Here is a 72089-nt window from a genome sequence, read left to right on the forward strand (position 1 = left end):
TTTTATTGTTATTAATTGTAGTACTAGGAGCAAGTGTAGCGAGAATGCTTAAATAAAACACTTCCTAAGCACTTACCATGGGCTCAATTTAACTGGATTTATCCAATTATCCAATTATTATTAATTATTATGATAATAATTATTAATAATTATTATCCAATAATTATTCGATTATTATCCAATTGAATTTATTAATTGGATTTATTAATGGATTTAATTGCTTGACACATTATATCATGTATAGTACAACAAACTTATGAGTAAAATGCTATTAGTACTTGCATTTACACAAAAGAAAAGTGGGACAGAAAGCAGTGTACACCACACAGTGAATGTAAAAGCCAGCAGTTGAATCCAGAAACATTAACAAAAGAGACAGTATTTGTAAAATTACTAATTACATAAGATGATGATTTTACTCAGTGGCAAAAATGTCAATCAAATTCTGTTTTATTGAAACAGAGTCATAGAGTTCTCTATCAAACTAAACGTCCTCTAAACATAACATGTGTATTTTACTTATGCTTTTCCATCAACAATTAATAAATCTGCCCCCCCATCAGTGACTATAAAGGCATTGGGAACAGTTATCCAAGTAGCCCCCACAAAAGGCTTTCACCCTGTTCCAAGTACCAGAGATGGTTAACTGGACATCTCAGGCATCATTGCCAGCGAGACCTAAACTTAGCTCACAGGTTTTCAGAACCAGAGTACTAATTGGAAGTACTCACTGGTGAAAACACAGTCAAGAAGGTTAGCAATAGATAAGAGTTGGAAATCATTCTCGCCTGCTCTGTGGCAGACATGAGCACCAGAAATTCCTTATGAGGATCACAGAGCAGGTCACGGGCACTAGGCTCAGGGGCAGCAACAGTCATTCTTCTTCACAGCTCCGCAGCTGCCCTGTTTGGGCCTGAATGCTCTCTCCACATAGAGTCTCAAATTCCTCACACCAAATCTCTGAGGAAGGCCTGGTCTGTTAATTCAGGCAGTGGCGGTTGGTCATGTGCCCATTTTCAGGCAGTGTCTTATCTGGCTGGAGGTAGATCGTTAAAACTGCACATCTATGAAACACAGAATTCAACAACCCCTGTCACAGATACAGAGCAAGGCATTCAGCTAACGTGCCCACTAATATGGGGAACCCCAGGATTTGAGGTCAGTCTATCTGATGATGATACTCACATATTCTCCACTAGATTGAGAGCTGCATTGCAAGATGTTCTAAATGCAAACAGCAGAAATATCTTCACTTTTGTAGAAGTTAAAAACTGACCCACTGCATACTCCCATTTCAACCAGAATCAATGGCAATTTTCATTGAACTTGACCTCTGATTGGTGGTTCCATATGGAAGATTGGGAACCCAAGTGCAGTTCTGCCATTAGGTGGGGTGATGACCTTCAGTAAGATTCTGTCTCCTTTTTACATTAACATGTTGTTGCTGCATAGTGATCACACAGAATAGCCGGGTTCATGGTGATATATCCACACATGCACACAGCATAATTAGGCCTATTTTACTGCTGGACACCCCTCCTCACATTCTCCTTCCCTTCTTTTATCCTTTCCCTGAAAATGGGGTTTACATCATTGATCAGCTGGTTTTCCTTGTAGCTGACAGAAGCCCATGGGAACTGACAAAATGGAGGTGCATCTTTCACATTCCTGGGATCAGTAGGTCACTATTATGGGCCCCCTGGATGGGCGTGTTGCTTGACTATGAGAAGCTGTTGGTCCCCGAGTCTCCTGGGCACTGAGAGTGCTCGACCAAGGATGAAACAGAGCTTCCATGGCTCTTTGATGTGGTAGATATGAAGATTCTCTCATCTCAGTCCCTAAATCCTGACAGCAGGCAACCCACTCCCACAGGTTAATCAGAGGAAAGGGAGGACTGGACCTGGAGTCAGTGACAGTCCACCCCCCTATCTTCGTCTCCAAAGCAGAGTCTTGTCCCTTAGAGTCAAAGAGCATTTAGTCCATGGTTTCTCAAAGTCCCTAACAGGCTATTATTTTTACAATGTATCTATTGGTCACAATGTAAAAGTTCTATTTTGAAAACTGTTCAAAGTGCAAATAGAGCCGGGGAAATAGCTCAGTTGGTAGAGTGCTTGCCTTGAATGCACAAAACCCTGGGTTCAAACCCCAGCACCACAAAGAAAGAAAGAAAGATATTTAGGTAGAGAAAGAAAGAGAAAGAAAGAATCTATTTAAAAATGCAAATAAACAGAAAATAATGGCTTTCACAGTCCCATGAATTGATCAGTGGCATTACTTTGCAGCACTTGCTACGGGGTCCTGACCGTGAACTCATGCTCAGATCCTGATCCTCTTGTTCTCTGAATGATTCCAAAATTGCTGAATAGAAAGAAACTTTGGGTCACCAGTCACAATTTGCTTTTATAACCAGTTAATTTGTCAACAAAAAGAGTTAGTGATTCTTTGAATCATTAATGATTCTTTTGACTTCCTTTACAGTAAGTGTGTTCAGTAACTTACTGGGATAAATGAAGCAGGCAGCTTGGGCAAGAGGCCACTCTGCTCCCTGTCACTCTGCCTCTGCACCTGCTTCTGTCTCCTTTTTATTTTCTTATAGGTATAAACATGGCTGTGCATGTATTGCTATTTATTATGCTGATTTGAATTCTTTTGAATAAGTACCAAGGAGTGTTAGAGTTGGGTCACGTGGTGGCTCTGTTCCTAGTCTTTGAAGAACTTTCATTTGACATTTATTAAATGGAGTATTTGGTTATTTGGAAATAAGGGTTTTTTTAGTTCTTTTTACATTCTGTCAGAAGAGTCGCTGGCAAAGTTTTCTTCCCATTCCTTGCATCTTTCTTCACAGACTTGCTTCCATTGCTCTGCAGAACTGGTTTAATTTGGTGTCTTTCTATTTGTTGATTCATTGTTTTATTTCCTAAATTTTAGGAGTCTTATTGAGGAAGTCAGTGCCGGGAACTATACGTCAGAGAATTGACCGTATGTCTTCTTGTAACAGTTATAATGTTTCTGGTCTGATTCTAGGTCTTTTGTTTTTAGTTGTTGAAAACATTACATAGCTCTTGACATATCATATTTCATATATTTGATTAAAGTGGGTTATGAACTCCCATTTTTCCCCCGTATACAGATTGCAGAATCACATCAGGTACACATCCATGTTTTCACATACTGCCATACTAGTGTCTGTTGTATTCTGATTCTAGGTCTTTGACCCACTTTGTGTTGACTTTTATATTAAGGTGAAGTACAGGGATCTACTTTATCGTTTTCTTGTAAAATCTCCATGGTGACATGTTTGGAGAGTCCCATCAGAGGGACTAGACAGGAAGGACAGATTGTAGCAGTACAGTCAGAGCCTCCTGTGCCACCAGGGATAACTGCAGACCATACACAGCCTGCACTCGAGGGCACTGGGGATAACAGTGACCAGTGCAGCACTGACTCAGGGTCACCCAGCATTTCCATATAGAGAACATGAACTTGGTTACCACTGGGAACAAGCATACTGCAGCAGAGAGCTGGACTGGGGTCACCCAGGGATCACTGTAGTCCAGTGGATGCTGGACTCTGCTGTCCCTCAGACATAACACATAAACAACATCAAGAAATTTAGAAAAATAATCTCCTGTCTTGGAAATGTCATAAAGTGTCTAACAGTGAGGCTGCCCCAACAGACTCACTTCCATGTTTCCTGTTGGGTTTCTTTAACCCCTGCCTGATTAAACTGAGGTCTAAGGAGGCACAAGACCTCCAATAACAACACCAGGGAAGTTGGTGCAAGTACAAAGTCAATTTCTGATGTTCAAGTACAAAATAGTGAGTGTGTGTGTGTTCACTAATCTTGAACACCAGCCTCTTCCTATGCACATATGTACACAGTTGGGAAACTATCACCCAGACCAGATTAGACTTTTCTACTATCCAGAGAGTCTTCCCACGCTCTTCCTACCAGTCAGTGCCCCACACCTGAGGAAACCACTCCCTGCACTTCAGCTACAGATGACTTTTGCTTATTCTTGAATTTGTATAAAGGCATTCATGCAATTTAGATGTCACATCTGTGACGTTCCTGGATGGTCTTGAGTGTGAGAATGACTGTGTGTTGCTATGAATCTGAATATACCAGAATTGATTAACCCATTCTGCTGCTGGGGATCATCCTGGGAAAGCACACACCCCCCTCCCTACTCACCACTTAGACCTTTCCAGCTGCTTCCCATGTGGAGTCAACTAACATCCCAGAGAGAAGAGACAAGGTCTTCCTCTTCTATTCCTGCACATGAATATGTAATAGGGACGTTAAAGTATTTCATTAATAAATGTTATAATTAATTCATTAAAGGAGCCCATTGATGTTTATTGGTAGAGCTTAAGTAATAACTGCCTGGATATAGATTGAGGCAGGAAATGACCAATTGAGGCTGATTTTTCTTTCCTCATTTTCCCTTAATTCAAGGTGATATATGTTATGAGAAGTCCCAAAGATGTTCTTGTGTCAGGTTATTATCATCAGACTATGACAAAACTGAATAAGAGCCCAGAGTCACTGGAACAATATTTTCAATGGTTCTTGGAAGGAAATGGTGAGTGTTCTGTGACAGATTTGCTTCCTCTAGTCTCCTGGCCTTTCTCCTACTTTTGTGAAATCCCTTTTGAATTCTCTTTCTGTATCCTTTCCACATGTTAGGAAAACAGACCACCCTTGGCTTTGTGAGTCTGGCTTGTTTCAAATACTATGCTGTTCTCCAACCCACCCATTTTCCTGCAAATGACATAATTTAGTTCTTCTTGATGACTGAGTAAGACCCACCATGTGATGTGACATATTTATTTGTCTGTCCTTCAGTCAGGGGACGCCCAGGCTGGTTGCATACCGTAGCTGCTGGGAGTTGGACTGCTACCAACATGGCTGTGCGTGTCGCTGTAGTGCACTGACTTTCATTCCTTTGGGTAAATACCATGGAGCTCTGTGACCAGATCATATGGTGGCTCCATTCCTAGTCTTTTGAGGAAACTCCACACTGATTTCCATGTGGTTGTGCTAATTTCCAATCCCAACGTGTGTAAGTCCTCCCTTTCACTCCCATTCCTGCCAGCATTTATTATTATTTATTTATTGTGTTCTTGATGATTGCCATTCTAACTGGAGTGAAGGTGTTAAAAATGTTGGAATTTTTTTTTCATAAATTTTTTGGCCATTTTCTTTCTTCTTTTAGAAATGGTCATTCACTTGCCCACCTACTCATTGGATTATTTGGTTTTTGGTGTTAAGACTTTTGAGTTCTTTATATATTCTGAATGTTAATCCTCTTTCCTCTCTCCTCTGTCTCGATTCCTTTGCTGTTCAGAAGCTTCTTAACTTGATGCCATTCAGCAATTCTCGGTTTTCCTTCCTGAGCATAGAAGTCTCTGGAGGAGCCGAGCCTGCACCTGTATGTTGGAATGCATGCGCTGTGTTTTACTGATGAATGGACAAAAAGCATGTGGCACAAATAAGCAATGGAATCTGTTCCATCTAAAAAAAAAAAAAGTATGCAGTCCTATTATTTATGGCCACACGGATGAACCTTCATGACATTATCAGTGAAAGAAGCCAGCCACAGGAACAGCAATACTACACTCACAGTGGGAAAGAGGACCCCAGAATAGTGCTGACCAGAGACCAGGGGTTACAGGGAACACAGAAGGAGGGAGCTTGGTCAATGTGGACAGTTTGGCATGTAGGTTGGAGGAATATGTTGTGTTGTCCCGTGGCGTGGTGTGTCACTGTGGTTAAAAATTATGCATAATGTGTTGAATTAGTTACAAATTAGAAGTATTTTTAATAATATTGTCCTTTGGGGAAGCTTGAAGTTTTCAGGATGCTTCAAGCTACAGTTTTACTTGGATATGAATCAGTATTGACAATTCAGAGTAAAAGTTTCCACTGACTGGTTTGCCCTAAAGATATGTCACTTTAAGGCTCTTATTTTATGAGTGTTCCCTTGATTAAAAACATCCGATCCTTCCCTGGAAACTCCCAATATTTCTGTGTCTATTTCTGCTTTTCTGAAGTGGTCTATATCTTTCCACATTGTTTTCCTTTTCTTCCACTTTGTTTGTATTCTCTTTTGAAACTGATGATTGTGATGCTGATGAAAGTCCTTTGAATTTCATCTTCATGTAGGATGATTTTTATTGTTTTTACCTGTTTCTAACCTCAGTAGGTTTTGGAATAATATCTTTCTTTTGAAAGGGTCAGAGTTGAGGTAATTGGGAAACCGTTGTTTTTCTCCACACTGAGATGCCAATTATTCATATTGGGGATAAATAAAGTCAGAGACAGGGGGCAGGATGAGGCTATAACTATGATCACACTTCATTTCATGGCTCTTTTTTCATTTTTAAAAATTTTAAGCCGCTCAAAGTGCTGACCTATCCATGTCACCAGGGAAAAGGTTTTACCACTTGGTTAATTTTAGCCACAGTGAACACCATGGGAAACCCTGCAGGCAAGTTGCATAAACAAGACATTCTGCATGGCCATCTCTTAGTTCTCCATGTCGGGAGCCTGGATACAGTGACAGGGTGTGCATGGAGCCTGAGTTAACAGTGAACACTGCCATGAGAACCTCTCTCATATCCTGGACATCAAAGGCACAGACACAGAAAATACACAAAGCCCAGAAATAGTTAAAAACATTAGAAAGTTCTTAAAGAAGGAAAATCATCACGAATAGAAAACAGACCTGTCACTGAACCAGATTCATTTACTTCACAAACAGGCCATGGTTTTGAGGCCAGGTTCTTGGGGAAGGACAAAGATTGGTTTGGACAGCTAGGAAGCCAAAGAAGGTGGGAGGCTCTGACCAGCAAAGCCACGACAGGGAGCCTAGTGTGCAGAAGGGCCACACAGTGGGGGGTGGGAGTGGGCAGGAAGGATTGATGACTGCAGGCTTCTAGGGCCACTCCCAAGGCCTGAATGGGACATTATGTTAGTTCACTTTATCTTACTGTACTCAGCTTTCATGGGAGGAGATAAGTTGAGTAAATTTAGGTGAAATCAGCCTTGCATTTTAGTTCCAGATGAGCCACTTGAGCAATGATGAATATGCTCAGCTGCAGAGTTAAACAGACACCGGACCCACAGTTTTAGGGCAGCAATGAAGAGAGATACTACATGAAGGCCGAGATGGCAAGCTTCTCAATTCTGTTTTTTCACTACACATTGTACATCTGCAGGACAAAGGGAACAGTCAGGGATTTTATGAAAATGGTCTTCAAATGCATTTACAAAACCCAAAGCAAGTATTTTCATCATAACCTCAAATAGGAATTGTTTTCTACAGCAAGATAGGGGGAGACCAAAACTATATAGCTCATACCTCCAAATTAGTGAATTTCACAGCCAAACTCAAAGCAGGCAGTGGCAAAAAAAAGTTTATTTAAATTTTACCTTTATGACAAGATTATTGGAGAAATATACGGTATCACCCATAACAGGCCAATAAGTTACCAGACTAAACGTCAGAACATTTCAGTACTAAATGTATGTCCTAGGACACCTCCTACCTTTATTTTTCTCATGATTCCAGACACTGCTTTAAATATGGGAGAATTGGTGATGGACAAATCCAGAGTCATTTACAGCAGAACAGGAGACTCAACTGTGTCCCAAGTCTCAATTTAATTTGGAACGACTCTATACATGTCAGCTCACATAAAACCATCTCTTAAATGCTGAGTAGAAATGAGAGTCTATGAATATATTGCACCATTCACCATTTATGTAAGTATTAAAAGTTTTATTCATACCACTTTTGATTGATGCTGTAACACACACCAGGAATTAAAACAAATGTAGGTTGGAAATTATACTCCTCTACATCATCATCATCATAAATGCTGGTGATACATGTGACAGAAAAGGAACCTGAACTACTCCTGTATTGTATTTCTTCATTTAAAAGTAGACACCATGGTGGGTAATATTCATATTATGTTTGTAAGCATCTGTGTGTTTGAAATACTACAAAGACTATTTTAAGGGCTAGGATGTGATGGAGTGAATATTGAAGTCCCAGTGATTTTTACAAGCAAGTGATCAGAGAAAGAAGAATATATGATTCAAGACTCCAGAATGAAGAAGCACATTTGTAATTTTTTGTCTCAGCTCTGTACGTATACATAGGTTGGGTTCATTTGGAAAAACTCCTTGGTGCATGGGAATCAATTTTAGTGCATGATCCCACTTTCCCCGCCAGGACACTCCCTCTCCCATTGTCCTTTCTCTAGAGGACTAGACTTCCTTTTTCTCATCTATCATTTTATATTTCACTGGCTCTTTATGTCACCTAACCTTCCTTCCCCCTTCCTTTTAGAAATGTGTTTTATCTTAAGAACCATCAAGATGTATACATGTCCCAGGACAGGAGACCAATGTCAGTATCCACGTAAAATCTGGAATTTGGGGAGGACATTACTCCCATGGGAACAGCTCTTTGGGGAAACCTGCCATCTTCTCCTGGTAAACTTCATCCAAGGCTTCAGCTTGGGCCACTGTGAGGTGATTCTTCCAGTCCCCACAGATGCCTGGAAAACATGAAGTAGACGCAGATCAGATCCAGGGAGAGGTCTTAAGACGGCTACCTCCTCCCTGCTCTGTCAAGACAGCAGAGTGACCCCTGGGACATGGTGAGGCCTTCTCCTGCCTGGCCACCATGCGCATTTCCCCTCTCCCTGTCTGGAAGGTGGTCCTGACTGCCCTTCTCTCCAAACCACCCTGCACAGAATCCACAAGCAGCCATCCTGGCTATAAATCAGAACACCTGGACTGGAACTAAGGCTGACCACTTCTATTTGTAGCACTTTGGCTCAAGCTAAAAGAATTTCTGAGCTGTGTGATCAGAGCAGGTCACGACTAGTCCCTCTGCTTTTGGCCAATCCCTGTGAGAAGTTCTTCTGCACGTGGCACCACGTGGATCCATTCCCAGAACCCATGGCTCCAGTCCCTTGGGGCTCAGAGTCTCCCAGGACGTCCAGGCTCCTTCAGCCAAGTTCCCTGGTGCTTTGAGGCTCTAGGTGTAGGGTCCTTGTTGGTTGGGACTCCGTCCCTGGGTCTGCCCATTTGCTCTCTCGGCTCCATGACACAGTCTTCTGATTCAGCTTCAGACTTGCCATGTGCCCCCTCCTCAGGGTGTTTACCTTCCCTGCTCCTCACCCCAGAGTGCTGTCCTAGCAGACACCTCCACCTCTGTCCATTGGCCTCACTCATATGTTTACTCCAGTGCAGTGACTCAGTGGGGCTCTCAGCTCAGAAGCGTACGTCTCCATCCTCGTTAATAGCAAAGATCAAACATGATACGTTCTGTATACATCCTTTTATAAATAATTTATTTTTTTAATTATAGATGGATACAATATCTTTATTTTATTTTTATGTGGTGCTGAGGAAGGAACCCAGTGCCTCAGGCATGCTAGACGAGCGCGCTCCCTCTGAGCCACCACCCCAGCCCTGTACTTCCTTTCTGAATGTGCATAAGGTATGCATTTCTGAGATATCAGGATATGAAATCATTTTTACAAATTACCTAAGAATTAGTGCTTAATGGAATGACATGGTATATGTTCAATAACAAATGTTTGAAAGGATAAATAAAGAATGAGTAATATCCTAGTATAATACCTGGTTTTCCAGGTAAGGTATTTTTAAAAAAGCCTTGGAGGGGTTACTGAGTAGTGGGTGGATGGGAAGCTAAAGATATGGACATAAATCATACCCTTTATTTATGTGGTCACGGTATTATATATGACAAATTAATTTTGACCTAGCAGCCCAAACTAATTAATCAATAAAATATTTAATGACATCTAAACTAATATACACCTATAAACAATACACCTAAATGAATACCAAGTAGCAGAATTTCTAATATGTAATGGCTCTCCTAAAACCACTCATTCTTACTCCCACTTTCATTGGTATCTTCATTAGTAGAACAGTCTTTATTGATTTCTTCTGCTAGGCATGGGCTCTCGTCTACCTCCCTGGCCCAGTCCTCTGTTTTATGGCTCTGTGCTCCAGGCACTCTGTGGCAGGAATCCTGACCTATTGAATATCCTTTGAAGGATTTGGTATATTGATTCTATGGTTTACTATTCCAGGTGCACATAAACTTGGGAAAAACAGGTTCTGCCACTACTCGGAGCAGATATTTTCAATAGGCCTGATTCCAAATGTGTAGATATGATTCATCTTTCCTCAAAGAAAAGAGGCCTTACAATGTCTCAGAGCAAATGACCCACTCCCCACCTTCTCCAATTTGGTCTTTCTTTGTGTCTCTCTCTCTTTAGGGCAGTGCTCAAACACCAGTGGAGTGGCCCAGATACCACCATCTCCAGAACCCCCCTCCTCCCCAAGACTGAGTCCACCTTCTCCAGGTACCTGCAGCCCATCCCAGTCCCATGAACACAGTTTTCCCACAAGGGCACTAGAGGCTTTCCGGGCCATGAATGGTTAAAGCTGAAAAGGCCCAACTCCGTCACCTTCAGTGTCGGGCGGGGAACACAGAGTGCCCTCCACGTGCTCTCACACATTGTGATACCGCAGCATTTTACCTTTTCTAGTAATTTTGAAATTCTTAGTAGTGAAAGTTTCAGACAGTATTTCAAAGTTGGACATCTTGTTTTGATTCATGACTTGGAAGGAGCTGTTCTTGAGGACGGAGTCCAGTTCTTCTGGACTCAACTTCTTTCCCAGGAACTGACAGATCCTCTCTATGGCGCTTCTTGGGTCCTACGTGTGAACAATCAAGAGTGAGGCTCTGAACGGGAAGGACAGCAGAGACGGGAAATGGGAACAGAAGTGTTAGGAGGGGTGTGGGGGAGGAAGAGGAGAGGGCGACACCTCAAAATGGGAAAAGACTGAAGTGGGTGCTGGATGGAGGGAGAAAGAGCAAGGGGCCAGCAGAGGGAGTGAAGGATGTGGTGACGAGAGGATCAACAGGGTCTTCCCAGGGAGGCTGAGCTCAGGACACCCCAAAGGCAGGTGTTGGACGTCTAGAGAACGTCCTTGCAACATGAGCAAGGAGAAAAATCCCCCAAAGACTAATCCTTAACTGACATTGAATAACCATGGGGCTTTAAAATATCTCCCTAAACTTGACCCATGATTATTGATGTGTATTCCTGGGAGATCACACCAAGGAAGTAGATCTTTATAAGGAGGATTTCTTGGAATCCTCGACCTTCCCGGTGGCACAATCAGGCTTTATTAGTAGCGTTTTTTTTCATGATCCCCAGTCACTATATAACAAGAAGACGCACAACTGTGGCAACAACTTAAAGAAACATGTGGTTTGAGTGGAGAATCACAGGGACGTGTGGGAGCTTGTGGCTGAGGTGGCTGGAGGTGGCATCAAGGTCCTTGGTGAGAACCGACCTCATGCTGAGAAACCAGCAAAAGAGGAAGCAGCGGCAGAAAGGTGACCAGGGTCCTTTCTCCAGGGTAAGCAGATGCCTGAGCCTGTGCCACCTTCTCTGTCCCCAAGACACACTCACAGGCCAGCTGTTCTCTAAAGGTCTTTTCAGTCTTTTACTTTTTCTTACATTGCTTAAGAGTTCTGAAAAAAAAAAATTCTAAAAATCTTAAAGCTTACAGCTATGTCTGAACCTCTAAAAATCACACACAGAACTGTGCAACTTTGTGCTGCTCAGAATGGCATTTTTCTACACCATCAGAAAAATGAAGTTAGAATCAGAATCTATTTGATGTGTGATGATCCAACTTGTGAATGTGGCACATGTATAAACCCAGAAATAAATCATATGTTTAGTTGGGAACATTCAAAATTTTTTCTGTTTCTTATTTTGAAATGTATGATTGATTGCTCTTCTCCACAGTCACCGCCCTGTGCTTCAGATCCCTGGAAGTCATTGCTGTTCCCAGCTGTACCCTGCACCCGCCCACCAGGGCTGAGCATCATCTGCAGGACTTTCCTGTTACTCAGCCCCTGACCCCTCAGAATAGCTACACAAAGTTATATCTCACATTCATGTCACTTTGTCAGTCAAGAGGAGAAGCCAGAAAGGTGGACACAACTCTAGGATCAATGCTTTCTGCCCAGTTTCTTCTGATGACGAGGTTTCTGTCAGCATCATAGGTCCTGCCTGCAGAGACCTTGGCAGCCACAGGTGCAATCATAAGCCATTGCCCTCTGCCTGGGTGTGGAAGGGCCCTTTAGATGTTGCCAGATGTAATAGATTGAAGATGTGAAGAAGGAGATTGGAGCTTGAGAGAGTCAGGCAGAAGCAGAGCGATGGAGATCAAAGTTTACTACTCTTCTTGACCTCTGGGAGGCGGCACTGTGACAGGGAAGGTGGAGTGGAGACCCTGAGGACCTGGAATGTCAGGGGCAGCAATCAGGGCTACGAGGTGCTGACCCTTGAGAAGGGGGCTCACCTTCTGCAGCTCTTCATAACTCAGCAGCAAGACGTTCTCCCTGTCTCTCATGGACATCCAGCCACGAATGTGCTCGAACCATGATCCATAGGGCACTGTGGGGCAGGCACATGGGTGCAGGTTACACACTGCCAAACAGAAGCTGGACTGTCCATGTCACTCTTCACACCCTGACACCTTGATTCATGTATAATTGATAAATGCTGCTCAAATTAGGTAATGAAATACAGAGGGAAACATTCCTGAATTCCTTCTATGAAGCCAGTATCATACTGATACCCAAACCAGAGAAAGACACATCAAGTAAGGAAATCAACAAACCAATATTCCTCAGGAACACAGATACAGAAAACCTTATTGAAATATTAGAAAATCCTATTCAACATTAAGATTAAACACAAGACATGTTGTATTAACACTGTAAGATCATACATCACAACGTGCTGATTTCATTGTGGGGATGTGAGGTAGGTGCATCCTATGCCAACTCATAAATGTATTTTACCACATCAATAGATTTTGCCTTGAGAGAAGAACTTGGCTGAGCACCCTAAAGGCTATCTGTGACAAGCCCAAAGCCAACATCATGCTAACCTGGGAAAAACTGGAAGCTTTGCTCCTGAATCCAGAACAAGGCACGGATGTCCACTGTCACCTCTCCCATTCAATAAACTTCTTAAAAGTCTAGTCAGAGAAAGCAGGCAGGAGAAGGAGAAAAGAAAAGGACAAGAAAATACGAGTTGGAAAGAATGAAGCCAAATTACCAGTGTTTGCAGATGATGGGATACCATACTTTGAATCCCCAAACACTTGTAGAATTGATGACCAACTCCACAGAGTAGAAGGATACAAAATCACCACAACAAATTCCAGAACTACTCTTCTTAACAATAGTGAATCTGCTGAGGAAGAAATCAGGAATGCTTTTCATTCACAATGGTCCCAAGAAATACCTAGGTAGCCAGGTGCGGTGGTGCCCACCTGTAATCCCAGCAGCTTGGGAGCCTGAGGCAGGAGGTTGGCAAGTTCAAAATCAGCCTGAGCAACTTAGTGAGGCCCTAAGGAACTCAGCAAGACCCCGTCTCTATATAAAATATCAGAAAATGGGGGGATATGACTCAGCGGTCGATCGACCCTGACTTCAATCCCTGGCTGGTATCAAAACAAATAATCAACAACACAAAAGTCCTAAGCATAATTTTCCCAAAGAGGAGGGAGACCTCACAGAAACCCTGAGAAACCAGGGACTGAAGAAGACGCCAGAAGGTGAAAAGCCCTTCCATATTCTTAAATGACCAGAATCAAAAAGGCCATATTACCCAAAGAATTCTACAGATTCAATGAAATCCACATCAAACACCAAAGACATCCTTCACAGAAATAGAAGAAACAATCCCCAATTAGATGACAAACAAAAATCCAAAGCCTTTCTCAGCAGTCTGAACTATGATGAAGGGCAGGTGTGTGGCTCCGTGGTAGAGCACTTGACTGGCGTAGGCAAGGCCCTGGGTCTAATCCCCAACACACTAACACACACACACACACACACACACACACACACACACACACATGAATAGTGCTGAAGTTAATCACGTTTTAAATGCTTCCCAGTCCCAAATCATACTAAGGAGAAATAGTAACAAACAATTGTAACTGTAAAGACAGACACATAGACCCATGGGTGAGAATGGAAGACACAGAGACAACCACACAATGGCATCATCTGACCCTTAACAAAGACACCAGAAGCCCATACTGAGAAAAACACAGCCAGTCTAATGATTGCTGCTTGGAAAATTAAATAGCTACATGCAGAAGAATGGAGCGAAATCCTGCAGAACTCAACTCAAAGTGGATGAAAAAACACAGGATTGGACCACAAACACTACAAGGACTAGCAGAAAACACAGCGCGTGCATTCCAACATACAGGTGCAGGCTTTCTCCTCCAGAGACTTCTATGCTCAGGAAGGGAAACTGAGAATTGCTGAATGGCATCAAGTTAAGAAGCTTCTGAACAGCAAAGGAATCGAGACAGAGGAGAGAGGAAAGAGGATTAACATTCAGAATATATAAAGAACTCAAAAGTCTTAACACCAAAAACCAAGTAATCCAATGAGTAGGTGGGCAAATGAATGACCATTTCTAAAAGGAGAAAGAAAATGGCCAAAAATTTTATGAAAAAAAAAATTCCAACATTTTTAACAACTTCACTCCAGTTAGAATGGCAATCATCAAGAACACAATAAATAAATAATAATAAATGCTGGCAGGCATGGGAGTGAAAGGGGGCACTTACACACTATTGGGATTGGAAATTAGCACAACCACCATGGAAATCAGTGTGGAGTTTCCTCAAAAGACTAGGAATGGAGCCACCATATGATCTGGTCACAGAGCTCCATGGTATTTACCCAAAGGAATGAAAGTCAGTGCACTACAGCGACATGCACAGCCATGTTGGTAGCAGTCCAACTCCCAGCAGCTACGGTATGGAACCAGCCTGGGTGTCCCCTGACTGAAGGACAGACAAATAAATATGTCACATCACATGGTGGGTCTTACTCAGTCATCAAGAAGAACTAAATTATGTCATTTGCAGGAAAATGGGTGGGTTGGAGAACAGCATAATATTTGAAACAAGCCAGACTCACAAAGCCAAGGGTGGTCTGTTTTCCTAACATGTGGAAAGGATACACAAAGAGAATTCAAAAGGGATTTCACAAAAGTAGGAGAAAGGCCAGGAGACTAGAGGAAGCAAATCTGTCACAGAACACTCACCGTTTCCTTCCAAGAACCATTGAAAATATTGTTCCAGTGACTCTGGGCTCTTATTCAGTTTTGTCATAGTCTGATGATAATAACCTGACACAAGAACATCTTTGGGACTTCTCATAACATATATCACCTTGAATTAAGGAAAAATGAGGAATGAAAAATCAGCCTCAATTGGTCATTTCCCGCCTTGATCTGTATCCAGGCAGTTATTACTTAAGCTCTACTAATAAACATCAGTGGGTTCCTTTAATGAATTAATTATAACATTCATTAATGAAATACTTTAACGTCCCTATTACATATTCATGTGCAGGAATAGAAGAGGAAGACCTTGTCTCTTCTCTCTGGGATGTTAGTTGACTCCACATGGGAAGCAGCTGGAAAGGTCTAAGTAGTGAGTGGGGAGGGGGGTGTGCTTTCCCAGAATGATCCCCAGCAGCAGAATGGGTTAATCAATTCTGGTATATTCAGATTCATAGCAACACACAGTCATTCTCACACTCAAGACCATCCAGGAACGTCACAGATGTGACATCTAAATTGCATGAATGCCTTTATACAAATTCAAGAATAAGCAAAAGTCATCTGTAGCTGAAGTGCAGGGAGTGGTTTCCTCAGGTGTGGGGCACTGACTGGTAGGAAGAGCGTGGGAAGACTCTCTGGATACTAGAAAAGTCTAATCTGGTCTGGGTGATAGTTTCCCAACTGTGTACGTATGTGCATAGGAAGAGGCTGGTGTTCAAGATTAGTGAACACACACACAAACACACACACTCACCATTTTGTACTTGAACATCAGAAATTGACTTTGTATTTGCACCAACTTCCCTGGTGTTGTTATTGGAGGTCTTGTGCCTCCTTAAACCTCAGTTTAATCAGGCAGGGGTTAAAGAAACCCAACAGGAGACATGAAAGTGAGTCTGTTGGGGCAGCCTCACTGTTAGACACTTTATGACATTTCCAAGACAGGAGATTATTTTTCTAAATTTCTTGACGTTGTTTAAACAAAACCATGAAAAACTTCAGAAGTCAACAAACACTTTTAAAAGGTGTGTTTCTAAAGAGATTCTGTGGCATGTCACATCTGGGATATCCCTGGTCTGTGCTGATCCTCTGTCAGCCAGAGGGAGGCTGCAGTGGCTGCTAATCACAAGACACAGTGGCATGCCCTGGGCTGCCCTGGAGACATAGCTGGCCACCAGTCCTGAGCCGCCCCTGGATTCATGCTTTATCAATGTGTGCGTGCTCCGCTCCCCATGTGGGCAACACTGACCTCTCTGCTTCCACCGACCTGGCAGGAGGCTTTTATTGATTTAATACAGGCTGACGTCTTAAAGAGCTGCAAGGCTGGGATAATCCAGTGTAGATTATAAATTCAGCTTGCACAGGAGAGTGGTTTTCTAAGATTCTGGCATTAGCCTGTGACTTTCCTGAATCTGGCAAGGTAATCTGTGTTATGGTCCACATTCTGGCCCTCAGTGTGGTCTTGTTGTGGCCACGTCAACCACACCTCATATCTGAGAATGTTATTTCTCACCCAATTTACCAATAAGCAGACTCCCAGCAAGATCTGCAGGGGTTATCTAGACACATGGAAGGTAAAAAGTCATTGATCAAACATTAGGCACTGACCTTGGCCTTGGAAGTGAATAAAGACTTGGGGAAGAGATGGAAGGGGAGGTGAGAGGCCAGGAGCCGTGGGCCCTCTCTGTCCATTAACATTTTATAGCCCACATCTGTCTCTAACCAAGGTGCACGTTCCCAGATGGGCACAGATTGAATCCACTTGGTATCCCCTTTGGAGTGAATCAGACAGAGAATTTCAATCACCCAGTGGGATCCTAGATAAGGAAGGAAAAGTGATAGTTACTCATATCAACCTGGCTTGTGAAGAAACACATAATGATGAAATGCATAACATAAACTTTACCTCATACCCATTTTAAGTACGCTGTGAGTGGTGCTTAACATTGTTAAGCACATTCCTCATTTTGCTCAATCAATGTTGAGAAACCTTTCATGGTGAAAAACCATGCTCCTTAACAACATTTCCCTATTTAAAACTCCATATTTTTGACCCTGAAACCCACCATTGGGCTTTTTGTTTCTATGAAGTTGACTACACTAGGTATTTTGCACCAATGGAATCCTATAGTATTTGTCCTGTTGTGCCCAACATACTGCATTTAGCATAAGACCCTCTAGATTGATCTGTGTTATAGAGGGTGTCAGACATTCCTTGTGAAGGTGAATCGTATTCCATTGTATTAACATGCCACATTTTGTTATGCATTCATCTATGAAAGGATTTTTAAGTTGCTCCACCTCTTGGCTGTTTGCTGAGATCAGTTTTATATGTTCCCCTTTCCCTTGACTTCCCAGCACAGTGCCCCTTCCAAGGACACTGGCCTCAATCCTCGCCCTGATGAAATGCCCCTGCCCCCAGGCCCACCACATAGATTTATGATGCATGTCCTTTCAGTCCCTTGAATTTCTCAGGCTCCTCTGATTCCCAGCCGTTGTCCATGCTGACCCTCCTGCTCTAAAACCCCCCTCTTCACCCCGTGGCCTCCCACTCCCTCTTTCATTTCTATGGAGCTGGTATTTCACCCTTAAGTGCCCACTGGTCATTCTCTGCCAGCCCCCTCCCAGGCCACCACACAGATGCCTGGATGACATTAGGATTCACTCCTGTGTCTTCCTGCAGTAGCCTAGCTGACCCCTGCTGAGCACTATGTCACTGTGTCCTAGTCTGAATGGAGGTGGCCTGGGCACTGTCCCTTCCTCCCCCAAGCAGGGCTCACTGGCCGTAGAGGTCACGAACTCCATCTGCTGAGCAGGTGAGGAACACAGCCCTCGCCTTTCTCCTGGACAGTTCCTTTCCAGTTTCCTTACCTGACTTGGGGTATGACACCATTACTGTATCTTCGTCCTTTATCACAAATTTACTACATGCTTCTTTTAGGCCTTCACAGCTCCAACCAACACGGGGGAAAGGTAACCCTTCAAACCACAGGTAGCCATCTGTCATGGTGATGATCTCTCTGTGCCCGGTGCTGAGGTTCACAGCATTGGACCTTGTGGGAGATAGTGAGATTGGACTTTAAACCTAGTCTTAGTTCAACAAAAGCAAAAAAAAAAAGTAATGATTCAAAAGAATCATTAACTTTTTTTTGGTCAAATTAACTGTTATAAAAACAAATTGTAACTGGTGGTTTAAAGTTTCACTGTATTGATCAATTTTGGACTCATTCAGAGAACATGAGCCCTGTGACCTCAACATGCTCAACATGATCTCACGACAGGACGCCGTGGCAAGTGCTGCAAAATAATCCCACTGATGAATCCCTGAGACCTGAGAAAGCCACTCTTTCTCATTTATTTGCATTTGAAGCGTTTTCAAAGTAGAATGTTTTACATGCAACCGACTGATGCAGTGTATAAATAATAGCCTGGAAGCAGACAGAAGGACAGTGGACTGAAGACTCTCAGGCTAAAGGGCAGGAACCTGCTTCAGAGTCAGCAGATATGAGGTGGACTGTCACTGGTCTCCAGGGTCCAGGCCTCCATTCCCTTCTGATTAACCTGTGGGAGTGGGCTGCATGCTGTCAGGATTTAGGGGCTGAGATGAGAGAATCTTCATATCTACCACATAAAGTGTCGGTCAAAGCTCTGCCTCATCCTTGGTGGAGCACTCTCAGTGCCCAGGAGACTCGGGTCCAACAGCTCCACATGGCCAAGCAACACGCCCATCCAGGGGGCCCATAAATAGCCACCTACTGATTCCAGGAATGCTTCAGGATGCACCTACATCTTTGTCAGTCCCCATGGTCTTCTGTCAGCTAAAATGGAAACCGTCTAATGAATGTAAGCCCCACATTGAAGGCAACAGTGTTTCATGTAGAATGTATGATAACCAGGAACAAAACATTGCCACTTTTCCTGTTAATTCTTGGGTGTATCAATAGACCGAGCACTTGTGTATGACACTAGGAGCCGTTGATACTGACCCTAAATCTCAGGTGGCCACAGACTGCTGAGTGTATCTTGGGGAGAATGACCAACAACTGGGCATGAGTAGCATTCTGGCTGAAGGAAAAGTGGATCCAATTAGGCAAAATTGCAGAGGGGTACCTGTTCTCTGACAGAATAATATGCACATGAAGAAAAGGACCTAACTTTTTTTAATTTAATGATTTATATTTAAACCTTTTCTTTTACTTATGTATTTCTTTTGTGTGGTGCTCAGGATTCAACCCAGGCCTTACACATATTAGACAAGTGCTCTACCACGGCATCACAAGCCCAGCCACAAGATCTACCTTTTTAAAAAGGGGAAACCATTTTATGAATTTTGTTTTATTCTTCGAATTGTCAGATAATTTTAGAGAAATATGTCACGTTCCCAGTGACCCTGTGACACTGTGAATGTCCAACAGTAATGGAGGGCTGACATGTCTCTGTGGCATTCTGAACATTTAATACCTGTGACCCGTTACATCATCCCACCAAGCCTATTGAATGAATGAGGCAGTCCTGAATCCACCCATCCAACAGTGTAAAATGCTTAACTTTCTTAAGCTCTAATTAGTGCACTGGGGTTCAACATTGCAGTGGGGTTCATTTTAACATAACCATACAGACATGGAATTTAACTCACTCCCATTCTGTGCCCAGTGACTATGCCCTCCGTCCCCACTTTTCCTCCTCTACCTACTAGTATTTATTTATGTATTCATGCGTTATCAATATGCATGAAGGTGAACCCACTGTGGTATATTTATACAGGCTCATGGCATAATTTTATCCATTTCATTCTGCACTTGCTTGCCCTCCCATCCCTCCCTACCCCCTCAGTCTATTTCTTCTTCTCCACTCACCTTCCCTCTATCTTTATGATATCAAAGCCCCCACCCCAGAGTTCCCCCTTACTTTGCTCTATCTTCTGCATATGAGCAAGACATTTAACCTTAAACTTTCTGAGTCTGGCTTATTTCACTTAGCAGGACAATCTCCAGTTACATCCACTTACCAGCAAAGTCCACAATTTCATTCTTTGTCATGACTTACTAATTCTCCTCTGTGCATATAATGCCCTATTTTCTTAATCCATTCGCCTGTTGATGTGTTCCTGGGCTACTTCCAAAACATGGCTCTTGTGAGTGATGCCGTTATCCACACTGATGCAGCAGCGTCACTCTAGTATTCTGACTTTAGAGAGGGGTAAATACCAAGGCGTGGGATTGCTGGGTCACCTTGGGGTTCCATTAGTCTTTTGAAGAATCTCCCTAGGACTTTCCAGAGTGGCTGTGCTAATTTGCAGTTCCACCCACATGTTTGAGTGTACCCTTTCCCCCTATCCTCCATGGCACTCATTATTTGTGTTCTTGATGATTGTTATTCTGATGGAGTGAGATGAAATCTCAATGTCGTTTTGATTTGCATTTCCCTGATTGCTAAGGATGTTGAACATTTTTTTCATATATTTGTTGGCCATTTGTATTTCTTCTTCTGAGAAGTGTCCATTTAGCAGTTTTGGTAAAATGGCTACTTTATTGGAAAGCGTCCATGTGTCAAGAGTGTGATGACACTTACATATAGTTCCTCTGAAGCACCCTCTGCCTACATTTGTCACCAGGTGTGACCCAAGTTCATGCTGTCTGCTGGATCCCACAGTGTCACCAGAGTCCAGGCTCAGTACAGAACTTCTGTCCATGTCCTGTCGTGGACCAGTGTTATGTCTGAGGGACAGCAGAGTCCAGCATCCACTGGACTACAGTGATCCCTGGGTGACCCCAGTCCAGCTCTCTGCTGCAGTATGCTTGTTCCCAGTGGTAACCAAGTTCATGTTCTCTATATGGAAATGCTGGGTGACCCTGAGTCAGTGCTGCACTGGTCACTGTTATCCCCAGTGCCCTCGCGTGCCTGCTGTGTATGGTCTGCAGTTATCCCTGGTGGCACAGGAGGCTCTGACTGTACTGCTACAAAAAGTCCTTCCTGTCTAGTCCCTCTGCTAGGGTGGTCCAAACATGTCACCCATGGAGATTTTACAAGAAATCGACGAAGTAGATCTCTGTACTTCATCTTAATATAAAAGTCAACACAAAGTGGGTCAAAGACCTAGAATCAGACCAGAAACATTATAACTGTTATAAGAAGACATAGGGTCAATTCTCTGATGTATAGTTCCCGGCACTGACTTCCTCAATAAGACTCCTAAAATTTAGGAAATAAAACAATGAATCAACAAATAGAAAGACACCAAATTAAACCAGTTCTGCAGAGCAATGGAAGCAAGTCTGTGAAGAAAGATGCAAGGAATGGGAAGAAAACTTTGCTAGTAACTCTTCTGACAGAATGTAAAAAGAACTAAAAAAAAACTTATTTGCAAATTACCAAATACTCCAATTAATAAATGTCAAATGAAAGTTCTTCAAGGACTAGGAACAGAGCCACCACGTGACCCAACTCTAACACTCCTTGGTACTTATTCAAAAGAATTCAAATCAGCATAATAAATAGCAATACATGCACAGCCAGGGCATGGACTAAAGTTGAGTCTATGGAATCTGGCAACACTGTGTAATCAAGCAGAGAGCTTGAACATGGGTCACAAATGGGGACAAGTTTAGGCAATAATGAGCTTCAAAGGAACTTCATATCAAAGGGTCAACACAATCCTGACACATGAACTTATTCCAGCAAATTGACAATTTTACCAGGAGAACTGAACACATACTTCTCAGAAGAAGAAATACAAATGGCCAAGAAATACATGAAAAAATGTTCAACAACATTCCTAGTTATCACAGAAATGCAAATCAAAACTACATAGAGATTTCCTTTCACTCCAGTCAGAAATACAATCATCAAGAACACAAATAATACGTGCTGGGGAGGATGTGGGGGGAAGGGGACACTCATCCATGGTGGACATGCAAATTAGTACAAACACTCTGGAAATTGGCATGGGTTACCCACAAAAGCTTCAAATAAAAACCCCATGTGACCCAGCTATCCCACTCCTTGGTATTTACACATCTCTAAAGTCAAATACTATAGTGATGCAGCCACATCAATGAATATTATAGCATAACTCACAAGAACAAAGATGTGGAAATAGCACAGCTACCCATCAATAGGTACATGGATTAAAAATCATGGTGTATATACACAGTGGACAGTTACTAATTTATAAGGAAGAACAAAATTATGGCATTTGGCAGTAAAACTATGGAATTGGTGAACATCATGCTTACTTAAACAAACCAGGCTCAGAAAGCATACAGGTAGACGTTGTTGCTTATATCCAGAATCTAGAGTAAGGTAAGAGGGAAAACCAGGTGGGGGTTCTGATATCATAAAGATAGAGGTAAGCTCAGAGGACTAGAAGGAGACCCAGGGAGTAGGGAGATGGGTGGGAAAGGTAAGGAAATGCAGAAGAAATTAACAAATTTATGCTGTGTGCAATATAAATAGACCACACTGGACTCCTCCTTAATGCATATCTATGAAGCATAAATAAATAAATACTAGCAGTTAAATAAATAAATAACAGCAGTTAATGAGGGAAAAGTAGGGTAGAAAAATCACAGTCACTGGGGACTGAAGTGGAGCAAATTATATCCCATGCATGTATGACTGTGTCAAAGTGAACCCAACTATAATGTATAACCATAGTGCACTATTAAATTAGAACAAAGTTCACCATTTTACTCTGTTGAGTGTGTGGAGTTCATGAACTCCTCATTCAGCTCATGGGATTGGTGGATGATGTAATGGTTGACATGTATGAAGTGTTCAGAATGCTGTAGAAACATGTCAGCCCTGCGTTATTAGTGGACATGACAGGGTCACTGTGAATGCCGTAACTCTCTAGAATTACTTGGCAATGCTTAAAATAAAACAAAACTCATGAAAGTTTCCCCTTTTAAAAAAATGGTAGGTTTTTTTGTCTTGATGTACATAGTATTCTGTCTGTCCAGAACACAGGTATCCCCTGCAACTTTGCCTAATTCAATTCCACTCTTCTTTCAGCCAGAATAATACTCAAGCCCCAATTGTTGGTCTTTCTACCCAAGAGGCACACAACAGCCTCTGGCTATATCAGATTTACACTCAGTGTCAACAGCCCCTTGTTTAATAAACAAGTGCTTCATCTATTAATACTTCCAGGAATTAACAGGAAAAGTGAAAAGGGTTTTTCCTCCTGATTATCAAATATTCTACATGAAACAGTAGTGCCAAAAAATGGGGTTTGCAGATTCAGGCATTTTTATGGTGGGATGGGAGAAAGCGGTGGAAGAGTGAAGATCTCCTAGGGAAATACCAACTCAATGGAAATGAAAAGTCTGAATGGGAGTTCACATGGTGGAGAGGTGTACTGTAGAGCAGGAAAGACAATGGCTGGGAATCAGAAATGAGCCTGGAAAATTCAAGGGACTGAAAGGACATGGATCATGCCTCTACAGGAGAGGGACTTGGGGCAGGAGCATTGCAAACTGGGAAAGTTTGAGGCCAATGTCATTGGAAGGGGCATGGGACTGGAGAGTCAAGGGAAATGGGAACATATTAAAAGCATCTCAGCAAAGAGCCAAATAGTGGAAGCAACCTCAAATCCATTGACTGATGATGCATAAACAAACTGTGGCATGTTGATACAATGGAGTATGATTCAGCCTTAACAAAAAAAAATAGTCTGACACCTTCTGCAACATAGATCAATCTTGAGGACATCATGCCAAATGCAGTCTGTTGGGCACAAAAGTCTAAATAGTATATGATTTCATTTGTGCAGAATACCTAGTGTTGTCAAGGTCATAGAAATAGAAAGCTCCATGGAGAGTTTCAGGGACTGAATGAAGGAATGAATAGGATTTATTGTTAATAAGCAGAGAATTTCAGTTTTTTAACAGGAAAAGGTTCTGGACATTGACTGAGCAAAAATATGAACGTGCTCATCACAACTTAGCACCACCCAAATGTAAGCTGACATGGGTATAATGGTAAATCTTGTGTTTTATATTTTGTCATAATTTTTTGTTCAAAAGTAAGGTTCAAATGAGTGACCATCACTTTTTCTTCCTTATCTAGGAAACTACATGCTGATTAAAATTCTCTGTCTGATTCACTCTAAAGCAAATCCCAAGGGGATTTGATCTTTGCCCATCTGGGAACACTCACCAATGTTAGAGACAAATATGGTTTACAAATTTTTGAATGACAGGGAGGGCCCACAGCTCCTGGATTCTCACCTCCCTTTCCATCTCTTCCCCAAGTCTTTATTCACTTCCAAGACCAAGGTCAGTGCCTAACGTTTAATCAATGTTTTTTGCCCTTCCAGAGGCCTAGATAATCCCTGCAGATCTTGCTGGGTGTCTGCTCATTGGTAGGTTGCGTGAGACCTGAGTTTCTCAGACATTAGATAAGGTTGATGTAGCCAGACCTCACGTGAGCGCAAGGATATGGACCATTCCACAGATTAGCCTAGCCTGAATTCAGTGGTAAAGTCACTGGCTACTGTTGCCCCCAGCCTGTGGGGGCAGCTGAACTTAAGTCCATTCAGTGAATTTCCAGGGACACCAAATAAACATAGATACACACTTTACCTTCAAACAAGCTTCAGGATGGCTCCTCCACTCTTGGCCTCAAGGTCCCCAAATGGGAGAATGAGAGATAGTCACAAGAGGCTGGTGAGAGAGAGAGCCAGCATGTTCAGAAGTGGGCTTTTATTGGGAGGACCCTCATTCTTAGACTATTCCATCCAAAAAAGGTAAGGAGGGGGTGGAGTTACAAGGGACATGTGAGTGTAATTCCACCCAAGGGCTGTAGGGTAACACCTACATCTGAAGACGTGTCCTCAAACTTCTAGGACCAGGGCCATGTCCAAGTCACTAAGAGATGTAGGACCATTAAAGCCTCTCCGTCCTGGGACGGAAACACAAATCATTCAGAGTGGCTTCCCACATATTCCCTTTTCTTTCTTTGAAAAGCAGGTGATGGGTCACTATTTCGAGTCCCAGAATCCTTGCTTTGAAGGCTCACCATCCTACAATTACAAAAGAGAATTAGTAGCAAAGAGAACAATACAAGGATATACCAGGTAGAATGTTTAAGAATGTTTCCCGGGTTGACGTCATTCAATTATTTATGTATTTGATCAGCTAAAGAAGTAGGATCCGAAAAATCAATCTTACTTTTTTTGTATATCTTGAATATGATGATAGAGCTCAAAAAAAAAAAATCCAAGGTGTTATTATTATTTTGCTGAATACCCAATAAATGATTTTTAACCTTTTCCCAATCCCATTGGGAAGCATTGTATTTGGCAGCAGTAACACACCTATAGCTAGCGTAACAGTTAAGTCTTTCCTTGAATTTCAAAGCTGAAAGTTCATTACCAATATTTATGGCAGCAGCCTCTAAGGCATTTAGCTTAGTCTCGATCCTTTCATCAATATTTATTTGGTTATGAAGAGCCTTGGAAGAATCCTGAGCCAAATTATTAAGAAAATTTGCATGTTGAATATTTTGAGATGTGGCCACTGAAACTGTGACCATTGAAACCATAAAGGAAACTAAGGCAACAACTCCCACTACAACAAGTCCAAGAGCTTGTTTTGGTCTCGCTAGCTGGGTGTGTATTTATTGTAAAACTTGAAAACCAGCATCAGCATACCATGGCTCTGAAATATCAGCTAGCAATAAGACAAAAGAGAGCTGATGACGTATCAGCATTCCTTTCCCTCTATTATATCTGGTGATACAGTTAGTTACTTCGAGATTTCTTCTTTTTGAGGGAAGGCTTCTCTAGGTCCATCTTCAGTCATTTGAATCTTGGTTCTGTGTCCTCCATGCCTGATGGCGCGTTCAGGTACCCAAATAGGATGAAAAGCACCTTCTGGGAAAATCCAAGCATGACCTCTGCCCCCCATAATCCCTGGGTCTGGTCCTCTCCACTGACCAGTCTGTAGGTCCTTCCACCAAACTCAGCCTAAAGGGCCTGTGGCTGTGGAGGACATGTGTCGCTCAACTGCAGTGTGACCTTCCGAGTCACAATTTAAAAAATTTAAAATAAACAGCATGATTGAGGTTGTTTGGGGGAATCCTAGTTCTATCTCCCCCTTTCAGTTTTTGTAATTATAGCTTAATAGATAAATGAGCTTGTTCCACAATGGCTTGACCTGGGGGTTATAAGGAATTCCTTTTATATGGTCGATATGAAACTCTTGGCAAAATTGTTGAAAAGTAGAGCTAACATAAGCCAGTGCATTATCAGTATTAATCTGTAAAGGACATCCTAATACTGCAAAGGCAGCTAGACGATGAGAAATAATATGCTGAGTATTTTCTTTTGCATGGTCTATAGCAAAGATAAACCTAGAATAAGTATCAATAATTACATGAACATAACATTGTTTACCAAATTGAGGAATGTGAGTTACATCATTTGCCATAACTGATTTGGTTTTAATCCATGGGGATTTACACCATATGGTAAAGATGGAGTGTGTCTAACACATGGGGGGGGGCAGTGACATACAATTGACAAGCTTGCTCTCTAGCAATATTAAGTATTTTATGTAAGCTAGAAGCATTTTGATGATGTAAAGAATGCAAAGCTTGTGCACAGTCATACGAAGACATTTGCTTACAAACAGCAACCAATTTATTAATTTTTTATTACCTGAATTTAGAGGCCCTGGAGGATTAGTGTGAGCCCATATGTGACCTATAATATATGGGTGCTTTCACATTTGCACCGTCCTTTGTAGAATATGAAACAAACTGAATAACTCTTTTGATGACGTATATCCAATAACTGAAATATCTAAGTTTCAATATTTTTTGTAACTCCAACTGCACATAAGCTGTCAGAATAAATATTGATGGACTCATTTGTAAAATAACTTAAAGCACAAATGAGAGCTTATTGTTCTTCTCCTTGGGCAGAAGCATATGAGGTTTGTATTATCTCTGTATGAGCATGACTATTAAAAACCTGCTTTACCTGAGCTTGAGCTATCAATGAAAACTGTTAGTGTGCCATATTGGTTTTGCACATAAAATCTTTGGAAATATGAATGGCTTTACCAATGCAAATTGAATAATTTTATCACGAGGATAATGACTCTTTATCTGACCAGAAAAATTAGCAAAAGCTACTTGCCAAGAATTGGAATTTTGAAACAGCCAATTATTATTGAACAGAAAATGGAATGATTATAATATTAGGTTCTGATCCAATGAGCTGTAAAACTCTTGTTTTGCCCTTTATCACTAATTCAGCAACAAACTCATGAAAAGGAGTTAATGACTTTTGAGCAGAGTGGGCTAAATGAATTCACTCAATAACTCCCAATGTTTGCCGTATCACCCCTGTAGGAGCGTGAGCAGTTGGAAATATCAATAAATATATAGGCTCTTGTGGGTTAATTCTCGTAAACTGAGCATTTTTAATAACAATTTCAACTTTCCTTAAAGCCGTTCTTGCTTCTGCTGTGAGCTGACGAGAAGTTGGAGAAGGATCTTCCTGTAATATCTGGAATAAAGGACTCAAATCTGAAGTAGTTGGCTTTATAGATGGCCTCAGCCAATTAATATCTCCTAAAACCTTTTGAAAATCATTAAGGGTGTGCAGCTCCTTGACTATTATTTGTAAGTTTTGAGGATAGATTGTATGTCCTTCGATCACATGACCTAGATCTTGAAAAGGAGATGTCTTTTGCAACTTTTAAGGTGCAATGCACAAACCCATTGCTGTGAGTGAAGTCTCTAATTGGGCAAAACTTTTTAAAAGTACATCTGAATTAGCATGAGCTAAAAGTATGTCATCCATAAAATGAATAATATACGCATTAGGGAATTTTTCCCTCACAGGCGTGATAGTTTGTGCCACAAATTCTGACACAGGGAAGGACTGTTACACATTCCCTGAGGCAGCACTTTCCAGCAATATCTTTTAATGGTTCTTTAAAATAAATGGCTGGGACACTAAAGGCAAACTTTTACAGTTATCTGGGTGCAGAGGTATAGAGACAAAACAATCTTTTAGATCTACTACTATCAAATTATAATCTAAAGGGATAGCTGTGGGAGAAGGAATCCCAGATTGTAATGCTCCCATGAGCTCTATGACCCGATTAATAGCTCTCAGGTCTTGTAATAATCTCCAATTACCAGATTTTTTCTTAATTACAAAGATGGGTGTGTTCCAAGGGCTGAGCTTAGGCTCTAAATGACCAGCTTGAAGCTGTTCCTCTACTAACATGTGGGCTATTTTAATTTTTTCCCCTGTTAGGGGCCACTGACTAACCCAGATTGGCTCTTCTGTGAGCCAATTAATATTTTTGCTGTTTTAGGGGTCAGGGAAAAGGTCAGGGCCCCCATGAAAAATTTTGGTTGGGTTCATTAAATAATCTCTGTCAAGGAGATTGGGTCATAGGTAGGTACTCACCCTGTAAGTTTCCCTCAATTTCCCTAGGAGTCAATCCTTGATTAAGTTCCTCAAACGAACTGATAGAATCTGGGGTTACTAATAAATAATAATCCTAAACTGCTTAAAATATCTCTGCCCCATAAATGTACTGCTAATGTGTCCAAAACATAAGGCTTGAAAATTCCAGTATTACCTTCTCAGTCTTCCCAGCGAAGATACTGGGCACTCTGGGCAGGCTGAGAAATCTGCCCTATGCCTTCAAAATTGGCAGGCACAATATGTAAAGGCCAGCATTGGGGCCAAAATCGGCGAGATAAAACAGATTTATTTGCCCCAGTATTTATGATACTTTGAAATTTTTGATTGATTTTAAGTTCCAGTAGGGGGCGCTCCTGCAGAATTAACTGAGCCCAGTACACGCTGTCATGGAACCCGGATGTTGAGCTGTCTAGGGAACAGCGAGGTGAAAGTACTGATTGTGCCAGCGCGGCTTTTGTAGAGAGCCGAATGGCATCCTCTGATTTCACAGTGACTGTTAGCTCTTCTCTAAAATCTGAATCGATAACTCCAGGCATTACTTGAATTCCCTTTTTAAAACTATTTCTTCCCAAATTAGGCCTATGCACCTGGGGGTAATGGCCCACGGATTCCTGTGGGAACTCGCGGTGGTCCCATTTCAGCTGTTTATTACCGTGGCTGGTCAGAAAAGTACCCTCCGGGTGGAGCTGGCTGGTAATAGTGAAGCTCCGCGACGGCGGGCTGTGATGACGTCAGGGCCTGCGACTCCCACCCATACTGCAGAGCCCCCACTGTTTGTTGGGCCTGGGGTGGACCCCACCCTCCATTTTTTGGCCCCAAAGGAGGCGGATGTGAAGTTAGAATGCCGGCGGGCCGCTGCCATATCCGTTCCCATCCCCCCTCGCCCCGCGGCTTTCTGCCGCCAGTGGGAACCCGGAGAGGCTTCTGCCCTGTGGCGCAGAGATGCGCAGCCCTGCACCAAATGCCCAGCCCTGCCACGATTAAAACACCGCCCACGAGAATGGCGTCTCCAGAATTGGGGCTGAAGTACCGGTTTTAAAGCCGCGGTGAGCATAAAACCTTGTAATTGTGTAGGACCAACATCCGCACAAAGGCAAATGAATTCCAAAAGTGTCCCTTTCTTCCAGACTCAGACAGGCAGTCAGTATAGAGAGGTAAATCCAGTCAGGTCGGATCCAGGGCCAATTTTGAGTCCTGGAAGTTGGAGACTGTCCCCTGAGGGATTGAAATGTTAATTCTTTCAGGGGGGACAAAGGAGGCAAGGCACTGAAGACAGCAGGAAACAGTTTTATTTGGGGGCAGCCAGGTTCAGGGGGTACAGCTTTTGCTGTCATCAATTAATCCCCTGAACCCCGAGTTCAGGGAGTTTCAGAGTTTTATACCCAGCATGTAAGGGGAGGGGCTCCGAAGTTCACAGTCTGCAGAAGTTCACATAAAGCAGCTTTTTTTCTCACTGTTCTGGGTAAGTTAACCCATCAAGGACAACACCTGAGAAGGGGGGAGCTTCTTCTCCCCTGCCAGCTGTTACCATGGGCCCATTTGTAACTTATCTTAAAAATGTAGACATCTCTGTGAAGCCCAGCTCAAGGCCAGAGGCCTTGTTTGCACATTTCTTCAAAGTACTCTACTGGATACATGTTTGTGAAAACTAGTGAGGGGGTGTCCACCCCTGGAGGGCTGGTATCTTCTTGGCCAATGGCCAAGTAAACGGGGCGACAGGAAAATAGGAAGTTTATCTACATTGAACTCTTTTGCAGAGATTCTTTTGCTGACAGTCCTAAAATGTAGGGTGTGGCTTCCTGCTTCCTGGTCTTGAGGCCACACATGTGACTGGGATGGCTCCTGGGCATCAGCCAGGAGGCAGTGCTGTGAGCAGTGATGGAGGAGGCAGACCACCTCAGGATAGGCCTAGGATTCTTCCACCCTCGTGGACAGCTTGTGCCTTCCCTTATAGACTATGGGGTGGGTGTACACATGAACTTGCTCCACCCCTCTGACCTTTATCCTGATTGGCTCCTGTGCAGTATATAAGCTGTGTGTATTTCCTCATTAAATGAGATCCTGCTTTGATTGTTCTCCCTGGCTCCTCTGATTGTCCTCCCAGGAGGGAGGGCTGGGTGTGGTCGGCCAGTCCACCTTTCCTCTCTTGGCTCATCTTGGTTGGGGCGTGCTTTTCCCGCTTCTCCCACTGGTCAGGAGGAGACTGGGGCTAAAAACCTTGACATCTGGTGCCCAGAACAGGGACACGAAGAAAGTGTCAAGGAGCCAAGCCAAGCGAGTACCAAGGTAAGGGTATCCCCAGAAAGATGGGGCAATCTCACACTCCCTGGTTGATGCTTCTCCTGCTTCCTTGTATGGCTGAGGGGAAGGAGGAGGGAGAAGTTTGCGAGAGGGAGCCAAGCCGGCTGTCTTGAGGCTCGCCCTGCGCCCCTTTTTCTTTTTTACAAATTTTGACATCCCAGGAGCCCCCACTCCACTTTCTTGGAAACCTACTACTGAAAAGTTGGGAGATATGGAGTGTGCCTGGTGCCTGGGGTGGGACAAAACCAGAGGAACTAATCCTGTAATTGGGAGGTGGGACTGAGGGACTCCCAGCAGCTGTCGAAGCCCTTTTGCTTTGGGGAACTTCCTCCTTCCTTCCCTGCACTGTAAGGAATACTCCACCTCTGTCTAGTTAAAAAGGGGGAAAATGGGGGACATTGAATGCAGTATGTGTCGATATTATAGATTGCTTTTTGGGAATGACTTTGGCTGAATGCGAGTCTACAGGATGATGTTTTATTGTAACAATCTGGTATCTGAATGGGTTTTTGAAACTTTGCACAATCTTGCAGTTAAAAGTTAGGTTTATGTAATTGTTTAGTTTATGATTTCAGATAATTCATGCCAGAGAACTTAATACTTAGGATGGGAAACTAAAGAACTGTACTTCCAAGTTGGCGGGTAACTCCCAATCATTCAGTTTTTTCATCAATTTTTGAATTAGGTAGCCTGGAAAGATTTCATTAGGTGTACCAGTGCATTATTAATTTGGACAAGGATAGTAATCTGTTCCCCTCAGTGTGTAGGATTTAGGAAAGGAAAGTGTTGGATTGGGATGTTGGTCTGGTTTATTGAAATGACATTGAATAACAACAGTCTTAAGTTTAATTTTGGATATAGATGGTAGTGTGTGATTCTCTTTTGGAATTTTTCAGGTGATATAATGTAAGTTAATACTACTTTAGGAACTTCAGAACAAAGGAATGGCTTAATGATCCTGAAGGGATTTCTTCGATAGTAGCTTTTATATTATCAAGTAAGATCCTATTTTCAGTTTTATGTGAGCAAGTTTTTTCTAGTGTAGGAAATTTTTTTTTCTTTGGCAAAACAAGATGTAAAGATATGAAATTTTGTGAAATGTATCTTAAACTTGTATCATAATTTTCAACATTCAAACCTGGGAATTATGACTTAAGGTTAAAATGCCTCGGGAATGAGGCTTCTGCTCAGAATAGCAGTTTTCTCTGCTCCTTCCACACCTCAGCCAGGACTTAAGTTGAAATGCAAATGGAAGAAGGCTGTGAGCTCAGTAGGAGACTGATCTGGGGATCAAAAAAAAAAAAAAAAAGGAGGGGGGAAGGTGTCTTTTACCTGAACTCAAACTAGACTAAACCAAAAAGTAAATTGTATGATATTTACTAATTACTGGCCAATCATTTTTTCTAGGACCCTTGCTTTTTCTTAGATTCTGTATTTTTTGAGCTCATGATTTTGATCTTACAGACCTAGGTTAATGTTTTCCTGATCAGTTCTATTAAAAACTGGAGTTTTTAAACATTGCAATGGAGATTTCACCTGAAAAAAGCTACAAGGCCTTGTGTTATGTGTGCACACTTGTGTTATGTGTTGTATGTCTGTGTGTGCATATATCCATATGTCATGCACATGGTATGAAGATTGGCAGATATATGAGGAGCGCTCATGAAAAATTTAAAAAAATGGATCCAAATATCTTTTATTCACGTGATTTAAACAATTCAATTTAAATTGGGTAAACAGATGAAAGTAAAGATGTCTTTAAAATTAAGCTTATCAGTCATATGTTAAAAGGACAAAGATTCCTTAAAACATTAGTTTACCCATAACACTGGGTTTTATTAAGTTTTGTTTCTTGTTTCTAGAGCAAGTAATCTTAAAGAAATTAATAAACAGCTGGTTAAACAAGAACTGTTACTTTAGAGAATTGTGCTATGTTAATTCTTTAAAAGGTAAATTTAGTTAATATAAAAACATCAATGTATCAATCTGGTGTTCTAAAGTTGTATGGTAATTTTAGGCATTAAAGAAAAACAGGTTGGAGATTTGTTTGTATCTTTGATGTTCTATGGCTGGACCTGTTGTCGATGGGGTATGTGGGGTTTTGTCTTGCTTTTTGCACTGAGGTATGATTCTTTAATTGTAAGAATGAAGGACCATTCTGGACACTTTGCCTGGTTGTGGCCAGACTCCTCATTGTCTCCCTCGTGGCATTTGTTGTGGCCACAGGGATGAGAACTGGACTTGCTGGCCTCAGTGCACCATGTTGTCAGCACTACCTTCAATCTCAATTCCTTGGCTACAGTAGTCCTCCAAACCTGCTTACCACCCGAGAAGGAGGACTAGGTCTGTTCCTACAGGAGGAGTGCTGTTTCTATTGGGTTCCTCCAGTTTCTCAAGGATCGAGCCAGAACTGTTTAACTGATGGTGGTTGGGCAGCAATATGCCATCTTACAAGATACTGACCGTGAACCCTATGAGGTTGGCCACGGCCCCTACTGAAATGTGCAGATGTAAACCGGAGCAGAGCCATCTCTCTTCCTTAAGGCTTCCCATTGGGCCTGCAGGTAGGATTGCCCAAAGAGCTAGAGTGGTAGTCAATGACAGGTAAGATCCCCAGAGGGGGACAACCTAAGACAGGCACACTCTCAACTAAGGCAAACATCTGCTAATAAAAAGAAAAGGGGGATATGTAGGGTGTGGCTGCCTGCTTCCTGGTCTTGAGGCCACACATGTGACTGGAATGGCTCCTGGGGATCAGCCAGGAGGCAGTGCTGTGAGCAGTGATGGAGGAGGCAGACCACCTCAGGATAGGTCCAGGACTCTTCCACCCTCGTGGACAGCTTGTGCCTTCCCTTATAGACTATGAGATGGGTGTACATGTGAACTTGCTCCACCCTTCTGACCTTTATCCTGATTGGCTCCTGTGCAGTATATAAGCTGTGTGTACTTCCTCATTAAACAAGATCCCGCTTAGATTGTTCTCCCTGGCACGTCTGATTGTCCTCCCAGGAGGGAGGGCTGGGTATGGGCGGCCAGTCAACCTTTACCTCTCTTGGTTCATCTTGGTCGGGGCATGCTTCTCCCACTGTTCAGGAGGAGACTGGGTCTAAAAATCCCAACATTTTGCAGAGACGCTTTTGCTGACAGTCCTAAAATCTGCCATGGTGAAGCGGGCTTTTCTGTGGAGAAAGGGGGTGCCACTTCAATTTCCCCCTTTAATGATGTTCCCCATAATTTAATCCTTTAAATTTAAGAGCATCACTACCATTATCTTGGCTTAAAGCCTTATATAATGCCAAAATCTTAGTTGTTGTCTTCCTTTCAACAGCAGCTTCTATAGTGGACCCGGCAGTTTAATGCACAGTGGAGCCAAACATGGGAGCAATAAACAGATTAACAGCAGAATTCCCACTACACCAGTTAAGCTTTTAAATCTACCAAGAGTTGAAAACCATCTTCTCAAAGCATGTTTGGGACCCACACTTTAATGCCCTTCTAGGTATGAACTAACACATGTGCTAGTTCTCTTGTGTTGTTGGCTATATTCTTAACCATTTGTCTATTGTCATCCATTTGGATGCAACAATCTGAGCTGTTGAACTCTCCACATATTTCTCTTTCCTCAACCAGTAGGTAATCTAATGCCAAGTGGTTCTGATAGTTAGCCACTCGCATCTGGTCTGTTGTATGGCTAGGAGTTCAAAGGCTGTGGCAGTCTGATTAATAATAATTTCTAGTACAGCTTGTAAGTGAATAATTCTGTTTAACATGTAAATAGGAGTTCTATAGCTCCGACTGCCATTTTGTGCCCAGGTAGCGAGACCATAAGTGGCAATAATCCTCTGGGGTGGCCAGTTACCTTCACCCCAAGATCGGTGACCTCCTAAATCAAGTTTCTTTCCAATGGACCTCTTTTTCCTTTCCAGTCATCCATCTATAGCATTCCTCTGGTGGGACAGGTCCTAAATATATGTTTTCCCACCTCTTAGTTATAGTGGATTGTCTTGACATGTGGTTCACATGATCTCTATGGTTGGAATAGGAGTAGGGCAGACTCCCTTAAGGTTATCAAAGGAAACCAAACTAAATAATAGAGTAATGTTTTGGTTAGCATAGGTTAAACAGATGAATTAACAAAGCCAAACTAATAACACCAAACAAATCCTAGAAAACTTATATAAGCAAGACAAAAAGTATAAGTGAAATTTTGTTACCCAGAGTCCAATCAGAAGGAGTTACTGTTATCAAACCAGTAGCTAAAACCAAACAGAGAACTGTGTATATATCCAGAAGCAAGGGGTGGCCATGCATTACTATCTCAGAGGTTGAAAGAGTCCGTTAGTCCTGGTGGGAAGTTTGTCTGTCATGGGCATTGATCAGATAATCCCTCCTGTGTGGCTGAAACCGGGCCGTAGTCTCCTCAAGCTTCGGCCCTGTGTAGACCAGTCAGCTTCCGGAGTGACTGCAGCAGGGCTGTTGTCCTTCTGATCCTCAGGCTTCTCCAGTGCCCCTTTATCTTCAGGATGGTCAGCGTCAAGGGCGTAGCAGCATCTGGAGATCACTCCCAGTCCTCAGCTGCAGGCGTGAGTCTGGTGTAGTGAATCCAGGGACCTATCCCTGCAAACTTTATTGCAGTTGGGGTGGATAAAATAATAGGGAAAGGGCCCTTCCAAATAAGTTCAGGGGTTGAATATTTCATTCTTTGACCCAGACTCCATCTCCAGGCTTGAAGGAGTGTGCACCTGGGTCAAACTTACTGGCAATCTTTCTCTAACCCATTGGTTGAGAACCTAAGACCTGAAGCTGTCGTCTCAGGGTTAATTTTGCTACCTCTCTTAAGTCTCCCTGTAGTCTCCTAATAAGAGGGGGGGGTCCTCCCATATATTATCTCAAAAGAAAAGAATCCACTCCTCATAGTAGGAGTGGATCCAATCCTCAACAGTGTAATAGGGAGAAATTCATCACAATGTAATTGAGTCACCTGACACAGCTTACCTAATTGAGCCTTAAAGTCCTGTTCATCCTTTGAACTTTATTAGAATTCTGCAGCCTATAGACAGTGTGTAACTTCCATCTGACATTTACACTCTTGGTCAGTCATCATATCACCTGTGCCCAAAAGCTGGCCCATTGTCTGAGCCAATAATTATTGGGACACCAAATCTGAGAATTATTTCCCAGAGAAGCATCCTAGTATCTCCCTAGCCTTTTCAGCGAGGGTGGGAAAGGCTTCCACCCAGTCAGAGTGGGAGTACAAAAAACCAAAAGTTACGTATAGCCCCATGAGCGTGGTAGTTCAGTGAAGTTTACTTCCAAGTCTTCAAAAGGTGCTCCTCCTATAGTTTGGATTCCTGGTGGAAGCTCTGGGCCCTGGCAAGGATTGTTGTGAGCACAAACCTCACATTGTTTTTAGATCATCCAGGTGTTGCTTGTGAGCCGGGGGACATAGAAATGTCGACTCGGAACTGTCTCAAGTGCTGTATGTCCAACATGTTTTCCTGTGAAACTGTTTGATAATGGCTGGGGCTAGAATCTCTGGGATGGCTATGTGGCCATCAGAAAATCTCCATCATCCACCTGGGAGAAAATTTTCTTTTTCAGTCTTAAATCACTTACTTTCATGTTGGGAGTATGTTGGCTCCCTTTCTGTTAGCTAGTCTGCCAGGCAGAAGGGCAGCATTTAAACCTGGGACTAGATTTTCTTCCTGTTTCTTGCAGACAGCTAACCTGGCCCCTCTGTCAGCTCTCCAGTTGCCCTGAGAAACCACAGTGTTTCCCTTTCGATAACCTTGGCAATATATAATCACAACCTTCCTGGGAGCCCACAGTGCATCCAAAAGTTTAAGAATTTTTTTGCCCATACATTATGCCGCCTTTTTTTTTTTTTCTCCTGAGTTAATTAGCCTACATAAGGCCTTATGAACATCATGGGGTAGCAAATGCAAATTTTGAGTCTATGTAAATATCCACACAGGGTCCCGCTGTCAACTGAGGTGCTCGAATCAAAGCTATAAGTTTTACTTTTTGTGCTGAAGTTCCCTGAGGCAGAGATTTTGCCTCGTCAGTAAAGTCCAGAGTGACCACTGCATATCCAGCAAAACATACCCCATCTTTAATAAAACTGCTTCCATCTGTGAAGTACTTTGCATCAGCATCCCCAAGGGCTGGTCTGCCAGGGCTGGTCTGCTGGAGAACACTTCACCCATGACCTCAACACATTAATGATCAGGTTTTCCAGGTCCAATGGGCAGCAAAGTTGCTGGGTTTAGAGTTCTGATGATCTTGATGTGAATATGTGGGTTTTCATGTAACATGCTCTGATATTTGACCATTCCTTCATTAGTCAACCAATAGTGTCCTTTATATACTAACAATGTCAAAATTGAATGAGGAACTCTGACAACCAGTTCTTGTCCTGTGGCCAGTTTATCAGCTTCCAACACCAGAAGAGCTGTGGCTGCAAGGGCCCATAAACAAGGTGGCCAGCCCTGGGCTACAGAGTCCAGCTGTTTAGACAAATAGGCCACTGGACGGTGCCGTGTCCTCAGCCTCTGAGTCAAAACTCCCACAGCCACTCCAGACAGATCATGGACATACAGAAAGAAAGGCTTCGTGAGGTCAGGGAGCCCTAGTCCAGATGCACTGGTGAGTGCTTGTTTCATGTCCTCAAAGGCCTTTTGCTTAGTTGACTCCCACATCAGAGGATCTCGTTCTCCCAACTTTGTGGCTTCATAGAGGGGTTTTGCCATGACTGAAAAGTTAGGGATCCATATATGGCCGAACCTAGTATCCCCCAAGAATTCTCTAGTCTGATGGCAGGTTGAAGGGACTGGAGTTGAGCAGATCTCCTATTTCTTTTAAGGCTCAGTGGTTGTTCTGTTCTGTTGTTAAATCAGATGGTAACCAAGGTATTTGACTTTTTCTTGTTAGATGTGGACTTCTAAGTTAGAGTCCATTGCTTTCACAAAGATGGTGTACTCAAGTACCTGGGAGGAACTGTCATTTAGGGAAGGAAGGGAGGCGTACATAGAGCCTCTGGCGCTTTAAGATGCAGGAATTTTTTGTTATCTCCCAGTGCAGGATGTTGGCTGCTGGGATTCTCCAACTCTGAAATCTGATGTAAATCTTAGCAGAGACTGATGACCTGGGACATCACTTGTGTAAAAGGCACTGATGTCAATCTCGCCGTGGGCCGTCTGCCAAGGTTGGAGGGCAGCAGTGCAGTTCTGTGTAGGTCCCAGTGTGGCAGCCACGTGTGCCCACCTAGGTGTTGCTCTTTGACTGTGTGGCTTTCTCCTCTTGTCAGGTGGGAGCCTGCTCTAACTGTATATAGGAGCTACCCGCTTGTGTTTTGTTCAGTGTGCCTGGGTGCATGGGGCTCTGTGTCCCTTCCTGCTGTGGCTCACAGCGTGTGGCTTGGAGCCGGGTGACATGTCCTTTTGGAGTGAGCAGCCTACGGCCCACTCCTGGCTGTTAACATATTCCGGGTTCATTTGGGGCTTGCAGTAGCTGAGCCCTCCGGCACTGGGTCTCGGGCATCAGATGCAATTGTGTGTGTCTATGGGACCCTGCCATATTCATCAGTCATCGACTTCCCAGCAAGTGGGAACCAACTGAAAGGAGGGGCAAAACAAATGGACCCGGGGACCAAAGGCTTGGGGAAAGCATTCCTTCCTTCTCTGTTCAAGTCTCAGCTTTTGAGCATGGCAGTGGGTGCTTGTCCGCCGGGGCCATTGGAGGCTTCCCCTTTAGTCTGGCCACACTTTTTTTCCTTATAATCATTTGGACCATTGGCTTTGTTCTAGTGAGACCCCTTTTGAGTGACCTCTGGGTTTGTAAGGAGATCCGTCCTCCTCTTTATCCTTCTGGTCTGCCTGTCTTTGAGCCTCTGGATCTCGATTGTTGAAAACTGTGGTGGCCACCTTAATCAGCTCACTGGCACACTTCTCAGTAAAGTCCTCTAGGATTGTAATTTTTGGCAGAGGGCTCTCTGAGCCTGACCCACAAAGGCTGCACTGATCATCTGTTGCTTGCACCTGTGCCTTTTTTCACTGACAAACTTGCACTGTGGCTGCAATGTTTGTTTGGTGCCCCTCCTCCCTTGGGCACCTCTGGGCAGGGACAGGGGTGGCAGCGACGGTGGCCTGGACACTTAGCTCTGAGTCAGTTGGGTACATCTCTTTTGATCATTGCTGCCAGTTTCATAGGGCAGAGGGGCCTTAGGCAGATGTGGGACCCAGTTCAGGGCTATCGAGGGTGCGAGAGGGAGATGCTGGAGCAGCAGGAGACCTAGCTGGGCTCTGTTTGTCTGCAGATGTGCTCGGCTTAGGCCAGGGCTCAGGGCTGGCTCTGATCCCTTCTAACTCTTGGGTATAGACAGTGTGTTTTAGTATCTTTTTAATATTCTTTTAGACTTTCTATGAGGGCTTCTTGACATCTCTTTATCTTTAGACCTTCTTCTTTGTTAGGGCCCCATCCTAGGTTTGGATAATGGGCTGCACGAGATCAGGCATGGCCCAGGGTTTCTCTGTGTAGGAGGGAGCAGGATTTTTCCAGCTTATGAGCTCAGTGGTGAAGAAAGGCTGGCACACAAAACTGCCTTGTCTCCCTCAGGCATTTCCCTCTGGTCAACATGGGCAGGTCCTTTAGTCCCTTGCAGGGGCATCTGGAGAGTTCTCATCTGAGATGTGGCTCTGGTCTAGGGACAAATCTCCCACCTTCATCTTGGGAGGTGAAAGAATCTTTGGTCCTAGGAAGCCTTTGGCTCTGAGGACATCACAGAGGAAGGAATGGCCAGTATTGGGACCATCATTTGTTGCCTCTGAGGACAAGGGGGCTAGGGGACAGTCTGTTGTCCCAGTGGTCTTGGCAAAGTTGGTCTTGGGTCCTCTTCTGGCTCACGGGGAAAACTGTTCCCTTCCTGTCTTTCTTAGTCAGTTTTTCTGTTTAGCTGCTTTCTGTTGGGTCTTAGAGACCACCATGCTCCTGGCTAATATCAGCTTGGACTGTCCATCTAGACAGGCTCTCAACCAAGGGGACTGTTTCTGTACTATCTCTCGACAGCAATCAATGTAAGAGAAATGGTCAGGGGTTTCAATAACAATCAAAGGACCTCAGCAATGACTCTCTCATCTAAAGATCCTTCTGGTGGCCAGCCCACATGTTGGGAGAGCCACTCTGATTCACAGAGTATGCCACCTTTGTGGAGTGAGTCTCACCCACAGTCACCAGGAAAACCTTCCTAAAGGTCTCTAACACACGTTTCAGAAGGCTCAGTTTCCTTAGTGTGCCTCCCATGGTCCACCCTGCATCGGTGTCGCACACTGAGAACAAAACACACTTAGGACAAGACTCGCTTCGTCCATCTCTAGCTGCTCCCCTCTTACCCTTGCGGGTGGGTATCAACCCCGACCTGCAGCTTTCACCTGGACGTTGGTTGGTGAAATTCCGCCATAGACTGTATGAGGGGCCACGGAACCGCAGATCCGGACTCTGCACTTGCTTCGGCCCTCGGGGTGGGTCGGAGCCCTTCCCTTTGTCCGTCTCATTCACACACTTTCCCACAGACATGGCCAGGACAGAAGTTCTATACCGCCCAGATTCCAACAATTCCAAACCAAACAGAAAAGGGAGTCACGGTGGGTGTCCCCTCTGCTTGCTGACCCCGAACAGAGGCCACTCGGGCGACTCCCCGGGTCCCTTTCAGCTCCAACCACTTTGGAGGGCACTCGGGACCCAACAGAGGGCGACCAGGCCTCTCTTCCACCCGCTTAGGCCTGAAGGGGAAGTCAGGTGGGCTGCAAACCAAATGGACCCGGGTCCTACCTGTTCAGCTGGGCGGTGCTCCAAACCCTAATTCTGGTTCCTGTTGCCTGTGGGTCCTGTTGTGCTCCAGGGTGGCAGCCCCCAGGGTGCTGGGTGAGTGGATCCTCCTTCAGTCCAAGAGAGACCTGGGCACGCCAAGGGGACCGCTGTCCCCCATCGCCCCAGGGAAGCTGGTCCCCAGAGACAAGAGAGGCACAATAGCCTTCCTTACCTCCTCCATCCCATCTGGGTCACCAAAAATGTTGTAGGACAAACGAGGCAAGGCACCGAAGATAGCAGGACACAGGTTTATTTGGCTGCAGCCAGGTTCAGGGGGCACAGCCTTTGCTGTAATCAATTAATCCCCTGAACCCCGAGTTCAAGGAGTTTCAGAATTTTATATCCAGCGTGTAAAGGGAGGGGCTCAGAAGTTCACATAAAAGCAGCTTTTTCTCTCACTATTCTGGACAAGTTAACTCTTCAAGGACAAAACCTGAGAAGGGGGGAGCTTCTTCTCCCCCCCTTCCTTCCCCTGCCAGCTGTTATCATGGAGCCCATTTGTAACTTATCTTAAAAATGTAGACATCTCTGTGAAGCCCAGCTCAAGAGGACTTGTTTGCACATTTCTTCAAAGTACTATACTGGATACTTTTGTGAAAAACTAGTAAGGGGGTGTCCAGCACCTGGAGGGCTGGCATCTTCTTGGCCAGTGGCCAAGTAAACAGGGCGACTCGAAAATAGGAAGTTTACCTACATTGGACTCTTTTGAAGAGACTCTTTTGCTGACATTCCTAAAATCAGCCATGGTGAAGATTTTTGGAGAGGCCCAGTTAAGACTTTTCCGTGGAGAAAGCGGGTGCCACTTCACTTCCTTATCAAGAACCTGCCCCTGCTCTAACCTATTGCCAAGGTAAACTGTCCCGCGAATTTCCCCTCCCTACAGGGAGCTGCAAGGTTTTAATGTGAGCTTGGCTGCTCCATCCTGCCCTTCCTCCTTCAGCCCACCTTTTCCCACCTTTTGGCCACCCACCAAACATTCCTGACCTAGTCACTCCTGCAGGAAGGAGGAAGACTAGGGGGAAGGCAGAAGAACCAAGGCAGCCTAAGACATAAAAAGGGCAGAACACCTCGCTTCTTAGGATACCAGCTAAGTCCCCTTCTCCCTAGGGGAGAAGTCTGTGTTACCCCTTTTTAAATAAGCCCTGCTTTGTAGCTCGCCTCAGGGTGGAAGCAGGACCTGTCACTGATAACCAATGGTGTCAGGAGTATGTCCTGACAAACATTATTGGCATTTTTAAATGCTAGCTGTTTAACTATGAATTCTGAAGTGTTTGAATTTCTGATCAACCTGTTAGCTGCCAGGTACAGGTGTGCTACAAAATTGGAGAATTGTTCTTCTGATCCCTGTTTTATCTGGCTAAAATCTAACTTCTCTTGATCCCAGGAAGATGTCTCAAACCATGCTTTTTTGGCACATGCAGTGATCTGATCATAAATGGCAAGATCATAATTCAATTGTCTCTCTAGGTCCGCAATTTCTCCAGCTCCCATTACTGTTACCAAGGCATCAAAGCCTTGCCTCCCTGTTTGGTACAATAATCAGTCCAGTGAGATCACCAAAGGAGATAATCACCCCCAGAAAGGCAAGCATCTGTCATTGAAATCCAGTCATTTGGGGTAGAGTCTCCTGGAATAACAAATCAAGCAGGCTTTGCACAAAGGGAGAGTTTGGACCATCGGTACCGCATGTGCTTGTTCAGTCTTGTTCAGCCCTTTAGTTCAGTCTTCAGGTGAACTGCAGCGTGCACACGGGCATGCTGGCATTGTTAGTCAATCTGCCTCAAAGACTGGAAAAAGCTGGAAACCTGTCATGTCTTCCCCTGCTTCCTGCGCTGTTCTAAGGCCACGTTGTAGGGGGTGGGCGTGGCGACCGCCAGGTCAGGGTAATTGTTGAACCCCTTTCTCCCAGAGGAGAGTGGCCAAATTCAGATGGCGGGTGGCAGGCCAGCTAGATGTAATTTAGCGAACTTCTCTCCTCCAGATCTTCCTCACCTTCTGACTGAGTCCCCTCAGGTTGTGACTCTTTTCATCTATAGCTTCCTGTCCATGTTGTTCCCCTCCATTTATCTGCTTTGCTGTTAGTCATCATTTTGGGAAGGCACACAAACCTCTCACTGTTGGTAAAGATGCCTCCCGGAGTGCTTCTCTTCCGGGAGTTCAGGTCCCTGACACACTGAATGGCGCGAACCATCACCTCCAATCCCTGAAATGGCACGAACTGTGACCTCCAACCTCTAGGAGGCTCACACCTGTCCTGCCCAGAGAGGAACCCTCGGCCAATAAAGAAGTAACAGCCCACTCCCCCCCCATCCCGCTGAACCCATAAATATCAACACCCTGCTCGCTCGCGCTCGCGCTCTCTCTCTCTCTCTCTCTCTCTCTCTCTCCCCCCCCCCCTTCTCTTCTGTGACCGGCTGATGTAGTCCCGCTAATAAAATCTCAGACCAGTAAACAGTTGTTTCGCTTGTTGAATTCATGGAGCCTTTCCACCACTCCTTACACTCACCACTTACCAAATAAACGTTTCCAGCATCCTCCATGTTGAGTAGGCTAATACCACAGGAAGAAGAGGCAAGGTCCTCCTCTTGTACACCTAGAACAGTGAATCTGTAGGAGGATCTTGTAAACGAATATTTGATTAATGAATGCCCCAGCTAATTCATTAAAGGAACCCACTGATGTTTTGGATCAAGATCAAGGTGGGAAATGACTGATTTAGACTGATTTTCCATTCTCTCCTTTGCCTTCGTTTATGGTGATATGTATCATGAGAAGTCCCCAAGATGTCAGTGCGTCAGGTTACTATGTTTGGACTATGTCAAGACTTTCTACAAAAGCAGTCATTGGAACAAGATTTTCAATGGTTCATGTAAGGCACCTGTGAGTGTGCGTGACTCAGATCTGCTTCCTCTACTGGACTTTCTCCTAATTTCGGGTGTGCCTTTTGTATTCTTTTTCTGTATATGTTCCACTTAGGAGAGAAAACAGACAACCCTTGACCCTGTGAGTCTGGCTTGTTTCAAGAAGCATGCTGGTCTCCAGTTCCATCATTTTCCTGCAAATGGCATAATTTAGTTCTTTCTGACCAAGGGAAATCTATTGTGTATGCATAGCACATTTTATTTATCTATTTGTCAGTCAGTGCACTCCTAGGCTGGTTCCATAACTTAGCTGCTGTGAATTGAACTGCCATCAACCTGGGTGTCCTTGTGTCACTATAGTGTGTTGACTTTAATTCTGTTGGATTAATACCAAGGAGCTCTGTGACTGGGTCGTTTGATTTCTCCATTCCTTGGCTTTTGAGGAAACTCTATACTGATTTCCGTGGTGGTTGTGCTAATTCCTATTTCAATAGTGTGCCAGTGTTCCTTTCACTCATATCCCTGCCAGTATTTATCACTATTTGTGTGGCTGATGATTTTATCCTAGCTGGAGTGAGATGCAATCTCATTGAGAAACGATGGTTCATTTGCCCATGTATTGATTTGGTTATTTGGTTTTTGGTGTTAAGCTTTTTAATTTCTGTGTATATTGTGGATATTAATCCTCTGTCAGAAGAGTAGCTGGCAAAGATTTCCCCCATGTGGAAATCCCTCACTCCTGTCCCATTTCCTTTGCTGTGTGGAAGGTTTATAACTCGATGCCATTCCACCTATCAATTCTGGGTTTTCCTTCCTGAACACGAGTCTTATAGGAAGTGTCCAGTGTCTGTATGTTGGAGTGTAGTTGCTATGTTTTCTATGAATAGCTGCAGTGTTTATGGTTTAATTCCTGTGTTTTTTGATCCCTCTGAGTTGATTTTTGTGCAGAATTTAGCTTCCGTTTTCTACATGTAGATAATCAGTTTTCCAAGAACCATTTATTAAATTGGCAGCGTTATCTCCAAGATTTGCTCTTGGTGTCTTTGTTAAGAATCACATGACTCTATCTATGGGTTTGTCTCTTTGTCTTCTATTCTACTCAGTTGATCTATGCATCTATTTTCACATTAGTACAATGTTTTGTCTCTACATACCTTTGCTATGATTTTTCTACAAATGACATAATTTCATTCTTCTTTCTGGCTGAATAAAGCCCCTGGCACATATACATACTCCATTTTAAAATCCATTCATTGGTGGAAAGTTGATTCCTTAACTTGGTTAGGTGACTCTCACTGGCATAAACAGGGTGTGCATGTGTTGCTATACAGGATGCTGACTTGAATACCTTTGGACAAATGCCCAGGGGTGTTGGAGTTGGGTCACGTGGTGGCTCCATTCCTAGGCTTTGGAAGAACCTCCCTCCCTATCTCCATAGTGGCTGTGCTAAGTTCTCTTTCCACCAATAGCACATGGGTGCTCTTTCCTCCATGCCCTCACCAAAATTTGTTAATATCCTTGATACTTGACATTCTAACTAGAGATGAAATCTTACTATAGTTTTAATTTGCATTTCACTGCTTGCTAAGAATATTGAACATTGTTTTATATATTTGTTGGCCATCTGTATTTCTTCTTATGGGAAATGTATGTTAAATCTATTTGCATATTTAGACATTGAAGTAGTTTTTGGTGTTAATGGGTTTTTAAAATTTTTTTTTGAGTTTCTTTTAATTTTACATTCTGTAAGAGTAGCCAGCAAAGATTATCTCCCATCATTTAGCATCTTTTTTTGCATACCTCTTTCATTGCTGTGCAAAACTCTTTTAATTTGGTGTCTTTCTATTTGTTAATTCATTGTTTTATTTCCTACATTTTAGGAGTCTTATTGAGGAAGTCAGTGTCTGCAACTCTATGTTGGAGAGTTGACCCTGTGTCTTCTTCTAGCAGTTAATAAGTTTCTGGTCTGACTCTAGGTCTTGACCCATGAAGTTTTGACTTTTATATGAAGATGAAGTCCAGGGATCCACTTCATTAATTTCTTGTGGAATCTCTCTGGGTGACATGTTTGGAACACCCCAGTTAAAGAATGAGCACCACAAAAAAATAAATAAAAAAGGAAAACAAAGTTTTAAAGAAAATATATCTTTAAATTTAAAAATTAGCGCTCTTTCTTCATGTACATATCTTTCTCTCTGTCAGAGAACTGGTATCCCCCTGAAATTTTGCCTATTGGATCCACTTTTCCTTCAGCCAGAATACTACTCATGCCCAATTATTGGTCATTCTCCCCAATATACACACAAGAGTCTGTGGCCACATCATATTTAGGGTCAGTATCAACAGCTCCTAGTGTCATACACAAGTGCTCAGTCTATTGATACACCCAAGGATTAACAGGAAGCGTGGAAAATGTTTTTTCTCCTGATTTTCATACATTCTACATGAAACTCTGTTGCCTTCTACGTGGGGTCTACGTCAGGCATTAGGATTCCACTGGTTTCCCTTTTAGCTGACAGAAGCCCATGGGGACTGACGAAAATGTCAGTGTTCTTTAAGCAAATCTAGGATCAGTAGGTCCCTATTTATGGGCCCCCTGGATGGGCGTGTTGCTGGAACATGTGGAGCTGTAGGCCTCGCAAGTCCCCTGGCACTGAGAGTGCTGGACCAAGGACGAGGCAGGCTTTGACGGATCCTTGATGTGGTAGACATGAAAATTCTCTAAATCAGCCCCTAAATCCTGACAGCATGCAGCCCACTCCCACAGGTTAATCAGAAGGGAATGGAGGCCTGGACCCTGGAGACCAGTGACAGTCCACCTCATATCTGCTGACTCTGAAGCAGGTTCCTGCCCTTTAGCCTGAGAGTCTTCAGTCCACTGTCCTTCTGTCTGCTTCCAGGCTATTATTTATACAGTGTATCAGTCGATTGCATGTAAAAATTCTACTTTGAAAACTCTTCAAATGCAAATAAATGAGAAAGAGTGGCTTTCTCAGGTCTCAGGGATTCATCAGTGGGATTATTTTGCAGCACTTGCCACCGCGTCCTGTCGTGAGATCATGTTGAGGTCACAGGGCTCATGTTCTCTGAATGAGTCTAAAACTGATCAATACAATGAAACTTTGGACTACCAGTCACTGTTTTTAGATCCAGTTGAGCTGATAACAAAAATAGTTAATGATTCTTTCAAATCGTTAGTGATTGTTTTTGAATTTCGTTAAAGTAAGACTGGGTTTAAACTCCAATCTCACTGTCTCCCACAAGGTCCAATGGTGTGAACCTCAGCACCGGGCACAGAGAGATCATCACCATGACAGATGGCTACCTGTGGTTTGAAGGGTTACCTTTCCCTTCTATTGATTACAGCTATGAAGGCCTAAAAGAAGCATGTAGTAAATTTGTGATAAAGGATGAAGATACAGTAATGGTGTCATACCCCAAGTCAGGTAAGGAAACTGGAAAGGAACTGTCCAGGAGAAAGGCGAGGGTTGTGTTCCTCACCTGCTCAGCAGATGGAGTTCGTGACCTCTACAGCCAGTGAGCCCTGCTTGGGGGAGGAAGGGACAGTGCCCCAGGCCACCTCCATTCAGACTAGGACACAGTGACATAGTGCTCAGCAGGGTTCAGCTAGGCTACTGCAGGAAGACACAGGAGTGAATCCTAATGTCATCCAGGCATCTGTGTGGTGGCCTGGGAGGGGGCTGGCAGAGAATGACCAGTGAGCACTTAAGGGTGAAATACCAGCTCCATAGAAATAAAAAGAGGGAGTGGGAGGCCATGGGGTGAAGAGGGGGATTTTAGAGCAGGAGGGTCAGCATGGACAACGGCTGGGAATCAGAGGAGCCTGAGAAATTCAAGGGACTGAAAGGACATGCATCATAAATCTATGTGGTGGGCCTGGGGGCAGGGGCATTGCAAACAGGGCAAGGATTGAGGCCAGTGTCCTTGGAAGGGGCACTGTGCTGGGAAGTCAAGGGAAAGAGGAACATATAAAACTGATCTCAGCAAACAGCCAAGAGGTGGAAGCAACCTAAAATCCTTTCATAGATGAATATATAACAAAATCTGATGTGTTAATACAATGGAATACGATTCACCCTTCACAAGGAAGAATTATCTGATACATTCTACAACATGAAGCAATCTTGAATGAGTCATGCTAAATGCAACATTTTGGGCACAAAGGGACAAATGCTATAGAATTCCACTCTTGTAAAATACCTAGTGTTCATAAAAAAAAGCATCATGTGTTCCAGAGACCAAATATGGAGTAACAAGAAAAATGTTGTTAATAAGCTGAGAGTTTGAGTTTTTCAAGGATAAAAGTATCTGGACATTGTAAGAGCAAAATTAGGAATGTGCTTAACACTGCTTAGCAATACCTGACTGCATGCTTAAAATGGGTAAAGTTTATATTATGCATTTTACCATAATTTTTTGTTCGCAAGTCATGTTGAAATGAGTGACCATCATTTTTACTTTCTTATCTAGGAACCCACTGGTTGATTGAAATTCTCTGCCTGATTCACTCCAAAGGCGATACCACATGGATTCGTTCTGTGTCCATCTGGGATCGTGCACCCTGGTTAGAGATAGATACAGGATACAAATTGTTAAAGGAGAGAGAGGGCCCACGGTTCCTGACCTCTCACCTCCCCTTCCATCTCTTCCCCAAATCTTTTTTCACTTCCAAGGCCAAGGTGAGTGCCTAATGTTTGATCAATGCTTTTTCCCTTCCATGTCCTAGATAACCCCTGCAGATCTTGCTGGGGTGTGTGCTCACTGGGTAGGTTGGGTGAGACCTGGGATAATAGTTTAGGGTGATATGGCCACAACCAGACCACACTTGAGTGCAAGAATGTGGACATTGCACAGATTATTCTAGCCTGAATTCAGGTGTGAAGGGACTGGCTAATGCCAGAATCTTAGAAAACCACTCTCCTGTGCAAGCAGAATTTATAATCTACACTGGATTATCCCAGCCTTGCAGCTCTTTAAGACGTCAGCCTGTATTAATTCAATAAAAGCCTCCTGCCAGGTAGGTGGAAGTAGAGAGGTTAGTGTTGCCCACATGGGCAGAGGAGCACGCACACATTGACAAAGCATGAATCCAGGAGCAGCTCAGGACTGGTGGCCAGCTATGTCTCCAGGGCAGCCCAGGGCATGCCACTGTGTCTTGTGATTAGCAGCCACTGCAGCCTCCCTCTGGCTGACAGAGGATCAGCACAGACCAGGGATATCCCAGGTCTCTTGGTCAACAGACTCTTTTTAGAAAAATACCTTTGTAAAGTGTTTGTTGACTTCTGAACTTTTTCATGTTTTTGTTCAAACATTACCAAGAAATCTAGAATACTAATCTCCACTCTTGTAAATGTCATAAGATAGGTAACAGTGAGCCTGCTCCAACAGACCCACTTCCATGTCTCCTTTTGGGTTTCTTTAACCCCTGCCCAATTAAACTGAGGTCTAAGGAGGCCTAAGACCTCCAATAATAATACAGGAAAGTTGGTGCAAATACAAAGTCAATTGTGATGTTCAAGTACAAAATAGTGAGTGTGTGTGTTTGTGTGTGTGTGTGTTCACTAATCTTAAACACCAGCCTCTTAATATGTACATATGTACACAGTTAGACAACTATCCCCCAGAGCAGACTAGAACATTCCTGCTGTCCAGACAGTCCCCCAGTTTCCTTGTGCCCATCAGTGCCCACCACCCGAGGGAAACTCCCCCTGCACTTCAGCTGCAGATTGCTTTGGTGTATATCTGTATTTTGAATAAGGAATTCGTGCTGCATGGATGTCCTGTCTGTGCGCCTCCTCCGTGGCCTTGAGTGTGAGAATGACTGTGTGTTGCTATGAAGGTGAATATACCATCATTGATCAATTCATTCTGCTGTTAGTGATCATTATGGCAAAGCACACAAGTGCCTCACCAACACCATCTAGAACTTTCCTGAAGGTTCCCATGTTGGGTAACCTAATGTCCTAGAATGAAGAGGCAAGGTCTTCCTCTTCTATTCCTATAATGGGAAACTAAAATGTACATTTGATGAATGAATGCTCTAAATAATTAATTAAATGAATCCCTTGATGTTCAGCAGATATTAAGTAAGAACTTCCTGGGAAAAGATGAAAATCAAGGTGGGAAAGGACTGATTATTACCGTTTTTTTTTTTTCTTTCTCTCATTTTCCTTCATTTAAGGTGATATATATCATGAGAAATCCCAAAGATGTCCTTGTGTCAGGTTACTATTATTGGACTACAACAAAATTTTCTAAGAAACCAGAGTCACTGGAACAATATTTTCAATGGTTCCTCCAAGGCTACGGTGAGTCTCTGACCTACAGATCTGCGTCCACACTGCTCTCCTAATTGTGTGGCATGACTTTTGTGCTCTTTTCTGTATGTCCCATGTATGAGAGAAAGCAGGCGACCCTTGACTCTGTGAGCCTGGCTTCCTTGAATGAGCATGCTGGTCTCCAGTTCCATCCATTTTCACACCAATTTGTGTCTTCACACATGTACTTTGGATAATAATGTCCATCACATTCCACCATCATTTCTAACCCCAAGCACCCCCCCTTCCCCTCTCACCCTTCTTCCCTATCTGGAGTTTGTCTGTTCCTCCCATGCTCCCCCTCCTACCCCACTATGAATCAGCCTCCTTATATCAGAGAAAACATTCTGCATTTGATTTTGGTGACTGGCTAAATTCACTTAGCATTATCTTCTCTAACTCCATCCATTTATCTGCAAATGCAATGATTTTCTCTTTTATTGCTGAGTAATATTCCACTGTGAGGTGTTAAGATTTTTGAGTTCTTTATACATTCTGGATATTAATCCTCTGTCAGAAGAGTAGCTGACAAAGATTTTCTCCCAATTTTTCAGCCCTCTCTTGTCTCCTTACCATTGCTGTAAAAAAGCTTTTTAGATGGATGCCATTCCTTTATCCACTCTTGGTTTTCTTTTCTGAACAGGAGGAGTCTTGTGGAGGAGGTTGTGCTTGCACCTGTTTGTTGTAGTGTAACCACTATGTTTTCTACTCGTAGTTACAGTGTTTAGGGTCAAATTCCTGTTTGCTGATCCACTTTGGAATTTGTTGCAGCATTTAGCTTCATTCTTCTACATGTTTTCTTAGCACCATTTATTAAACAGACTGTGTTCTCTCCAATATTAGCTTTTGGTGTCTTTGTTATGAATCAGATGATTGTATCTGGGTGATTTGTCTCTCTCTGTGTTTTCTATTCTAATAAATTGATCTTTATGTCTGTTTTATACAGCACAATTTTTTTTGTTATTGCACCACTTTAGTATGATTTGAGACCGTGAAGAATTTAAAATGTGATACATTCAGCACTGTTCATTGTGTGTGTGTGTGTGTGTGTGTGTGTGTGTGTGTGTGTGTTGGGATTAGACCCAGTGCTTTGCAACACCAGTCAAGTGCTTTACCACTGAGCATCATTCTCGGCCCTTGATCATTATTTTTATTGCTGAGCATGGCTTTGCATTTTTGTTTCTCATGAAAATTGTGGGACTATTTCTTCTATTTCTGTGAAGAATCTCATTGGTATTTGATGGAGATTGCACTGAATTTGTAGATTTCTTTTGGAACTGTGGCATTGTTTAAATTATGGTTATCCATGAACATGGAAGGGGTTTTCACATTCTAGTGTCTTCTTCAATTTCTTCCTTCAGTGTTCTATAATTTTCATTCTAAGAGGTGTATCTGCTCTTTGGGTGGAGTAGTATGCCAAGGGTTTGTTTGTTTGTTTGTTGTTGTTGTTTTTCTGTTTCTTTGAATTGGTACCAGGTATTGATCTCAAACCAAATAATTACGGAGCAATATTTCTTTTCCATTTTTATATTTTATATGTAAATAAGGTAGTCTTGCTGAGGTCCTTAACTTTGCTAAGTTGCACAGGCTGATTTGAACTTGCCATCCTCCTGCCTCAGCCTCCCTAGCTCCTGGGATTACAGGTGTGCCCCATCACACCTGGCTACTTAAGTATTTTTTGAGACCATTGTGAGTGGAATTGTATTTTTGGTTTCTTCCTCAGTGGATTCATTATTTTTATGGATTTTTCTATGATGATCTTGTATCCTCCTACTCTGCTGAATGTGCTATCAGTTCTACAAGGGTTTGGGGGCAGCTTTAGGGGTCTTCAAACATAGCATCCTATCATCTGCAAACACTGATAATTTGGCTTCATTCTTTCCAACTGTATTATCTTGATCCCCTTCTCTTGCCTGACTTGTCTCATTAGAGTTCTCAAACTTCTGAGTGGTGAGAGTGCAAATCCTTGTCTTGTTCCTGGTTTTAGGAGTAATTCTTCCAGTTTTCCCAGGTTAGCATGATGTTGGCTTTGGGTTTGTCACATGTAACCTTTAGGATGCTCAGTCATGTTCTTCTCTCAAGGTAAAATCTACTGACGTGGTGAAATACATTTATGAATTTGCATATGGTGAACCAGGCTTACATCCCTGGAATGAAATCAACGTGTCTTAAAGTATAATCCTAAAGTGTCAGCACACCATGCCCTGTGTATAATCTTAATAGAATGTGCTAATATTTTAATAAGGGTTTTGCATCTGTGTTCATAGGAATATTGGGCTGTTGTTTACTTACATGATATCGTTGTCTGCCTTGGGTAAATATGCTACTAGTTTCATAGAATGAATTCAGAAATATTCCTGTCTCTATTTCATCACCTTGTTTGAGGAGTATTTGTCAATTATACATGAATCAAGCTGTCAGGGTGTTAGAGTGACACAGATGGCACAGCCCTGTTTCAGCAGTGTGTAACCTGCACCCCTGTGCCTGCCCCACAGTGCCCTATGGATCATGGTTCGAGCACATTCGTGGCTGGATGTCCATGAGAGACAGGGAGAATGTCCTGCTGCTGAGTTATGAGGATCTGCAGAAGGTGAGCCCCTGTCAGATCCAGCGCCCGCCAGCTCTTGACCATCCTTGCTCCCTCTAATGTCCGTGGTCCTCAGTATCTGCTCTCCAATTTTCTGTAAATTGTAGCCTCTTAAGGGTCACTAAGAGGAGATGAGCCCTTGGTCTCCATTGCCGTTTCTTCACTGATCTGTCCCCAAATGCAAGCTCTTCTTTCATGTCGTCAAAGTTTTCCATCTGGCAACATCTAAAGGGCCCTTCCACACACCCAGGCAGAGGGTAACGGCTTATGCTAGTACCTGTGGCTGCCAAGGTTTCTGTGTGCAGGACCTATGATGCTCACAGAAACCTCATCATCAGAAGGGACTGGGTAGAAAGCATTAATCCCAGTGTTGTGTCCACCTGTCTGGCTTCTCCCCTTGACTGGCCAGGTGAGATAAAGGAGAGATGTCACTTTGTGTAACTCTTGTGAGAGGTCAGGGGCTGGAGTAATCCCAGTGGCTTACAGATGAAGCTCGGCACTGGTGGGCTGCGTGCCGGGTACAGCTGGGTAACAGAAATGACTTCTAATGGCCTGTAGCACAGCGTGGCCACTATAGACAATGATAATCAATAATGCATTTCAAAATAGCAAGTGAAGAGGGTTTTGAATGTTTTCAACTAAATAAATGATTTATGTCTGAGTTTATAGATGTGCTACTTTACAGATTGGATTGTCACACATTGAATAGATACTCATTCTAACTTTATTTTTCTGTTATCGTAGAGGAATGGCACACTGACTTGCACATAGATGTCCACTTCTGGATGTGAGTTTAAGAGCACCAAATGTAATTCAAATCTTTAAATTACATAAAAAATTTATGTAATTTAAAATATCTAGAAATTTTTTCAGAATTGTTAAGCAATGTAAGAAAAAACCCTTTCTGTTCCTCCCTCCTTCTGACACCCATAGCAGTCTCCTCTCCTCCTGATGTCATTCCTCTCCTCACCCCCATCCCCCAGCCCTCCTAGCACCTTCGTTCCTATCCTCCTGTCTCCACTGTGATTCCCTCTCATAGACTCACTCTTTGTTGTTCACATTTTAGGACCCAAGGAGCACCATAGAGAAGATCTGTCAATTCCTGGGAAAGAAGTTAAATCCAGAAGAACTGGACTCAGTCCTCAAGAACAGCTCCTTCCATGTCATGAAAGAAAACAAGATGTCCAATTTAGAAACGTTGCCTGAAACTTATGTTGATAAGGATTTCAAAATTACAAGAAAAGGTAAAAGCTCTGGTTTCAGAATGTGTGAGAATACTTGGAGGGAATTCTTGTGTTTACCATCGGACCCTTAGAGTTAGGGTGTTTGAACATATTGACTTGAGTGATTCATAACCAAGAAAACCTCTCCTGTGCCTTATGGAAAAATGTTTCCACGGTTCTGGGATGGGCTGCCGTCCCTGGAGACAGCCGATTCCTCCAGGGGAGGAGAGTGCATCTGGAGATGGTCATGTCTGGGCCACACCACTAGTGACTTACCATAGAGAACTGCCCTCAGGAAGAGATACATAGAGAATGAGCCAATAGGTGGAGTAGGGACTGGGTCATTTGTTATGAGACATTGGAAGGCCTCCTTCCAGTGAAGAAAGATCAGTTATATTTACACCTTCAGTTTCATGTCTATTGAAAATGTCTACTGCATGTACTCACAGAACAGTTTTTCCAAAATTCCCCTAGTTCACATGTATCTGAAATGGCAATCCATGGAATATTTATACTAAATGCTTCACAAGATATTCAAAAGATCAGGATTCTTGCCACTGAGTGAGGCTGGAACACAGAGCCATAAAACAGAAGAATAGGCTAGGGGTGTACCTCAGGGGGAGAGCCCATGCCTAGCAGAAGAAGTCAAGAAAGCTTGTTCTAATGACGAAGATATCAATGCACATGGGCGTAAGAATCAGTGGTTATAGGATAACAATTACATATTAGACATTCCTGTTTATATTCATATGAGTATAATGTTTACATGCATTTACAACAGATATTGTTGTATTTTCTATTAATTAATTTGATTGGTCTGCTATGTGAAAATGAATTTGTATGATACATAAAATGGCACTATAATCAGATAAGGAAAGGGTCTGACTTATGCCCGTAACTTTAGCTTCCATTTGACCCCCACCACTTTCCCACAGGGTAACCCTGACAGGGCAGTGTTTAAACTCTGTTCTGTAAAACAGGGTATAATGCTAGTATATTACTCATTCTTTTTTTGTTTTAAATAAATGACAGCAGAATGCATTACAATTCTTATTACACATTTACAGCATGTTTTCATATCTCTGATTGTATATAAAGTATGTTCACACCAATTTGTGTCTTCATACACATACTTTGGATAATGATATCTATCAAATTCCATGGTCCTTTTAATCATTTCAAAAATTATTTCTTAAACATTTACTATGTCATTCCTTGAAGTATTAAATCTTATATAGTTTATAAATTTTTTAAATGTCCTAATATTTGAGAAATGCATACCATATGAACATTCAAAAAGGAAATACATAGAACATATCATGTTTGGTCATTGCTATGCAGTCAGCAAGGATGGATTTGTATGGTTAGAACTGAGAGCCCCACTGAGTCACCACACTGGAGTCAACAGTTGAATTAGGCTAACGGACATGACATAATACGTCTGCTAGGACAGCACTCTGGTGAGGAGCATGAAAGGTAAACACCCTGAGGAGGGGGCAGCCTGGCAAGCTTGAGGCTGAATCAGAAGACTGTGTCATGGAGCCGAGAGAGCCAATGGGCAGTCCCAGGATGGAGTCTGATCAACAAGGACCCTACACCTAGAGCCTCAACATCACCAGGGAACTTGGCTGAAGGAGACTGGAAATCTGCGGAGACATGAGCCAGAAGTGACTGGAGCCACTGGCTCTGCCAATGGATCCACATGGTGCCATGTGCAAAAGAATTCTCACAGAGAAAAGTTAAAGCACAACACTAGTTGTGACCTGCTCTGATCACCAGGTCAGACATTTTGTTGGTTTGGACCAAGGTGCTCAAAAAACAAGAGGTCAGACTTGGTTATAGTCCAGACCTTCTGATTCACACCCAGCCTCACTGCGTATGGATTCTGTACAGATTGCTTTGAAAATGGAGGGCAGTCAGGACCACCTTCCAGACAGGGAGAGGGGAAATGCGCATGGTGGCCAGGCAGGAGAAGGCCTCACCATGTCCCAGGGGTCACTCTGCTGTCTTGACAGAGCAGGGAGGAGGTCTCCATCTTAAGACCTCTCCCTAGATCTGATCTGTGTCTACTTCATGTTTTCCAGGCATCTGTGGGGACTGGAAGAATCACCTCACAGTGGCCCAAGCTGAAGCCTTGGATAAATTATACCAAGAGAAGATGGCGGGTTTCCCCAAAGACCTGTTCCCATGGGAGTGATGTCCAACAATTCTGGATCTTTTATGGATACTAACATTTTTTCCTGTCTTGGGATATTTACAGGATTGGGAGGTTTTTAATGTAAAAACCATTTCTATGAGAAAAGGAAGGAAAAGATAGGATAACATAAATGAAATGTAAAATAATAGATGAGTAAAAGGAAGTCTAGTCGGTCAGAGGAAGGAAAATGGGTAAGGGGGTGCACAGGAGAGAAAGAGGGATCGTGACATAAAATTGATTGCATGGATGAGTTTTTACGGAAGAACTCAATACTATGTATAACAATACAGCTGTGTCAAAAAAAAAAACAACCCAATTTGCCATTCTGCTTACTTGAATTATATGTTTTCTTCTCTGATCACTTGCCTGTTTAAAATTACTAGAATTTTCCTAGTTACTTCACCACATCCCAGCTTTTAAATAACCTTCCTAATATTTCAAACACATAGAGGCCTACAAAGATAAAATGAATATCCCACCATTGTGTCTCATTTTTAAAACAAGAAATAAAATTTGGAACCAGTTGAGGTTCCTTTCTATTACTTGTGTCTCCTGAATTTATTATGATGATGATCTGGAAGAGTGAAATTTCCAACATAGATTTATTTTCATTCCCAATGGTTTTTACAGCATTAAAAAACAAGTGCTATGTTTAGAACTTTTAAAACATATGTAAATGGACCTGAAATAAAAGGATAATTTGACCTCGATGTACCCAAGTTATCTCATCCTGAATACAGCGAAAGGAAGTGAAGTGAGACAATGGGCCAAGCAGGCCTCGGGAGCGCCACCTACAGGTCTGCGGTCCTGGTGCCTTCTGCCCTCTCCCAGCCCGGTCCTGCTTCCCTCCCTCTCTTCCTTCAGCACCTGGGCTCTCTCTCATGGCTGTGTGGTGAGAGCCTCCCATCTTCCTTGGCTTCCTAGCTGAAGAACGTCAATCCTTCTCATTCCCCAAGAGCTTGGCCTCAAATTCTGGGCCCTTTTGAGAGTGAAGTAAATGAATTTATTCCAGTGACTGTTCTGTTTTCAAGTAGTGATGAGTTTCCTTCTCTAAGAACTTCTAATGTGCTGATTATCTGGGCTTGGTGTAGCTTTTTCCTTTGTCTTGCACCTGTGTGGTCCAGGATGTGATCAGAGGCCTGATGGCAGTTTTCATTGTTAATTCAGGCTCCTCTTACAGCCACTCACCATATCCAACCTCGGAATATGGAGAACTAAGAGGTAGCACCATGGAGAATGTCTTGCTTTACACAATTTGCCTGCTGTGTCTTCCATGGCATTTATTTTTGGTAAAATTAAACAAGCAGTAAACCCTTTCCTTCATGATGTTGATAGGTCAGTTCTGTGGGCTGACTAAAAAGAATGGCCCATGAATTCCTGTATTATAACTATATTCATATTCTCTCTCTCTCTCTCTCTCTCTCTCTCTCTCTCTCTCTCTTCCTCCCTCCCTCCCACCATGTCCCCCTCTCTCCCATCTCTAGCCCCTCTCCTCCCTCCCTACCTCCCTCCATCATTCTCTCTCTCTGTTCCCTCTTCCCCTCTCTCTGGATTTACATAGCCACGATCTGAATAACTTCCCCTCACTGTTGAGAACAAAGGCAAGTATTACCCCAATTACCTGAAACTCTGACCCTTTCAACAGAAGGATATTATGCAGAAACCTATAGAACTAAAGTTAGAAACAGGTAAAAGCACTAAAATTCATCATAAATGAAGATTCAATTCAAAGGACTGCCACCATATTCACAATCATCAAATTTAAGAAGGAATAAGACATAGTGATGCAAGAAGAAAACTATGTTTAAAAATAAACACCCTTTTAGAAAAAAGATTATATATAGAAGACAGACATAGAAATAATTGCAGTTTCTAAAAAAGAACCCAGTTTCTCAACAAGAGAAAATTCATATGATAACAAAGATATTGCATTCCACTATTTTCATGTATGAAATAAGTAAAAAAAAATATCTTATACTGATATATCCATAGAGCAAACATTAAAGGGAAACATTTACCCTGAATAGTCAATGCTAATTCATATCCAAGTAAAAGTATGCAGCTTGAAGCACCTGATAACTCTAAGCTTTCCCAAAGGACAAAGTTATAAATAACCCTTACTTCTAACTGCTAATTCGACACATATGGTTCATTATTGTTGACCATATGGCACACTGTGCCATGGAACACCAGGACATATTTCTCCAGTCTACCTGTAAAACCGTACCCATTGACCAAACTCCCTCATCCTCTGCTCCTTACCATCCCTGTGTCTGTTAAGCGCCACTCTGGTGTTCCGATGTCATCTTTTCAATATGCCATTACAAGTGTAGTATGGGCTTTTCTGAGACTGATTGATGTCACTTATGTCTGCATGTCCATCCATGCTGCCATAAGAAATAGCATTGTGTACCTGCCTTCCTTAGACTGACCAGATTGCATTACTTATATGTGCCACACTCTATTTTTCCATTCAACACTTAACAGACATTTAGCTACCGATTTTATCAGATTTCGAATATGTCATACTAAGATTTAGTGGCAGAAAACAGTGCGGAAAATGCTATGAAACTATTCATATAAGTGTGTGCACTGATAAGTTTTTAAAATTTATTTTTTAGTTGTAGTTGGACACAATACCTTTATTTTATTTGTTGATTTTTATGTGGTGCTGAGGATTAAGCCCAGGGCCTCACACATGCTCCATGAGTGCTCTATCACTGAGCCAACCCTACCTCTGCATCAACAACTCTATACCAGCCAAGCTGTCCATCCAGTATAAAGGGTCCAGACAAAATTATGCACAATATAAATCTCTGTAATTGTTCTCACATGCTTTTCTGGAGGAATCCACTAGGCATCAACAAACTGTTCACTCTCCATAAATAAAATACAGCTTTACCTGGATGAATCCCAAGGCCCACAAACAGTGTAGTTGGTTAACAAAATTAGTAAATTCTGTCCACACAACTACAATGTCATAAGACTTAGCTCATGCCAGAATAAGATGACTTGAAGTTTTGATACCCAACACATATTTACCAGCAGGAAGAACTTAGAATGGTTGATTAACTTTTTAGGGCAAAGTTCCTCCATCAATAAAGTGGGTTCATACATTTGCAGGCCATATGGGGATTTTGATTTATAGTAGAAGAATTGTTTTACAATGTTCATTTTATTGTTATTAGTTGTAGTTTTAGGAGCAAAATTGCCAACAATGCTAAATAAAACACTTTCTTAGCACTCGATATGTGCTAGATATTTTTTTATTGCTTGCCACATTATATCAGGGATAGTACAACCAATTTATGAGTAAGTTTCTATTGTAATTGCTTTATGAAAAGTAAAGTAGGGCACAAAGCAGTATACACTACACAGTAAATATAGAAGCTAACCGTTGAACCCTAAGAGACTGACCACAGAGAGAGCATCTGTAAAATTAATTACTTAAGATGATGATATTACTCAGTGGCAGAAGTGAAAATCAAATTCTGTTTTATTGAAACAGCATCACAGGGATTTCTATCAAACTGAATATACTATAAACAAAATATGTATATTTTTAAAAAGTTTTTCCATGACCAAATGGAAAACCCTCCCACATCACAAAAATAAAGGCATTGGAAAGAGTTATCCAAGCAGCCCACACAGAGGGATCTATTGTGCATTAGGATTGCACAGAATACTTGGGCTTGTGGTGATGTTTTCATGCATGCGCAGAGCGTAATGAGGTTTGCTTCACTGCTGAACCAAGCTTTCCCCTTCTCTCCACTCCTCCCTTCCATGATTCATTTCCAAGACTCTCCTGTCTCTTTCATTTACCTTTGTACTGTCTCTGCTATTTTCTTTTTTCCTTCAACCTTCTACATATGTTATGAAATATATGACCATTGTCTTTCTAAGTCTATCTTACTATACTTAAAAAAATGATTTCCATTTTTATCCATTTTCCTACAAATGGTATAACTTTGTACCTCTTTATGGCTGAACAAAGCTTCCTGATGAATGTATACCACATTTATTATGCACTCATCAGTTGACAAATTGATTCCTTTAACTTACTTATTGTGAATCTCACTGGTATAAACTTGGGTGTGCATGTATTGTGGTATAGTATGATGACTGGAATTCTTTTGAATAATACCACAGATAGAGCTGGGGAATGTGGTGGTACCCTTCCTAGTGTTTGATGAATCTCCATTCCTATCCTCACACTGGTTGTGCTAACTTCTAATTGCACCAACAGTGCCTAAATTTCCCTTCTCCCATGCCTTCACCAGAATTTATTATTATTCTTGATACTTAACATTCTAAGTGAAGATGGATTCTTGTTGTTTTTATAGAATATTGAATATTGTTTCATGTATTTGTGGGCCATCTGTATTTCTTCTTGTGAGAAACGTGTTTGCCCATGTATTGATTGGCATAATTGTGTTTTTAAATATTTAATTGATTATTAGAATTGTAATGCATTCCACTGTCATGTATTTAAAAATAATCATGTTTTTGGTGTTAAATTTTTTTTGAGTTCTTATTACATTCTGTCAGAAGTATAGCTGGCAAAGATTTTCTTCTATTCTTTAGCATCTTACTTCACATACTTGCTTCCATTGCTGTGCAGACTCTTTTAATTTGGTATCTTTCTGTTAATCTTTGTTCTATTTTCTAAATTTTAGGTGTATTATTGAGGAAGTCAATACCTGCCACTATATGTCAGAGACATGACCCATGCCTTCTTCTGGTGGTTAAAGAGTTTCTGTTCAAATTCGAGGTCTTCAGCCAATTTTGTGTTGACTTTTATATTAAGATGAAATCCAGGGATCTACTTCATCCCTGTATTGTGGAATCTCCCTGGTTCACATGGTTGAACAGCCCCAGTAGATGGACTCCTTGTAGAACAAATTGTAAACCGTACAGTTAGACCCTCATCAGCCACCAAGGATAACTGCAGACCATATGCAGCATGCACACGAGGGGCACTAGGGATAACTGTAGCCAGTGGAGTCACCCAGGACCACTGTAGTCCAGTGGATCCTGGATTCTTTTGTCACTCAGACATAACAGTTGTCCACGGACAGGGCATGGACTAAAGTTGAGTCTATGGAATCTGGCAACACTGTGTCATCAAGCAGAGAGCTTGAACTTGGGTCACAAATGGGACAAGTGTAGGCAATTGTGTGCTTCAAAGGAACTTTATATCAAAGGGTCAACACAATCCTGACACATGAACTTATTCCAGCAAATTGACAACTTTACCAGGAGAACTGAAAATTACTTCTTAGAAGAAGAAATATATATAAATAGCCAAGAAATGTGTGAAAAAAAGGTTCAACATCCCTAGTTATCACAGAATGCATCATAGTATCTCTGTTCATTGTATCTCTTAAACGTTGGTTAGATTTCTGTTTAACTCTGGAGCTGAACATATTCATCATTTCTTAAGTGACTCATCTGGAACTAAAATACAAGATTGATTTGACCTTAATTTACCCAAATTATCTCCTTCCATGATGGCTGAATACAGCAAGATTAAGTTAACCAACACAATGTCCCAACAGAGCTTAGGAGTGACATTTAGAATTCCAGGAATCAGATCAATCCTGCCCACTCCTTCACCTGCTCCACTCCATAGAACAACACAATATATTCCTCAACATGCAGGTAAAACTGTCCACATGGACCAAGCTCCCTCCTTCTGTCTCCCCTGTAACCCCTGGTCTCTGGTCAGCACTATTCTACTGTTCTGGGGTCATCTTTTCCACTGAGAGTGTAGTATTGCTATTCCTGTGGCTGGCTTCTTTCACTAATAATATCATGCAAGTCCCTCTGTGTGGCCATAAATAATAGGACTTCATACTTTTTTTTTTAGATGGAACAAATTCCATTGCTTACATGTGCCACACACTTTCTGTCCATTCATCAGTTAACAGACATTTAGCTAGAAGAGAATTTTATCAGATTAGTGAGATATGTCAAAAGCCAACATTCAGTGGCAGAAAAATGTGAGGGAGGTTCTACAAAACTACTCAAAAACATGTGCACGAACTCATTCATACTCAACCGAACTGTCCATCCAACACACACAAGCAGGTTGAACACCTGCTTTCTTTCTGTGCTGTGCATCTGTGAAACATGGGTATGAAACCCCCCCAAGTCACAGACACAAGTGAAGCATTTAGCTCATGTGCCCACTAATATGGGGAAACCCCAGGATTGCAGGTTAGTCTACCTCATCATGATACTCACAAATTCTCCACTGGATTGAGAGCTGCATTGTCAGATGTTCTAAATAAAAACTGGCAGAAATATCTTCACTTTTGTAGAAGATAAAAACTGACCCACTGCCCCCTCTCACCTCTGTCCCAATCAATGGCAATTTTGATTGACCTGTGATTGGTTGTTTTGTACAGAAGAGTTGGAACACAATGAACCTCTGCCCCTTATAAGAGTTATGACCTTTAGTAAGATTCTGTTTTCTTTTACATTAATATGGTATTGGCCCATGTTGATACACAGAAGATTTGGGTTCGTAGTGATATATTCACACATGCACACAGGAAAATGTGGTCTCTTTCATTGCTTGACCCACACTCTCTCCTTCCCTCTTCTCCTTCCTTCCCCGATTCATTTCAAAGACTCTACTGTCTCTTCTATTTTTTTATTACTCTTTTCTTTTTCTTGTTTCTTTCTGTCTTCTGCATATGAGAATAAAATATACAACCACTGACCTTCTGAGTCTTAGTTATCTAACTTAACAAGTTGTTCTCCACATTGATCCATTTTCCTGCAAATGACATAATTTCATTCTTCTTTATGGCCAAATAAAGTTTTCTGCTATATATACATACATACCCCATTTTTTAAATCCATTCATTGATTGAGAGGTTGATTCCTTAACTTGGTTATTGTGAATCTCACTGGCATAAACAGGGGTGTGCATGTATTGCTATATAGGATACTGACTTCAATTCCTTTGAATAGATGCCAAAGTGTGTTGGAGTTGGGTCACATGGTGGCTCCATTCTTACTTGCTAAGTTCTCTTTCCAACAAGAGTTCATGGATGCTCTTTCCTCCATGCTCTCACCAAAATTTATTGTTATACTTGATACTTGACCTTCTAACTAAAGATGAAATCTTGTTGTGTTTTTGATTTGCATTTCCATAATTGTTAGGAATATTAAACATTGTTTTATATATTTGTTGGCCATCTATATTTCTTCTTGTGGGAAATGTATGTTAAGTCTATTTGCATATTTACAGATTGAAGTATTTTATTTTTTGGTGTTAATGGGTTTTTAATTTTTTTTTTAGTTTTTTTCACATTCTGTAAGAGTAGCCAGCAAAGATATTCTCCCATCATTTAGCATCTTTCTTCACATACTTCTTCCATTTCTGTGCAAAGCTCTAAATTTGGTTTGTTTCTATTTGTTAATTTATTGCTCTATTTCCTACATTTTAGGAGTCTTATTGAGGAAGTCAGTGTCTACAACTCTATGTTGGAGAGTTGACCCCATGTCTTCTTCTAGCAGTTATTAAGTTTCTGATCTAATTCTAGGTCTTTGACCCACTAAGTTTTGACTTTATATTAAGAAGAAGTACAGGGATCTATTTCATGGATTTCTTGTGAAATCTCCCTGGGTGACATGTTTGGAACACCCCAGCTAAAGAATGAGACGGGAAGAACAGATTGTATACAGTACAGTGAGAGCCTCCTGTGCCACCAGGGATAACTGCAGACCGTACACAGCAGGCACTCAAGGGCACTGGGGATAACTGTGGCCAGTGGAACATTAACTCAGTAGTCAAACAGAGTTTTCCATTTACAGAGCATGAACTTGTTTATCACAGGGAACAAGTGTGTTGCAGCACAGAGCTGGACCCAGGGTCACAGAGAGACTACTGTAGTCCAGTGGATCCTGGACTCTGCCATCCCTCAGACATAACAGTTGTCCAAGGACAGGGCATAGACTAAAGTTGAGTACTGAGCACGGCATCTGACAACATTGTGTGATCAAGCAAAGAGCTTGAATATGGGTCACAAATGGGGACAAATTCAGACTAGAGGGTGCTTCAAAGGAAGTACATATAAGGGTCAACACAATCCTGACACATGAACTTATTCCAGCAAATTGACAATTTTACCAGGAGAACTGAACACATACTTCTCAGAAGAAGAAATACAAATGGCCAAGAAATACATGAAAAAATGTTCAACAACATCCCTAGTTATCCCAGAAATGCAAATCAAAACTATATAGAGATTTCCTTTCACTCCAGTCAGAACGACAATCATCAAGAACACAAATAGTACGTGCTGGGGAGGATGTGGGGGGAAGGGGACACTCATCCATTATGGGTGGACATGCAAATTAGTACAGACACTCTGGAAATTGGTATGGGTGTACCCCCAAAAACTTCGAATAGAAACTTCATGTGACCCAGCTATCCCACTCCTTGGTATTTATCTATTTCTAAAGTCAAATATTATAGTGATGCAGCCATATCAATGAATATAATAGCATAACTCACAAGAACAAATATTGGAACTAGCACAACTACCCATCAATAGGTGCATGGATTAAAAATACATTATATACACACACACACATACATACATACATACAGTGGACAGTTGCTAATTTATAAGGAAGAATGAAATTATGGCATTTGGCAGTAAAACTATGGAACTGGTGAAAATCATGCTGACTGAAACATGATATATATATATAAATGAAGGAAAATGAGAGAATAGAAGATCAGTCTCAATCAGTCATTTCCCACCTTGAACTTGATACCCACAATTGTAACTTAATTTCTATTAAACATCAATGGGTTCTTTAATGAATTAGCTAGAGCATTCATTAATCAAATCTACATTTCCAAGATCCTACTACATATTCATTCATCTAGGAATAGAAGAAGAAGACTTTGTCTCTTCTTCCTGTGGTATTACTCTACTCAACATGGGGGCTGCCGGAAAGGTTTATTGGGTAAGTGGTGAGGGATTTGTGTGCTTTACCAAAATGAGGACTAACAGTTCAACAGATGAATAAAGTATGGTATGTTCAGATTCAAAGCAACACGCAGTTATTCACACACTCAAGACCATCGAGGAAACTCACAGGGATGGCATGAACACAGCATGAATGAAGTTATGCAAAACCCGAGAGTGAGCAAAAGTAAGCTGAAGTCCAGGGAGTGTTTCCCTCGGGTGGTGGGCACTGATTGGTAGGAGGGGCCTGGGGGCACTTTCTGGATGGTAAAATGTCTAACTCTGGACCTGGGCTTCTCTTGGTAGGTAGACTTTTGATGGCATCTGCTATTTTGTCACTTGAAATTGATCTCTTTAAATTGTGTAGATCATCCTGATTCAATTTGGGCAAACTATATGACTTTAGAAATTTGTTGATGCCTTCAATATTTTCTGTCTTATTGGAGTACAAGTTTTCAAAATAATTTCTAATTATCTTCTGTAGTGTCTGTTGTGATATTTCCTTTTTCATCACGTATGATAGTGATTTGAGTTTTCTCTCTCCTTCTCTTCATTAGCATGGTACGTCATTTTAATTTGTTTTTTCAAAGGACCAACTTTTTGTTCTGTCAATTTTTCAATTATTTCTTTTGTTTTGATTTCATTGATCTCAGCTCTGATTTTAATTATTTCCTGTCTTCTTCTGCTTTCGGTGTTGATTTGTTCTTTTTTTTCCCTAGGGCTTTGGGATGTGGTGTTAAGTCATTTATTTGTTGACTTTTTCTTCTTTTAAGGAATGAACTCCATGCAATGAGCTTTCCTCTTAGAACTGCTTTCATAGTGTCCCAGAGATTTCGATATGTTGTATCTGTGTTCTCATTCACCTCTAAAAATTTTTAATCTCATCCTTGATGTCTTCTGTAACCCATTGTTCATTCAGTAGCATATTATTTAGTTCCCAGGAGTGGAGCGGATTTTATTTCTTATTTTATTGTTGATTTGTAATTTCATTCCATTATGATATCATAGAATGCATAATAGTATCTCTACTTTTTATATTTGCTAAGAGTTGCTTTGTGGCATAATATATAGTCTGTTTTAGAGAAGGATCCACGTGCAGCTGAGAAGAATGTGTATTCACTTGTTGAAGGGTGAAATAGATGTCAGTTACTTCTAATTATTGATTGTATTATTGAGTTCTATAGTTTCTTTGTTCAGGTTTTGTTTGGGAGATCTATCTAGTGATGAAAGAGGTGTGTTAAATTCACCCCAAATTAATATGTTGTGGCCTATTTGACTCTTGAACTTGAGAAGAGTTTGTTTGATGAACACAGCTGCTCGATTCTTTGGGGCATATATATTTATAATTGTTAAGTCTTGTTGTTGTATGGTTCCCTTGAGCAGTGTGTAGTGTCCTTCTTTATCCTTTTTGATTGACTTTAGTTTGAAGTCTACTGTATTTGATATGAGGATAGAAACCCTTGCTTACTTCCAAGTCCATGTGAGTGGTATGATTTTTCCCAGCCCTTCACCTTCAGTCTGTGAATGTCTTTTTCTATAAGATGAGTCTCTTGGAGGCAGCAGATTGTTGGGTCTTTTTTAAATCCAATCTGCTAGTCTTTGTGTTTTTATTGGTGAGTTTAGGCCATTAACATTCCAGGATTATTATTGAGACATGATTTATATTCCCAGCCATTTTTGTTTATTTTGGTATTTAACGTGACTTGTTTCTCTTATGATTAGATTTATTTTCAGTATAATCCCTCTCTCTGCTGATTTTCATCATTGTTTTTCATTTCCTCTTCTTGGAATAGTTTTCTGAGGATGTTCTGTAGTGCAGGCTTTCTAGTTGTAAATTCTTTTAACTTTTGTTTATCATGGAAGGGTTTTATTCTATCATCAAATCTAAAACTTAGTTTTGCTGGATATAAAATTCTTGGTTAGCATCCATTTTCTTTCAGGGATTGGTATATGTTGTTCTATGATCTTCTGGCTTTGAGGATCTAAGTTGAAAATCTGCTGAGATATGAATTGGTCTCCCCCTATATGTGATCTGATTCCTCTTGAGGCTTTTAGATTCTATCCTTATTCTGTATGCTAGGCATTTTCATTATAACATGCCTTGGTGTAAGTATGTTGTAATTTTGTATATTTGGTGTTCTGTAAGCCTCTTGTATTTGGTTTTCCAATTCATTCTTCATGTTTGGGCATTTTTCTGGTATTATCTCATTGAAGAGATTGTGCATTTCTTTAGTTTGAAACTCTGAATCTTCCTCTATCCCAATAACTCTTAGATTTGGTCTTTTGATGCTGTCCCATAATTCTTGGATGTTCTATTCATGGTTTCTAACTTTCTTCACTGTGTGATCAACTTTATTTTTCAGATTGTATACTTTGTCTTCATTATCTGACGTTCTTTCTTCCAAGTGATCTAGTCTGTTGTTATGCTTTTTATTGAGTTTTTTATTTGATTTATTGCATCATTCATTTCAAGGATTTATGACTGTTTTTTTTTCATGGTCTCTATCCCTCTCATGAAGTAATCTTTTGCTACCTGTATTTGCTCTCTTACCTCATTGTTGGAGTGATCAATTTTTGCCTGTATTTGCTCATTTAGGTCATTCTTTAATTCACGGGTCATTTTAATTATGAGCCTCCTGAACTCCTTATCTGACATTTTATCATCTCCACTGCCCATGGGTTCTTTATTATAGTGTCCTGGTTTGTTTGGGGCACTTTCCTCCCTTGTTTTTCCATGTTATTTATATGTCTTCCTTTCTTGCAGTGCAGATCTGAAATATTACCAAGAATGCTATGTGCCTGGGCCCCTCATAGGCTACTGTGGGGGGATCTGGGCCACTGGGCTTGACCTCCTTCAGTAGTCTGCTGTCATAAGGGGTGGTCCTACATCAAAGGCTAGGCTCTGGTGGTGTCCACTCTGCCCGGAGAGGGGTGAACTGGGCCTACTGAGAGCCTGGATCCTGCATGAGTAGTATGAGCAGTCTAGGCTGAATCTTGGCCCCTGCAGTAGTCCACTGGTCAGAAAGGGTGGTCCTGCACCAGAGGCTTGGCTCTGGTGAGTGTCTGCCCCACCAGGAAAGGGGTGGACCTGGCCCACTGTGTGCCTGGGCCCTGCAGAGGTCGGTGTGGGTGGATCTGGCTGAATAAACATATTTTGTGTATATATACCACATTTTTTATCCATTCAGTTGACAGTTGTCAGGTTTATTCTCTTAACTTGGTAACTGTTAATCTCAATGGTATAGACATGGGTGTGCATGAATTGCTATACAGTATTCTGACTGCATTCTCTTGAATAAATGTCAAGGTGTGATAAACCTGGGTCATGTGGTTGCTCCATTCTTAACCTTTTGAAAAATCTCCGTTTCTATATCCATAGTGGTTGTACTAACTATATTTCCAACAACAGTGCATACATGCTTCTTTCTCCCGTGCCTTCAACTACATTTATCATCATTCCTCATACTTGACATTCCAACAAGAGCAAGATGAAACCTAATTGTGGTTTTGATTTACATTTCCCTGATTCCTAAGAATATTGAACATTAGTTCATATTTTTTTGCTGGCTCACTGTATGTAATCTTTTGGGTAATATCTGTTGAGTTTATTTTCCCATTTATAGATTAGAGTATTTGGATTTTTGGTGATAGATTTTTTTGAGTTCTTTCTACATTCTGTCAGAGGGTAGCTGGCAAAGACTTTCTCACATTTATCATTGTCTATCTTCACATACTTGCTTCCATTTCTGTGTAGATCTCTTTTAATTTGATGCCTTTCTATTTGTTATCTTTTATTTCCTAAATTTTAGGAGTCTTATTGAGGAATTCAGTGCCTGCAACTCTATGTTGGAGAGTGGATCCTATGTCTTCTTCTAGCAGTTACAAAGTTTCTAGTCTGATTCTAGGTCTTTCACCCACTTTGTGTTGAATTTTATATAAGATGAATTACAGGGATCTACTTTATCACTTTCTTGTGGAATCTCTCTGGTTGACATGTTTGGAACACCAGAACAGTGGGACTAACAGGAAGAACAGATTGTAAACAGTACAATTAGAGCCTCATGTATCACCAAGAATAACTGCAGACCATTACACAACATGCAGCTGAGGGGCAGTAAGTATAACTGTAGCCAGTGCAGCTCTGACTCCAGAGTCACTCAGAGTTTTCCATTTACAGAGGATTAACTTTTTTTATCACTAGAAACAAGTCTACTGCAGCAGAGAGCTGGATTCCAGGGTCATCAAGAGATCACTGTAATCCAGTGTATCCTGGGTTCTGCTGTCCCTCAGACATGGCAGTGGTCCAGGACAGGGCATGGACTGAAGTTCCGTACTGAGCATGGACTCTGGTGACACTGTGGGATCCAGCAGAGAGCATGAACTTGGGTCACCACTTGGTGACAAATGTAGGCAGAGGATGCTTCAGAGGAACTATATGTAAAGATCACCGCACTCCTGACAAATGGACTCATCCCAATAAAGTTATCCATTTTACCAAAAGAACTGAATAGATATTTCTCAGAAGAAGAAATACAAATGGCCAACAAATATAAGAAAAAAATGTTCAACATCCCTAGCAATTAGGGAAATGAAAATCAAAAATATATTGAGATATCTTTTCACTGCAGTTAGAATGACAATTATCAAGAACACAAATAATAAATGCTGTGGGAAGGGTACACTCATACATTGTGAGTGGAACTGCATATTAGTACCACCACTTTGGAAAGTAGCATGGAGATTTCTCAAAATACTAATGGAAACCTAAGATTACCCAGCTATTCCACTCCTTGGTATTTATCCATCTCTAATTTCAGAAGAGTATAGTGGTACAGCCACACCAATGTATATAACAGCATAACTCACAAGAGCCAAGTTTGGAACTAGCACAGGCACCTATCAACAGGTGAACAGATTAAGAAAATGTGGTGTATATATATACACAGTGGAATATTACTAAATCATAACAAAGAATGGAATTATGGCATTTGTCAGTTAATGGATGGAACTGGAGAACATCATGCTCAGTGAAACAAGCCAAAGCCAGAAAGAGAAGGGTTAAATGTTTTTGCTCATATGTGGAAGCTAGAGCTGAGTAATGGGAAAATGTATGTGTGTGGGGGGGGCTCTGATATAGTACAGATAGAGGGAAGACCTGTAAGGAAAAAAAAGAGAGACAGAGACAAGATGCAGAGACAGGAAAGATGGCTGCTTGGACAAGCAGCCCCATTTATTTATACCAATAGGTTCCATTAGATCATTAGTGCCATAACTACATTATTGTTTATTGTGTCATTAGGTAGGTTACAGAGTTAGCAACATTGTGCAGCTTATTCCTCAGTTACACACTATAGTTGCAATGTGCAATGTTAGAAGCTTTGTGTAGCTCTCAAGAAAGTCATTATTTAAAGTTACTGTTAGTGGGCAGGCCCAGGAGCACCAGAGCTTGGTGAAGCATTGTAGTTATCTAGCAAGTGAGTTCCTTTATTCCCAGGAGCTATGTGGCTGGGATCAAGGTCGAGGCTGATAAGATTCTAGCACAGAGCCTCCTGATGTGGGGCATTGCTACCGCAGCTAGGCATCCTGTGTCTTTGCACAGGAGTTTCCCTAGCAGCCAAGTATTTCGTGTCTGCACAGAAACTCCCCTAGCCACCAAGCATTTGTCATAGTCATGAAGCTATCAGAGACCTTAATCCTAAATACAGAACCCTTACAAAGATCAGTGGAGTAGAAGAAGGAAAATGCAAGGGTGGGGACGGATGGGAAAGGGAAGAAAATGTAGAACGAAACTGACAAAATTATGCTGTGTGCATGTATAAATACTACACAGTGGATTCCACCTTAATTCACATCTATAAAGCATAAATTAATTAATATGTAAATAAATAAATAAACAAATAAATACTAGTAGGTGTGGGGGGGAGTAAAGGAGAGAAACCAAAGTCATGGGGACTAAAGTGGGGCGAATCACATTTCATGCATATATGAATATGTGAATATTACCCCAACTACTCCTGTAAAACAATAGTGCACTCTTAAATCATAAGAAAATTAACAATTTTACTCTGTCACAACTTCCTCATTCATGGAATTGGTGGGATGATGTAATGAATGGCATTTATTACCTGTTCAGAAAGCTGCAGAGAAATGTCAGCCTCCCATAATTATGGGACATTGGCACTGCCACTGTGATTGCCATGACTCTCGAGAATTATTTGGCAATACTAAGAATGAAATGAAATCCATGAAACAGTTTCCCCTTTTATAAAAGTTATCTCTTTCACCTTTTTTGGGGTATGTATAAATTTATTTTTATTTTAAAAATTGACACATAAAGTTGTACATATTTACAGGTAATCTCTTGTTTCTTTTTGGTATATTTTAGTTCCTTGTTCATAGTGTTACTTCTCTCCAGAGCACATATATCCCCCTGAATATTTGCCTGATTCAATTCCTCTTTTCTTTCACCCAGAATAGTACTCATGCACTAATTTTTGGTGATTCTCCCCAAAATGCACACAACAGTCTGTGGATATGTCAGATTTATACTCACAACAGCTACTAATTTAATACACATGTACTCTGTCTATTAATACAATCAAGAATTAACAGGAAATGTGGAAAGTGTTGTTGCTCCTGATTATCAAATATTCTAGATGTAACACCGTTGCCTATAATGCCTATAATGTGGGGTTTACATCATTCATTAGATAGTTTTAATTTTAGCTGACAGAAGCCCATGGGGAACAAGAATGTAGGTGTTTCTTTAAGCATTCCTGGAATCATTAGATTGCTATTTATGGGCTCCCCTAAGTGGGCACATTGCTTGAACATGGGAAGATTTTGACTCTCAGAATCTACTGAAAACTGAAAGTGCTAGACCAAGAATAAAACAGAGCTTTGACATATTTTTGATGTGGTAGATATGAAAATTCTCTTATCTCAGTCTCTAAATCCTGAATCTTGAAACCCATTCCCACATGTTAATCAGAAGGTAAGGGAGGACAGGACCCTGGAGTTCAGATAGGG

At 42.0% G+C, this 72089-nt stretch overlaps 2 protein-coding genes across 4 annotated transcripts; one reads left to right on the plus strand and one right to left on the minus strand.

The window, feature by feature from the left end:
- Window positions 1–8461: 8461 nt before the first annotated feature.
- Window positions 8462–18250, minus strand: LOC143383783 (sulfotransferase 2A1-like). Of its 2 annotated transcripts, none has more exons than XM_076838704.1 (6): window positions 18115–18250; window positions 16852–17060; window positions 15223–15349; window positions 12443–12537; window positions 10600–10777; window positions 8462–8574 (listed from the first exon to the last, which is right to left on the minus strand). In XM_076838704.1, exons 1-6 carry the CDS (start codon window positions 18248–18250, stop codon window positions 8462–8464), a joined length of 858 nt encoding a protein of 285 aa, XP_076694819.1. The 2 variants fall into 2 exon arrangements, with proteins under 2 accessions (XP_076694819.1, XP_076694818.1); XM_076838703.1 differs by having other exon boundaries at window positions 12353–12537.
- An 11337-nt stretch (window positions 18251–29587) lies between these two features.
- LOC143383575 (sulfotransferase 2A1-like) lies at window positions 29588–56609 on the plus strand. Of its 2 annotated transcripts, none has more exons than XM_076838286.1 (7): window positions 29588–29742; window positions 46987–47168; window positions 48214–48422; window positions 49925–50051; window positions 52556–52650; window positions 53714–53891; window positions 55955–56609. In XM_076838286.1, exons 2-7 carry the CDS (start codon window positions 47033–47035, stop codon window positions 56065–56067), a joined length of 858 nt encoding a protein of 285 aa, XP_076694401.1. In that variant the 5' UTR covers window positions 29588–29742; window positions 46987–47032; the 3' UTR covers window positions 56068–56609. The 2 variants fall into 2 exon arrangements, with proteins under 2 accessions (XP_076694401.1, XP_076694400.1); XM_076838285.1 differs by lacking the exon at window positions 29588–29742 and adding an exon at window positions 30770–30982.
- The last annotated feature ends 15480 nt before the right edge of the window (window positions 56610–72089 follow it).

This window comes from Callospermophilus lateralis, chromosome 18 (genome assembly GCF_048772815.1).
Source record: "Callospermophilus lateralis isolate mCalLat2 chromosome 18, mCalLat2.hap1, whole genome shotgun sequence".
In the NCBI taxonomy this organism is placed as follows: Eukaryota; Metazoa; Chordata; class Mammalia; order Rodentia; family Sciuridae; genus Callospermophilus; species Callospermophilus lateralis.

Excerpts from the sequence above, each read along its gene's own strand:
- LOC143383783 (XM_076838703.1), bottom strand. The coding sequence starts at position 18,250 with ATGACAGATGGCTACCTGTGGTTTGAAGGGTTACCTTTCCCCCGTGTT. Across the intron at positions 15,350-16,851 it reads TATTCACTTCCAAGGCCAAG|GTGATATATGTTATGAGAAG; the intron begins GTCAGTGCCTAA and ends CCTTAATTCAAG. Across the intron at positions 10,778-12,352 it reads GTCTCCACTCCACCTTCCCT|GACCCAAGAAGCGCCATAGA; the intron begins GTCACAGTGCCG and ends GTTCACACGTAG.
- LOC143383575 (XM_076838286.1), top strand. The coding sequence starts at position 47,033 with ATGACAGATGGCTACCTGTGGTTTGAAGGGTTACCTTTCCCTTCTATT. Across the intron at positions 50,052-52,555 it reads ATGGTTCCTCCAAGGCTACG|TGCCCTATGGATCATGGTTC; the intron begins GTGAGTCTCTGA and ends CCTGCCCCACAG. Across the intron at positions 52,651-53,713 it reads GTTATGAGGATCTGCAGAAG|GACCCAAGGAGCACCATAGA; the intron begins GTGAGCCCCTGT and ends TTCACATTTTAG.